At 46.2% G+C, this 72089-nt stretch overlaps 1 protein-coding gene and 1 pseudogene across 1 annotated transcript; both read left to right on the plus strand.

Moving 5' to 3' along the window:
- Window positions 1–596: 596 nt before the first annotated feature.
- LOC128115139 (glutathione S-transferase omega-1-like) lies at window positions 597–1804 on the plus strand (annotated as a pseudogene).
- Window positions 1805–31329: 29525 nt separating this feature from the next.
- Trib2 (tribbles pseudokinase 2) lies at window positions 31330–56244 on the plus strand. The gene is made up of 3 exons (XM_052745873.1): window positions 31330–32982; window positions 37998–38290; window positions 53896–56244. Exons 1-3 carry the CDS (start codon window positions 32713–32715, stop codon window positions 54362–54364), a joined length of 1032 nt encoding a protein of 343 aa, XP_052601833.1. The 5' UTR covers window positions 31330–32712; the 3' UTR covers window positions 54365–56244.
- Window positions 56245–72089: the final 15845 nt, after the last annotated feature.

Below are 72089 nucleotides of genomic sequence, written 5' to 3' on the forward strand. Positions count from 1 at the left end.
CTCAGAGATCTTCCAGAACATTTCACTCGGCAAGGCTCCCTAAATGTCACCTGTTTTTGTGTGCAGTCTCAGATTGTCAGCACCACGGGGAGATGGCACACACGTGTGTATTTAGGTGTTAATACACAGGCCCAGGAATCAGACTATGAAGATGCTGCCTTGGAAGCCTAGAAGTGGAGAGAGTGTTCACATTGCTTGTGTCGGCATCCGCAGTGAAAAGTGTGCATGTTGTGCTCACTGACGAGGCTATAGCGAAGCTGTTTTGCAAAGCACCACAGGTGAAGACTGCCTAAGCACCTAGTTTCACTATGTATTCGATTTTAAGTTGTTTTGGTTGCTGCACTTTTCAGAAACTCTTTGCTGTTATCAAACTTTCAGAAATTCATTCTCTTGACAGTTCTGTGGAAATTCATTCTCTTGACAGTTCTGTGAGCTGGAAGTTCAAAATGAAGATATGGGTATGGCTGGACTCCTCCCAGGGTCTCTCAAAGCCTGGCTTTCCTGCCTCTCCCAGCTTCTGCTGGGCCCCGGGGCCCCTGGACTTTCGGCAGCACCATTCCAATCTTTCCCCCTGTCTCTGTCTGAAGCCTCGGCAGAATCCCCCTAGCAACTGTTCTTCTCTGAACAGCCCCTTGCAGGCAATGTGGGATTTTCTACGGGGCATGTGCCTCAGGACTCTCCCACTTGCCTGCAAACGAGAGCAGGACCCTCCTGGCTCTCAGCCTACATGGCGCAATGATGTCAGGGGCATCCGCCAGGAGCTGGGGGAAAGGAAGCACCTCCATAGGTCCAGTCCCTGAGGGCTATATTCATGTCTACAGCATGAGGTTCTGCCCCTACCTCAGAGGGCGCTGATGGTCCTAAGGGGTAAGGGAATCCAGCATGAGATCATCAATACCAACGTGAAAAACAAGCCCGAGTGGTTTGCGGGAGCCCACAGAGGCTTTCTGGTGAGCTCTGAGCTTGCTTTACACAGCAGGGCTGCATTAGGGGATGGCTGGACCATGTGCATAGTCACCAGGTGCCTGGGATGGTCTACACTTGGCTGTGCTGGGGGGAGGTCTTTTGCTCCACCCCTTGGCATTTCTTTAAAAGCCCTTTATCAGAGACAGAAGGGGCTGGAGGGTTTTGACTTAGGCCCTCCTGAGGCTAACCTATGTTTCTAACTGTCTCTCCCTCTCCTCTATACTTCTATCTATATAGTCCTTATTTCTCCCTGCTCAAGAGTACCCTGGGAGGGGAAAAAGAGGGAGCTGGTCTCCCTCAGTGGTTCTTCAAGAAGAATCTGTCTGGGCTGGTGCCAGTTGTGGAGGACAGTCAGGGTCAGTTGATTTCCAAATCCCTCAGCACTTGAGTACCTGGATGAGGTATACCTGGAGAAGTCGTTTACACATGACCCTTACAAGAAAGCTTGCCAGAGGATGACCTTTGAGATATTCTCTAAGATGCCACCCTTGGTTACAAGATTTACTGGGGTGCAGAAGGGAGGAGACATTTCTGGCATGAAAGAAGAATTGGGGAAAGAATTCTGCAAGCTGGAGGAGGGTATGACTAATGAGAAGGCAGCCTTCATGATGGGGATTCTCTCTCTATGATTGATTACCTTATGTGGCCTAGGTATCAATGGCTGGCAGAATTGGAACTCAATGAGTGTATAGTCCACACTCCAAAACTTAAGCTCTGGGTGCCAGCCATGCAGGAAGACCCCATGGTATCATTCCACTTAATTGATGCCAAGACCTATCATGATTTCTTAAGTCTCTACCTACAGGACAGCCCTGACGCCTATGAGTATGAGCTCTGAAGGACAGGAGTCCTTGGTGAATGACGTTTTCCTCTATGGATATGAACAATAAGCTTTCATTCTTCCACTCTCCACCATGCCTGCTGCCCAGCTGCAAAGCTGTTTCTGCATTTGTGGCAGAGACCCCCAGTCTCAGTCTCAAGACCCATCCCAAACAGGGTTGTCCAGGGTGTTAGGTACTTTTCTGTATCCAAGATAAAATATCAGGACCAACAATAGCTTAAGAGGGAAGGTGTTGGTTTTAGCTTACAGTTCCAGAAAACCGGAGACCATCTTGGCGAGGAAGGCATGGCCGCAGCATGGCAGTTGAGACAGGAAGCTGGCTTGTCACATGTTCATTCACACACAGAAAGCAGAGAGAGAGAACAGGAAGCAGAGTGAGTCTGTGAGATGCCAGGGCCTCCTTCCAGAGACATGCTTCCTTTAGTAAGATACTACCTCCTAAAGGTTCCATAACCTCGCCAACATCATCACCAACAAGGGACCAAGTGTTCAAATGCATGAGCCTACAGGGGGACAGTTCTTTTTCAAATCCCAACACTAATGAAAGAGAACTGGTAGGATGTTTGTGTCCATGTGGAGTGGTTTGGATGTGAATGGCCCACACAGGCTCATGTATTTGAACACTGGGATCCCAGTTAGTGGCTCTGTTTTGGAAAAGTTGAGGGTCTTGATGAATGATGCATGGCACAATGGGCAGCGTTTGAGAGCTGAGGTCCTTATCCTACACCCTCTTTTTCTCTCTCTGCTTCTTGCTGTGTTCAAGCTGTGGGCACTTAACATCTTGCTCCAGCCCCCATGCCTGCTGCCTCTGTCCTTCCATCAGGGATTGTAACCCTCTGGAACCCCAAGACAAAAGAAACTGTTTCTCTTATAAGTTGCCTTGGTCCTGGTGTTCTGTTCTATCACAGCAATAGAGAGGTAATTAAGGTACCATGCAAAGTTCTCTCTCTCTCTCTCTCTCTCTCTCTCTCTCTCTCTCTCTCTCTCTCTCTCTCTCGTGTGTGTGTGTGTGTGTGTGTGTGTGTGTAAAAAGACACATAGATAAAGCAAGATGCACTTTAACACTGCATTCACAGTATTGTGAACATCGACCCATCTGAAGCCTGTAACCCAGGTGACCATGTTGTAAAGCAGGTAGGATTTCTATGCTACCGTCTTGAGGCATAGCCCCTTCTTTGGGGACCACCAGGATCTTTCTCTTCAGACCTTCTGCCTATTGGATGAGGCACCTTGTCAGGGTGACTTTTGGTCAAACAACTGCAGATGCCAATGACGCCCACAAAGTGCCTTCACAACACCTTCTAAACTAGCCACCGGTCAACCACCTGGGTCCACAGCTGCACCAATGTGACCCCCACAGCTAAGCACCACCTAGACCCAAGAGTGGCAGTGCAGGTTCCCTCAGCCCTGAACAGAAAAGCTTGGGGCAGATGACAAGACCAGTGTCTGTGTCTTGTTTGTCCTGACTTGCTTCATTTTCTCCAGCGCTCCTCCACCTCTCAGTCCAGATTCCCGTCTCTGGGCTCAGCTGATCTCTCGGAGCAATATTCTGAGCTGGCATTACTGCTCTGCACAGCTTTGCAGTGGGGAGGAGCCTTGATCAGGTTAGCATAAACAAACCACTCTGAATGGAAGAAATCTCGGGAAGATACCTATGGAGGTGACTGGGAAGAGAAATATCTGCATCTGTGATATAAGCTAAAATAGATCATGAAACGGGTCAGACCTAAGCCAGTAGCAAGCAGAAGGCCTCTGGAACACCACAGTTCCAACCCCATGAGTCAGTTGAGTTACCTGAGGAACAAATTGAACACCAGCAGGATGAGGGGCTGTAATGAGCACACACAGATGCCACTTGCATACTCTGCAGATGGCGGCTTTTCTTTTGCCTCCCAAACATTTTGTTTTCTTTAGCCCTAATGTCTTCCTGATATTTCAGATTCATGCTGGGACTTTTTAGTGAAATGAAATTACAGTGGCTTTAAAATTACATCAATAATTATACTCTGCTCAGACAAGAAGGATGGCGTGTTCCAAGATGCTGGCAGGACCTCTCTCAACAGTGGGAAAGCAATTTCTCTGTGTGGAGTAATTATATGTGGAACAGTCTCATAAGAGAGTCAGAGGAGAGATGTGTGGGAGAGGGAGGTCACTGAGACCTGGGGAATTTCATCTCTGTCATCCGTTAACTTGTGACAGAGAGTTGAAGCCTCAGTATTTTTGTAAATTAGAAATAACAACATGGCCACCTCTCAGACTTAGGGGGGTTGAATGAGAAGTGTTTCGTGCTTTGCAAAGAATATCACAAAATTCCAAGCCCCTTGCTGAGGCTCCTTAGAAGTTGCTTAGGTGACAGTTTAGTTCCATGATACTACTTTTTTCTCCTCTTTGTTCTTAGGAGGAGACTCCCTCTCTCTCCAGCCTGGAATTGGCCGTGTGCCCTGCTTGGAGTTGGTAGATAGGACAAAGGATGTGAGGAAAGCTTGAGAAGCAGTTATTTCTGTTATTACCTTGAGCAAAGGTCTGGCCAGCTTGGTCTTTGAAGAAAACAAGAGACTAAGCTGGTGTTAGACTCCAGGAAGCATGATTAAACCCCATGGCACTCATTCCTTCAGCTGAACTCTGCTACCAGGTCCTAAGAAGAAAGATTTGTTGAGTTAGACCACTGACTATACACACACACACACACACACAGACACACACACACAGACACACACACACACACACACACACACACACACACACACACACACACACACATCCTGTATCCAGGCTGGCCACAAACTTGCTGCAAAATTGAGGATGACCTTGAACATGTCATCTTCCTGCCTCTATCTCCTGCTGCCAGGATTGTAAGGATGTACCACCATGCCAAATTCATGTGGTGCTGCTCAGAATAGAAACCAGGGCCTTCTGCAGGCTAGACAAGCACTCTGTCAACTGAGCTCCATCCCCAGCCAAGCCACAGACTTTCACAGTGGTCAGTTGAGTAGTTTGTGACACCCACTAACTCGTTTACTGAGCAGGGTGACCATGGAAGCCGGCTTCCCCCGCACAGACTCACTGTGTACTTGCTGCATGGGTGTCTCCTCCTTCATTCCACATTTCTCATCCCCCTTCCTCTTATAAAAAAATATTAGAACTACACTTAATGAGCTCAGTTGAGTTGGGTGGACCTTCTTTTTCCAGTTGAAATTCCTTTCATGATCTAGATAGTGGCATTGGCCTGGATATAGTTGTGAGCAACTAACATGTTTAAACCTGAAAGATGAGCAAACCCGACACCCGTCTACATGACACAGATCTCTTTTTGTTGGTGTGTTAGTTTGTTTTTTACTCCTTCCCCATGGATTGCAGTTCACTACTCACCTTGGATGACAAGAATGTAAAAGACTGGATTGTTCTTTGACACGAAGCTATGTGGAACTTCAACTTCTCCTGTTTGTGAGTATGACCTTGAACCTGCTCCTCCCAGTCATTGGGTAGAACACACAGTGTGCTCTGGCCACAGTGAGGTTCCCAAGAGTAATAGCTAATCTCATTTATCAGCTCGATGAGATCTAGAATCACTTGGGGATGGGCCTCTGGGCACGCCTTTCGGTGGGTATCTAGATTAGGTTTACTGAGGTGGGAAGAACCAACCACTGTGGGTGGCATCATTCCCTCCGCTGAGATCCTGAACCGTGTGGAATGCAGACCACGTACTGAGAACAACCACCCACTGTTCTCTGCTTCTGAATATGAACACACTGTGACCCACTGCTTTAGGCCCTTGTTGCCTTAATTTCCCTGCGGCGATGGACTGTACCTTTGAACTGTGAGCTCAAACAATGAAATAAACTCTTCTTTCCTTAAGTTGTTTCTGTCAGGCTATTTTTCTCACAGCAACAGGAAAAGAAATTAAGAACCAAGTATGTAGGCCACCAGTCAGAGAGATGTCTTGGAAATATGGGAAATATAGGTAAGATAGTGGTAGCATAGATTTCAAAGCGTAGTCTAAGAAATCGTGCTTATACATAATAAATAAACCTTTTAAAAAAAAAAAAGTGCTGGAGAGATGGCTCAGAGGTTAAGAGCACTGGCTGTTCTTCCAGAGGTCCTGAGTTCAATTCCCAGCAACCACATGGTGGCTCTCAACCACCTATAATGAGATCTGGCGTCCTCTTCTGGAGTGCAGGCATACATGCAGACAGAACACTGTATACATAATAAATAAACCTTTTAAAAAAAAGAAATCCTGCTTAGACGGTTTTAAAGAAGATAATGCTGTGTATTATTTAAGGCAAAGCTATACTTACTTTTACTTTTTTTTATCATGTATCCCTTTGCTATTAACTATATGAACATCAAGAAAATCATATCATGCATAATTAATTACGTGCAGAATATGACTTCTGAATTTGGGTTGTTTTGGTTTTGATTTTTTTGTTTGTTTGTTTTTTTGTTTTTTCGAGACAGGGTTTCTCTGTGTAGCTTTGCGCCTTTCCTGGAACTCACTTGGTAGCCCAGGCTGGCCTCGAACTCACAGAGATCCGCCTGGCTCTGCCTCCCGAGTGCTGGGATTAAAGGCGTGCGCCACCACCGCCCGGCTGTTTTGGTTTTGAAACAGGGGCTTGCTCTGTAGCCCAGGCTGGCCTCAAACTCATGATCTTCCTACCTCAGCCTCTTGAGCACAAGAATTAGATAGACAGATGACAGACAGATAGATAGATAGATCGATAGATAGATAGATAGATAGATAGTTGATAGATAGGTAGATAGATAGCTAGATAGATGATATAGATGATAGAATATATATTCTTTAAACCTGTATACTTCTGTTTCTCAAGAAAGTTGATTATGATATGACACAAAATGTTTCTCATCAACACTTATGCTCTAGAATGGAGGCCACTGTGATGTCACTAACCACAGAAACACGAAAAGACCAGTTAGGCTGAAGAAACTTCAGCACTCACTTCCAAATTATTGTGGGAAAAGGAAAAGGCCTGACCACTCTAATTTAATTTACAAAGTAGCAGTGGGGTGACCATAGTTACAGTATAAATCATCACTTTGTACTTAAAGCAAATTGATGCTCAAATGAATAAATTCTGACTTATGCTAAAGCCTCACCCTGCAGCACAAACTAGTCTGGTATTCACTGTGTAGTACAGGCTGGCCTTGATCTCAAGACTGCCCTCCTACCTCGGCCTCCCAAAGTCTAGGTTTTGAGGTTCACTATAACACCAGCTAACCCCCTCCTTTTTATTCTCATCTCTTATGCTTATACCAGATAGGAACCTAGGATTTACTAAGAGCAACAGAGATTTGTAGAGTTAAAGAATCACAGTTTTATAAAGAAAAAAAGAAAAAAAGCTAAGGTCATTGAAATAGAAAGAGTAGTTTGGATAATGAGTTCTTTTTTCCATTTAAGTTTAAACTGAAGGCACACACACGTTAAAACGAACTAGAAATGCAATGGAGAAGTTCAACATTAAAGATCACATTATATAGGCAACGTAATATAAATACTGCATTAGTAAATCTAAGAAACAGAACTGTCCTTGGAACTGGTGGTTAGGCAAATACAATTAACAATGCCGCTAAGATTAAAGTAACCTGCCACTCAAAGCTGTTAACAAAATGTATAAATAAACACACACACACACACACACACACACACACAACCAGTGTATGAAACTCATAAACTTGGCAAAGATGATGTTATCTACTTAAGAACTAAGTTTAATATATATATATACTCAGCTCTGTTATCCAGGCTTCTTTACTCAGGACTTCAGAAATATTTCATTTATCCAAACCTCCTCTGTGAATCAGGTTAAGTGCCTCTGATGTCATTCAACACTTTGTAAACAGGCCTTTAGATTTGAGGGGTGTGTGTGTGTGTGTGTGTGTGTGTGTGTGTGTGTGTGTGCACCTGAGTGTGAAGACTGGAGGTCAACCTCAGTGTCATGCTCCAGAAGTCTTGTTTTGAGACAGGGTTGTTCACTGAACCAGACTAGACCAGGCTGCTTGGCCAGTGAACACCAGAGATCCACATGTCTTCCCCTCCCCGGCACTGGGATTACAAATTTGCACCAACACACCTGGCTTTTTATGTGAGTTCTGGGCTTGAACCCAGGTACATGTGCTTGTACTGCGAGACTTTTACCAACTGAGCCATCTCCCCATCCCTCAGATTTGGATATTTCTAATCAAACAATTAATAAATGCAATGTAACATCTCCGAGAGAATGAACAGTGGGAAAAAATTCCTGTGCCTTTTAAGTCTTCGGTTGCAATCATTCAAATGAAGGTGGAAAACAAGAAGACGTTAGTTAGACTTTGTCCCTTTGAAGGCGAGGGAGACATGAGGAGGGATGGAATGGTAAATGATGAACAAGGGCTAGTGAAGTATTACAGGGAGAGAGGATCCAACGTGTGGCGAAACCTGGGGACTGAGACAATATTCGGCCTGAAATACACTCGTACATGTAAGAAAATTATCAAAAATATCCTCCTTGTTTGCAGAATTTGTTCTGATTCTACCTCATATTTCAGACCTCCTGTATTTAGAATGTCTTTCTATTAACAAATGTTGATCTTTTACCATTTTATACACTACACTGTGGTGGTATTGTGTTCCCCAAAATATTGTGTGCCCTAATAAACTTATCTGGGATCAGAGAACAGAACAGTCACTAGATACAGAGACCAGAAAATGGTGGCACACGCGCCTTTAATCCTAGCATTCCAGAGGTAGAAATCCATCCGGATCTCCGTGAGTTCAAGGCCACACTGGAAACAGCCAGGCATGGTGACTCACACCTGTAATCCCAAGAAGTGAGCCTTTAATCCCAGGAGTGATGGCAGAAAGCAAAAAGGTATAGAAGGCGTGAGGACCAGGAACTAGGCAGGTTAAGCTTTTAGGCTTTTGAGCAGCAGTTCAGCTGAGACCCTGTCTATTAGTTTTCGTTTTATTTATTGTCCCACAGAGTGTATCAAGGGCCACCCATCAAAGCATGGTGAGCTCAGGTGAAGGTAGGGCCCTGGGAGTCTCTGACTCCCTCACAGCTGGCTGTCAGGACGGTCTGATGCCTGGGGACCCTGTGCCAGCATGCACAGCTGCTGTGAGTTTGTGGTTCCCACGTCAGTGTCCTGCTTAGAAGCCCTCCATCCATAGTCTCTCTCTCCGTCCTGGAGCTCTGACTATAATTTTGCCTCCTTTCCTCCAATGTTCCCTGAGCTTTAAGGAGCCAGGATAAGTGTTCTGTCGAGGACCGAGCCTGCAGCCATCCAACCTTCATTCTCAACATCTTGTGCAGCCATGGGGCTTGGCTTTCATCTCCATTCAATTCAGGGAGAGACGTCTCTGTTTTAGGCTATGTCTATGGACATAAACATAGATATTTGGGGGCTGGCTGAAATTATGTCAGTTCTGCTAAGCAGCCAGCTTAGGTTCCCATTCTTCCTTCCACACACACACACACACACACACACACACACACACACACACACACACACACACGCACACGCACGCACGCACGCACGCACGCACGCACGCACGCACGCGCGCACACACCCCTGTTTATATAGTAGGTTTCTAAGTCAGTCTTTTCAGACATCCTTAATGTTAATTACTTCCCTCACTAACTCTTTCTCTCCTTTCTCCTCTCCTCTCCCTCCTCACTTAACCCTCCCCATTGTTAAGCTTTCAAATTTTCTCTTCAAGCTAAGATATATTTGGGGGCTGAGAGGTTATACTAAAAAGAATTGAAACTAAATATATCTTACTGGAATTTAATTTTTATTTATTAACTAATTCTATAAGATTAATATGTAAGATAATTATATGAAAACTATTTTCAAAATTAAAGTTCTTTTCAAAACTTGAAAAACCATTAAGCAACATGTATCTAAGTATATAAAATTGAATGGAAAAAAATTTTTATATGGACTATCTGAAACATACAACATATTTAAGATTAAAAACCAATCTTGGAATATAATTATATACTTTAAACAATCCCTTAGCCATTTCTTTCTCCAGGGTCATGTCACAATATTTTTTGTCTGAAAGCATTTTCAATATAATCTTATTTCCTTTAATAAAATCCTTTCAAAGTGTTATTGTAAAATTAAGAAATTTGACATCTTACACAATTGACTTCTTTCTGAAGCTCATTTATATAAGACTTATTTTTAAGTGTGTGTATGCATGTACACACACATGAGTGTGCACATGCATTCATGTTGGTGTGTGCATATGAGTGCAGGTTTTCATAGAGACCATAGGTGTCAGGTCCTCTGGAGCTGGGATTACAGGTGGTTGTAAGCTGTCCTATATAGGTGCTGGGCACCAAACTTGGGTCCTTGATCAACCAGTACATGCTTTTAACCACTGAGCCATCTTTCCAGAAGCCAGACAATGCTTTTTAAAGATACAAAAACAGGTCTCCTTCAACAACCTACCCCAAACTTTGCTAACTATATTATGTCAATCTGCATATGTGTGTGTGTGTGTGTGTACCCATTGGTGTGATAGTGACATGCTTGTTAGGGAAGTACCCAATGGCTCCCTAATTGGATTTGGCCCTTGATCTGTAAGAGGGAACCCATGCCTAGTACTGTAAACCTGGTCCCAAACCAGTAGCAGATATTGCTTAGACCCTGGGGAGGGGTGGTGTGTGTGTGTGTGTGTGTGTGTGTGTGTGTGTGTGTGTGTGTGTACATATAAAACAGTTAAATGGTTACTCTGTGTTGGGGGTGTGATGCTTCCCTCAGAAGCCACTGAATGCTATGTTAAAAGCTCAGTGCCCGGTGTGAGCTACCTGCCCCTGAGCTGTTGGCTGGAAGGGGTCCCAGAGACCCCCACACACACACTCCAGTTCAGACTGTTGTCATTGCTCTCGGGTGCCCATTGGACCTGGATTGTCAGACTCTACTGATGAAGACGGCAGAGGTGACGTCACAATGATCCGGGGAAATACAGACATATTTGAGGGTCTATGCTACAGATCACAGCTACGGAATATAACAGTCAAACAACGGTTGTGGGTAGTTTGAAAAAATTTCATGATGAATCTCTGGCTCAGTGACTGAGAGATGTATTTCCTTGCCAGCCAGGTGAGTTTGAAAAGTCACCAGCAAATAAATGTGTCATGAAGTGGTTTCCATAAACGGTGAATCATGCATGGTTAAAAAAAAAAAAAAAAAAAGTGAGCTGCCTCCCAGATACTGCTATTAGTCATTTCTATCTTTTTTGGAGGCAACACCATCAGTGCTTCAAGGTTAATACCTCTTAAAAATAGTTCAGCTAAAGATGTCGAGGTTGATTGAGTATGGCCTACATGAGTCATGTGTGTGTTAGAGTCCCGGAATACGCGACCTAACCATAAAACACACTTGTCCCAAAGCTGTTCTGTGATTTATTTCCCAAAAGCATTGTAGCTGAAGTGAAGGCAATTGGAAAATAAGGATTCAACTTATTTACAGTCTCGGTAGGGCCTGACCTTCCAGGCCTCAGCCTGTGAGCTCTGTGACCTCAATTTCCATGTGGCTCTAATAGTCTATGTTTCACACATTTGTGTATTTATATTTTTGGGTATGTTTTGTGTGTGTGTGTGTGTGTGTGTGTGTGTGTGTGTGTGTGTGTGTACATTTGTGTTTGCAGGTGTATGTGTCCATGCAGGCATATGTTGAGGCCAAAGGCTACTATCCGATGTCCTTCACTGCTCTCTACCTTTTCAGACACCATTTCTCACAGAAGCTGGTACTTGCTTGTCTAACTAGACAGGCTAGCTGGCTAGTGAGCCTAAGGGACCCTCCTTGTCTCTGCCCACCCAAAGCCCAGTGCTGGAGTTATATGCATGTGCAACCCTGGCTTTAGAGGTGAGCACTGCATTGTATTCAAAGTCAGATCCTCAGGCCTGACCAGCAAGCACTTTCATCACGGAGTTACACACCCAGCCTCAGCCTTTGCAGTTTAGAAAGCACAGCTACACAATCATTTTATTGGAGTTGGTGGGTTTCCTTTGAGGACAGACCAATATTATAATTCTCTGTGCGTTATTTAGACAAAGAGACCAAAAAAAAAAAAAAAAAAAAAAAAAAAAAAAAAGAGCCATGCTTCCTTGTTCCAAGTTGCCTATCAGGATATCAGGTCATTAGATTCTGAAGCTAACCTATGGCAGAATCCTGTTCACAGGCTATGAAGTTCCTCTGTCCTTCACTTAGTTCTGTGACTCCAGCACAGAATAGTGCCCTTGTTCACTCTGCCCTGCTGCCTCTCAAATTATCCATGAAGATACATTCTACCTCAAATTTGAAAATAATTTTGGAATACTTATGTAGATTAACATTTGAGGTAAATACTTATCTGGATCTTTAAGACTTACCTGTGAAATTTTGGAGACTATAAAAGAAAAAAAAAAATATATATATATATTCACCAACTAAAACAATCCATCACTATTGCAGGATCCAATAAAGGAAAGATTACAGAAAATGGCCCATTTTCTATAAGATGAGTTGATATTATGTAAAGAGGAAATTGAGAGAGAGATTTCAAGTTGGTTTGGAAAAAAATAATCAGCCTAGAACTAGGCTGCACAACATACAAAACTTTAGGTTTTACATTCTGAATGCACTACCAATATGAATTATTGATCCAATGCATATTTATGAAACATCGCCATTACCTAATGTTACACAAGGTAGCACTGACTCATATTTGAAATTGTTCTTAGGCCAATTTTTTCATTTCAATAATATATAAACTCCTTAAGCAGAATTTTTTTTTCATTCAGCAAATATTTTCTAAGCACTTTCTCAGGCTCATTCACCAGGAATACACAGCGAAGGGCACATCAGCCAATGTTACCAATCCAGTGTCTCCTCTTTTTCCCTGTTATCCAGTCCAGTTCTGGCCTACAGAGAGTTAAGAATACATGGTTAGAGCCAAGAACTTTCACAGACCCTGAATGTGTGTACAAAGAAGAGGAAAAGTGGGGTGGGGGCATGGGAAGAGGACGGAGCAGAACAGGAACAGACAACAGACTTCCGTACAGTCTTTGGACTTTGAGAGACTCTACAGTCAAATCTCAGTATTCATCTCCAGGACCCCTCTGGGTACCCAAAGCACCTGTGTTCAAGTCCCTTAAATGAAATGATGTAGTATTTGCATAAACCCCCACATCCTTCCCTATTTCTAAATCTTCCGTAGATTATGTAGAATACTTAATGAAGCATAAATTCTCCCCAAAATAGTTATACTATATTCCTTAGTATATGACAGGAAGCAGTATGTTTCAACATGATTTCTGAAAACTATGTTTGATCAGTTGTTGGCTGAATCCACAGTTGTGAAATTCAACTCGAGAGTATTATTGCTGGAAGAACATACTGATAAATTACTTCAATATAACATAGTGGGTACAGGATAGGGCAGGATGACTGAGGGCCAAGGATGCACGGCACACAAAGGTGTTGAACTGAATGTGAGGCACTCCGGAAGACTCCTCCAAGGTCACGGTGTTTCAGGATTCTGAGGACCAGATGAAGACAGTGAGCAGAAGGGACAGTTCGTTCACACTGAGCCATTCATGTGAAATGGATGGGTAAATAAAGTGTGGCTTAGTGATTGGATGAATGGTGGTGAGTGGGTCCTAGGCTTTTGCTGGCTTGTTGACTAGCAGAGACAGAAATACAGGAACTCAGTCATTCTAGAGGAAATGGAAAAGACAGCTTTAGGTCAGAATGTGCTGACTACACGGAAGAGAACATGTGACGGAATGTCGTGTGCACACATACTGAACTAGGAGGTGGGTCGTTTCGTTTCAATTGTACCTGGCCACTGGGAATCGTCTTTCTGGTCTTCGTGGTCTTGTGGTCTCTATTCTCCCTGAACCATCAACATCACAACATACAGTCAAAGCAGGACTGGGATTACTTCTCCAGGTATCTTTCTTATGCTGGGGAGAGAAATCTGATTTCAAAATCCTTCAAGGATACTTTCCATCATCCAGTGATCAGGCTACTATAGCATGGCTCTGGCCATGCTTCTTTTTTTGCGTGGAAATCTGCGAAATAAATATTGGCATTTCAACCTCTTTGGAGGGAACTGCATTTGACCATCACGGAAACGTGGGAGGATGGCTCCTGGCTATGCTAACAGCAGTATCTGTCACAAAAGCTATGTGAATACTAAAATGAAGAATTGGCAGTATGTAACTATGAAATTCCTTTGCATGCTAAAATGACACATGGGAGCATCCATTTCCAAATACAAAAAAAAAGACAATTTTGATGTGTCCTACAAATACCACCATCTTTTGAGTTTTCTCTTATGTACAGAGGTCTCTCCATAGTGAAAGAATTGCCTTTAAAAACAGTATAACATGCTCAGAGAACTCAGAAGATGTCTTTTTTCATCCTTAGTCTTGCAGTTTAAATCAGTTCTGAGAAATGTATTGGCCTTTTCAGAAAGACAGAGCTGAGAGGAAGTGAACATTAGTAGGTACTAGGCTTTTCCTAGCAATCTGACATATATTACCTCATTAGGTCTTTATGCTGATCCTCTGACAGACATGAAAAGGAATCTGGGGCTGACTAGGTCAAGTACTTGTGTCAAGTAAGGGCAGAGAGTGGAACTGGGCATCCCTGGATTGTCTGTAAAGAGAATCCCTAGGCTATTCTATCTGCCTGTCAGAAGGGAATGGTTTCCTGGGCATTTGAATATGTTAAAACGTCTCAATTTCACAACCACTGCTTACAAAACTGCTGAACATCAAGAGCGGGCAGAAAATGTCACATGAAGCCCTCCTTTCTTAATTGATTGCTTCATACTATGCCTCTCATTTTCATAGTGCAAGGAAACCGGAGCACACAGTGACAGCCAGACTCAAGGTGACTCAGAGAACTTAAGTCCAAGCATTTGCCCGAGATTTACAGAGCTTTTCCCCCTGCAGGTCCTTTATCAAAGACATCACTTATCTAACATACATTTCCTGAGCATCTCCCTGCATCCCGCCCCATGTACTCCTAGGTGTTTATAAATACTGATCAGATGCCAACAAAATAAACACGTCTCTCTCTTTTTTTTTTAAAACGGGACTGAAGCCATGCACGGAAAAGCTAAACCCAAGCCACCTCTTGCCCTCAGGACCTCTGCAACCGAGAATCACTCCTCAGTTGCATCAGAATAAATCGGGGACAGTGCCCTCCCTTCCCCCCAAGCCAGGAACATGTAAGCCGCACGCCAGATCCTTTCTGTTTTGACCCTTTGCAGAGTCTTCCTCTACCTTTCTCTTTCCTTCCTGTCTCGCTGTCGTGGGACGCCAACCCCTCTGGGTGGCTGATCTGGACTCCCTCCCTCCATGGATACCTTTCTACTGCGGTCAACCAAGGAGGGGCAGACACCATGGGGTGAGATAACGCTCCGGTGGTTTGTGTGCTGTCTTCTTTTGAACTCTGCTATCTGCCGGCCTCACATTCCCACTAGTGCTGGCTACTCACAGGGGATGTCTCTCATGTTTTGGTCCTCCCTGGGCTCCAGGGACACTATTTCTCTTCTGTCATTTAGACTACGGACACGATGATGGCCTCCTGCTTTCATTAGCCTGCAGACGTCTCTGTTTGTGTGAATCTTTATTACTTCCTTTGTCTTTTGAGAAGTCTGTGTATACATATACAGATATAGTTTAAATGCAATTTTCTCATCTGGACTGATAATGCTCCCTCTGAGACCCAAAGTCCATCTAACAAAAACCCCAACTCCTGGCATGAGAACCCCTCCTTTGAGTGGTTGGCCAGGACTGTCCAAAAGACTCCTCCCCAAACCAGCCTTTTGCTATTGCCCAATGGTTACTCCCAAAGAAGGAAGGTAAGTTCCTATTGCTGAAGATATTATGAGCTTCAGATGCAGGACCCAGGAGTACCTGAGCGGGAACTGAGCTGAAGGCCTCCTCCCTAAGAACGAGCTTTCGTGTTAGCGGAAGGTACCATGCAAGCTGCCAAAGGAAGGTACACAACCAACTGTCCTACCCAGCTATGCCCAGAACCACAGCAATGATCAGCATGGCACAATAACCCTACAGGAGCTGTAGCGGCATGCATTCCTTGGTGGTGGCAACCAGCAGCTCTCTAATTGGGCTTAAGACCTATTGAACGAGAGAGAAATCAAGGCTTACAGGGATCATGATCTTTCTTTCATTTGTTCTCTGTGCCTGGGATGTAGGCTTCTTAGGCACCTCATACTTGGACTTCATCTGAAGCTGGGTAGGTTGACTAAAGTTTGAAGCCAGCCTTACCCATATAGTGAGATCCAGGCCAGCCTGGGTTACAAACAGGATCATTCTCAAAGCAAAAGGAAAGCTGCTTCTTATTAAGCCTCTGGCTAATCAGAACATGAACACTGGCAAAGCCTGGATACCCGAGGTCTCTTTCATTTTTTAAAGGTGGAAAGTCGGGATCAGAGAAGGCTCGGCCTGCCTCTCCTGAGAAGACTGGGGATCAGCTCACCTGGGTCTCCAGCCATGCAACTGGTGCATGCACCCTAGAAAGTGCCTCTTCTCCCAGTGTGGGGGCCCTCGTTCTTCCACAGAGTCTGCTCTTTTGAGCTTTGAACAACAGCCACTTCTGCAAGCATTGGAGGCTGCAAGCTGAGGACATGAATGGACTGAGTCATCCCCACAGAGCTTCATTAATTTTAAGGCAATTTAAGATTTCTGAGTCACAGGCTTCAGTCATTTAGACTTTCCCAGCTGGCAGTGTGCTTGCCCACACACATTTTTCTTCAAAGATTGCATCTGTGTCTAGATGTGTGGTTCTGCCCACTCTCCATCAGTGTCTGAGAGAAATCAACTTCAGAGATGCATGCAGGGGGACACGCGATCCACTTGCCATGTGCCTTGTGTGAGCGTCTTCGTCCGGATGAGGGTTTCGTGAAATTAGCAGTCGACTGTTTCATCCACACCCGCCGCACCACAGACATGCAGTTCTAAATTCTATATCCAACACAATATTGTACCCAGCCTCCCAAGGAAACTCAGTTACACCATATGGTGACTCCACTCACTACACAATATTTAGCAACTTGATGAACAAGGAATGAATCATATCTTAACCATCTTGGCCAAATATTGTTTTATATAGCAACAGTATTAGTAATATATATGTTTTACTTTTTTTTTTTTTAACAGTAGTACTTCCTGCTACGCCCACTGAAAATTAAGAGCTAGACCTCACTGGAAGCAGGCTGCACAACAAAAGAGTTCTTACTCATTAGCAATCTTCCATTCAACATTGCACTGTACATATGATATTCATTAGCAATCTTCAGTTCAACATTGCACTGTCCATACGATACATTCACAATGTCTGCTTTTTTTTCTTTTCCTCCAGAGCAGCTGCTGGGATTAAGCAATAGTCTCCCAGGGTAACGAAGCAAGGAATCCTGGGGCATTTCCCGGATACTGAAAACAAAGGACATGTAGCCCCATGGAGGGTAGTGCTGAAGCTCTCTCCTTTCCTCCAGAGAGAAGCCCTTATGGTCTCAGGGTGTGGAGAGGAACCTTCTCAAGGTCCTGGAAGGGGAAGGGTGTTCTGTGGGGGGCTGGGTGATCCACTTTGCTCTGGGAGCCTCAGTTCTGTCATTCAGCAAGGGTAATAATGAAACCTTTTCTAAATCATCATGTTTCAGGCAGGTGCTAAGTCCTTTGTGCAAAAGGTGTAGGCATTGTCTGGGACACACATACACACACACAAACACTCTCTCTCACACACACATACACACAAATAAAATACAATCTTCCCCTTCAGTAAGCTTACAAGGTGATAACTGGAAGATGCTGAGTGTAGCACGAATTCTAATTGATCTTGATAATAAAACCCGGAGTCAGATATCGGGGTAAATGCTGAAAGATCAGAGAAGCAGAGCAGCCAGCCACTAGAGAGACTTCTTACCTCTACCGAATCCTCAGACTGGAAAAGGCTGAGCTCCTGTCTCCTCCTGCTTTATATTCCTTTCTTATCCTAGCCATATCACTTCCTGTCTCCACCTCCCCAGGGCTGGAGTCAAAGGTGTATGCCTCCACCACTGGCTCTGTTTCTCTTTTAGACTGGATCAATCTTATGTAGCCCAGGGTGGCCTTGAACTCCTGATCTTCCTGCTTCCTCCTCCCAAGTGCTGGGATTAAAAGTGTGTGTCACCACCACCTGGCCTTTATGGTTAACTAGTGGTTTATCTTTGCACTCTGATCTCCAGGCAAGCTTTATTTGTTAGATCACAAACAAAATATCACCACAGCTGAGATCATTACGATAAAATGTGAAATGATTCTGGGAGAGCCATATGCTGTGGGATGTCGTTCGGCATGCTGTGAATATGTGTTGCTCTGATTGGTTGATAAATAAAATGCTGATTGGCCAGTACCTAGGCAGGAAGTATAGGTAGGATAAGCAGACAAGGAGAATTCTGGGAAGAGGAAGGCTGATTCAGGAGTCGCCAGCCAGACACAGAGGAAGCAAGATGTGAAGGCAGAACTGAGAAAAGGTACCAAGCCACGTGGCTAAACATAAATAAGAATTATGGGTTAATTTAAGTGTAAGAGCTAGTCAGTACAAAGCCTGAGCTAATGGCCAAGCAGTTATAATTAAATTAAGCCTCTGTTTGATTATTTTATAAAGGGCTGCAGGGCTGCAGGGCCTGGTGGGACTGGAGAAACTTCTGACCGCAGCCACATGCTGAATAGAAACTCTTAGTTCTACACAAGAGGCCCTGAAGATGCCCAAGATGAAATATGCATGATCAAAAATATTTAAGGAGGAGAAGTTTTTTATTTCAGTCAAGAACATGACTCTTACTGGAGAATATAATTCAATGACATGGAAAGGCAGGTGTTCATAGCAATCAAGGAAGATCAGTTAGCATTACTAGACTCACAATTATTTTGTGAAAATCAAGGAAGGTTTTAAGAAATTCTATTCTGTAGCAGCAGCAATTCTTCTCACCCCACTCCTTTGAAAGCTACCACGTGCATCGCTGTGGGAAAACTGTTAGCTGTGCAAAACTGAATTTATTAGAAGTGGCAGGGAAGAACTTAACCTGGATTTCTCAGCATTAGCATCTAGAGGACAGGAAGCTACTGTTTCATTCATGGAAAAACAGGGGTAGCCAGACTCCAAGGCTTGTTAAGTAATGAAATGACCAGACTCTTCCTCAGAGAACTGAGTCCCTGAGATGGAAGGGACTTGAGCATCCACGTCTGTACTTCACAGGTGATTAGGTCTAGTGAGAACAGTGAACACTGTCAGAGACACCAAGAGGAACGGACGTCAGTTAGAGGGGACTGTGACTCCGTGCTCCTGAGGATTGGGTGAACTCTAACACTTTGAGGCATTAGAGTTGGCTGTCTCTCGGCATGCACTTGGGCCAACACTGTGAGGCCACTGCCACACAGAGCAGAGAAGAGACGAAATGACCCTTGTCCATGGGGAGATCCCGATCTATGAGAAAGACAGTTTCACCCCGTACAATGAGAGAATCATCATCTGAAGATGTTGTCCAGGAAACGTTGGCCTATGTTTGACAAACACCTCCTACTACAGACTACTCTACCACTTAAAGTCTCTTCTATGTCACCCTTCTCAGAGGAACTCTGTGTAAGATGATGCGATGGCTCGTCTTTAGTGTCCACTAAAACACAAGCTGCTGGTGCTGCTGTGGGAGCTTTGCTTGATCAGGCTGTTTGAAGTGGGAAGACTCACCTTCCACATGGCAGAGCCTAGGGGTGGCAGCCCCCTAAGAGGACATGGAAACAGGAAGCTTAGCTTTTATTCTTGCTTGTGCTCACTCTCACCAGCAATGTAGTCTAGCCTACTGCCGCTGTTTCCCTTCACCAATTTTAGGTCTTAGTTTCTGGCTTTCACTGTAGACTGAAGACCAGCGGTTCTCTTGGAATCTTCTAGTCCTCCAGTGCCAGATTAGGATTGCGGAGATACTCAGCTTCGTGAACGGAACCACCACAGGATTCTCAGCCTCTCTAGCATCAGTCGGCCATTGTTTAACCACCTGGGCTGTTTCATGTAAGCCAATAACCTCATGAATCCCCCTTGAAGATTCTTGTTCATTCTATCAGTTCTGCTCTAGAGAGTCCTGGCACTATTGCCCCAGTTATCTTTGCTGAGTAAGAATCTTGTCCATTCCTTCATCTCCTGATGTCACGGGGCAGATGACATCACTAAGGTTTCTGGTGGCTTCTAGTCTCGTCTGGGAGGAGTGAAATGGCTTTATTCCCATGCCCAGAGTCTTGTCAGGGTTGGCTAGAAGGCTGGGCTGCCCTGGTCGCTCTCCCTCTCTGTACCCCCTTGCAGCGTCCCCCCTTCCATACAGTTTCTCTCTCAGGATCATTGGCTGAATGTGCAACAGCGTACTCAGCTCTCCAAGACACCAACCCTGAAACTTTCTGGATCTCTGAGGTCAAATGTAGAGCTGGTCATATATCTTTTGTACTGTTTTTCTATGGGTATAAGCAGCTTCACATTTCCCTAATTCAAGAGGAGGTCAGAGCTCCCTTTTAGGTCTTTTGGCCACAAATGTCTTCAAGGGTGTGTTCCCTCTAATTGGCAATGTTCCGTCTCTGCTTTATGTCACTTCATGCATCTATGAATTTTTTTAATTCCTTCTTTAAGAAAAAATGTAATAGGAAGAAAAAAGTGAAGCATCTCGGATGAAGACACTGTTTTGAACACACACACACACACACACACACACACACACACACACACACACACACACACACCAGCTCTGTCACATAATCTTGAGACTTTGTAGGATCCACTCTCATGTACCCCAGGTACAGTACCTGGCACGTAGAGGTGACCAACCGACAGAAGTGACTAAATGACCAGAGTTTGGTAGTATATTTGTTGTTCTAAGAATGGATTGCTCACACTGAATCTCCCAGGAAAGGTGCCAGGGGAATCTTATTGCAAAACCAGCTGTTTATTGGGTTGACAAAGAGAACATTCAATTAAAGTGAGTTTCAGAACACAATGGAATCACTTCAGTTATGAAATGCGGACTTAAAAACAGTCATCCTTTAGAAATATCCTAAAAGCATTTGATGGCTGGTTGGCAGATGCAGCCTCTTTTGGCTCCAGCACAGACTGACTGAGGCCTTCTCTGGACACAGATGGGCAGAGGCACCTGCAGAATCAGTGCCCCCAGTACTTTCTGCTCCAGGACAAAGTGCTAGATATACCTGCGCAGATCCCTGGGCTTCCAGAAGCAGGCCACACACAGACCTTCTAAAGAATAAGGATGCCGTCCACCATGTGCTCATCCTAAGCACAGAAGACATGGAGGGTAAGACAAGTCCTAGGTTCCAAGAGCCTCCTTTGGTCTAGATAAGAGCAATCTGTCTAGTCTTGGATCCCAGAGGAGTGCACAGTCAGTATTTGCAGTAGACCAAATGACAAGAGACAGACAGCCTGCACCCAGCCACGGAGCCACCATGAGAAAAAAAGAGCCCTCTGAGGAGATCATTGTTCTTGAGGTAGGCCAGTCACTTTTGGTCACTTCATCTTCCACTGACTATAATAAGCTACCATTCAGATATGTGGCCCCCTAGAGAACACCATAGTCACTGACTTCTGAATGTCAGTGATTTGATATCATAAATAATCTTTAATTCCAGCAATGATCTGATGTCAATGATCCAAGCCTGCTGGTACTCACGCTCCCGTGAATTCTGGGTGGGTTTGGGGGTAGCCCTGCCTGGTAGTTTGCCCATAGTGATTGGGAATGCCTATTCCAAGATTAGAAATTGCAGACTCTCTTCAGGTGTCTCCTCTCTGCCTCTCCTCACATACTCACTATAAAAAAGCAAGTTGTCTTTTGGGCTGTCCTATGGGGAAAACTCACGGGGCTAGGAACATAGGGTAGCCTCCAGACCACATCAGGGGGAAAAAAGAGACCCTCCATTCAACAATGCTGAAGTTACATGAGAACAGTAACCTTACACAGTTATATGAAAAAGCCTAAGATCAGATCCTCTCCATTTGAACCTTCAGATGAGACCATAGGCCCCTTTCAATTTTCATTCCTGAGAGTGGCTGGCTTTCCATTCCCACACTGGCTCCTGGTTCCCTCACTTGCCTAGAAAGACCCCTGGGCATAAATGAAAAGTAGCCAGGATGCTTTGGAATATCCCTGACTCTAAAATGCCCTTCCTCCAGGTGCTGGCAGGCTGTGGGCTGAACACTTCACACAGATGTACATTAGTTCTCTACTCACTAGGGAAATGGATCTCATACAGCCTCATGGTGACACTTTCTGTTTTCTCTGGAAACAAACAAAAACAAACAAACCAGGTCAGGGACTCTGGCTGGCAGGCAGATGATCTAAATAAAAGATTTCTGTGGTGGGATTATTTTAATTGGCCCGTTTAACCTGCGCTCTGTCTGTTTTCCCCAAGGTATTTTGAGGTACTTTGTGAAAGGGACCCCGTCAGCAGCTCCTGACCTTGACCTCAGGGAGGGAGGCATTGTGGCACAAGCCCCATGCTTTGGATGGGGACCCCAGAGGCCTCCTTTGTCTCTTCTTCCGCATGTTGAGGCTCCTGTCTCTCCACACTAGACTCCAGAGCGCGGAGAGAAAATTCAGAGCATCTCTGTGACTTTGAACTTTCTTGCCTAGCTTGAAGAAGCAGAAGCAGCAGAGAGAGCAATGGGGAGTTGGGGGAAGACCGGCCAAAGGGAAATTCATGAGTCCTGCTTGCAATGATAGTACCAGCTAATGCTCACGTCCACCAAACCAAAGGAGGGGTTTGTCTGTGTTTTCTATTGCTTACAACAATCCCACGCTCTATTATCCTGCCATGGAAAGGATTTCATTCTGGGCTTAAGATTGAGAAGTTTCTAACTTCAGTCAGCTCCGTGATGCATCTTGAATAAGGGTTGGTTGACTTTCCGAATTCAGCTTCTTACAGTGTTTTCCCCTGGTCTGTCATGGATTAAAAGCCTGAGAATCGCTGAGTGACTGTACCATTCAGAGAGCTGCTTACTTCCTGGAGTTGAACTCACTTCTAAGTCATGTTTGTTAGCAAGCTTTATTATTGAATGATCTAAAATTTCGTGCCGTCCCATGTATAACGGTTATACTTAGATATAGGTTTTAATTGCCTCACTGGAAAAAAGCCAACATTATGAAATCAGTTTTTTTTATTTACATTTTTACATTTTATTAGCCACAAAAGCATGTGCTAATATTTGCATATTCAAGTGCAAACTAGGGTCAAACGTATTAGTGATTTCTTCCATGGTGTCTTAGTCACTCTTCTATTGCTGTGAAGAGACCATGACCAAAGCAACTCTTATAAAAGAAAGCATTTAATTGGGGGCTTGTGTATAGTTTCAGAGGTCTAGTCCATTATCGTCTTGGCGGCAAGCATGGAGGCACACGTGGTACTGGAAGGGTAGCTGAGAACTATATCCAGATCCACAGGCCAAGAGAGAGAAAGAGAGAAACAGGATTTAGGAATTTTTTTTGGTTTTTTGAGACAGGGTTTTTGCACCTTTCCGGGAACTCACTTGTTGGCCCAGGCTGGCCTCGAACTCACAGAGATCCACCTGGCTCTGCCTCCCGAGTGCTGGGATTAAAGGCGTGTGCCACCACCGCCTGGCAGGATTTAGGCTTTTAAAAACCTCAAAGCCAACCCCCAGTTCTGCACCTTCTCCAACAAGGCCACACCTCCTCCAACAAGCCCACACCTCCTCCAACAAGCCCACACCTCCTCCAACAAGCCCACACCTCCTCCAACAAGCCCACACCTCCTCCAACAAGCCCACACCTCCTCCAACAAGCCCACACCTCCTCCAACAAGCCCACACCTCCTCCAACAAGCCCACACCTCCTCCAATAAGCCCACACCTCCTCCAACAAGGCCACACCTCCTCCAGCAAGGCCACACTTCCTATCAAAAACTTCCCCTCCTTGGTGATTGAACATTCAAATACATGAGCCTATGAGGGACATTCTTATTCAAACCACCACACATGGTTTCCTGACTACTTTTGCTAAACTCCTGGCCACCTGGGGACCCAGGGCTCACAAATCAAAAACTATTACAGATAGAGGTTTTTGTTCAGATGGGCCTTCTTCTTTTTTACAACCACGGAATACTATTCAGATGAAATATCATGCAGAGGGTCCAGTGCATGATGCAAAAGTTGTCATAAAGCTAGAAGTGTGTTTGGACACAGAAGGAGAGTGGGGAGAGATGCGTGGAGAAGAGAAATAGGAGGAGGGAGGGTGTAGAGGAAGGAGTGGCAGCCAGGACAGTCACATAAGGGTGTTATCACAGAATCACAGGATATGCCTGCCAATGGGTGGACTGGATCTGCCCTTCACACTCAGCGCCTAATAATGAAGCCAACAGTGAAACCTCCTTTAGGATCCTGTTGTGAGGATTAAATAAGACGAAAGATACAAGTGTCTTACGAATGGGCAAGCCTGATACACATATCAATTCCTATTCACCTCAGTCTAAGATCTTAGCCAAGGCCAAGTCCAAAGCCAACTTTCTAATTGCCTGAATTGGGGCCCGAGTTGGATGAAAACTCAATTCATCCTAATTCACCTTGGTCTGCTTGTGTTATGCCCATCTTGACCATATTGAAGACTGCATTATAACATCTGGAAGGAAGACTGCATTATAACATCTGGAAGGAATCCGTAATCACCATTGTGTTTCTCCTCCTCCCTTTGTGAATGTGGTATTATTACTCTGTTCCATCTAAGATGAAGATCAATCAGTTCCAAGTGGCTTTAGAAACATGGATGTCCTGGCCCTGGAGGTGAGGCCCCACCCAGAGAGCTCTGTTCTGGAGCCAGACATGGAGGCACATGGTAGATTGACCGGAACACCCTGCAGGTAGAATCCTTGGCCAGGGCCCTAACTCTGTGACTAGACTGTAACTTTCAGCACTTAAGTAAGTGGTCCTTTCTACCTCTTTTCACTTTCCTCTTTTGTCTGCTCCGTGATGCTCAAATGGACAGTGGTAAGTCTCAAACCCTGGGACAAGAGGCGGAGGTGCCTATCTAACATATCAAGGGGAACCTAGCTGCCAAGCTTGACCAACATCCCTCAGCCACTACCTGTGACAGGATCCTCCTGTCTGGCATACCCACCCCCTACCTTGAACTTTGCAGCCCCGGGGTGCTGGGGGGGGGGGGAGCCAGGCTGCTCTTCCCTATATAATCCGACCATCTTGGTTACCAGTCTCTTTCCTTTTGTACCTTTGCCCTCTCAGCTGCTGTGCTCGGTCACCCTCTCTCAGCTCCCCCTCCCCCTCCTCGCCTGGCCCAGCTTAGTCTGGCCATGTCCACTCTGGACTCTCCCAGAGGTCCCTGTCTCTGCCTATGCTCTCCCTTTCATCTACAATAACCTTTCTCAGGCACCATACCTAGGGACACTCAAGTTTCTTTTCTTTTTATTTACCTTTTCTTCCCCCCTTTCCGACAGCAGGCAGCTTGCAGCAGGCAGACAACTGCCACAGGTTGATTTTCCCACTCTCCCGACTGTATCTCATTTCAGTACTGGACCCACAACAACTAATATTCCCAGAAGAAGAGAGACGCTACAGAAGTAAGACCCAAAGGTGGAGAGAGAGCAGGGAAACAGCCCAGTATGTCTTTTTATTTATTTTTTTCTTTTCTTTTCTGGATTTATACATTGGACTTTCCTAGTAGATCATTTATCCAATGGGAAAAGGACCTCTCCTGCTAGACAAGGTACAACAAATATTTAATCAAAAAGTCACCTTTTAACAGTCACTACTAGGAATCACCTTGTAAATAAGAAATGACTTCCCAGAATATGAACAGTATAAAAAAAAATACAATGAGAAAGGAAACCACCATTGTAGGAGGATTTTAAGTGGCCCATTTAAAGCAAAGGCTTACTCAACTCTAGAAAATGTGATGACAGATATGATGTCGTGAAAAAAAGAAAACAGTTTCAGAATAAATTCATTTCCTTGCCTTCTTCCCTAGCACAGAATACACACACACACACACACACACACACACACACACACACACACACACACACACAGCCAAAGACCTCCAAGGTCATTGAGTAATGGAATGAATTGGTCTTGCCAGGTCTTAGTGTTTTCATCTGTAAAGTGGGGGCAATAATTCAAAGTGTTCTGTAAGAGCCCAGGAGAAAGACTGGGCTGGTTTAGAACCCTAAAGTCACAATTAAAGACCTACAAGTAGCCGGGCGGTGGTGTCGCACGCCTTTAATCCCAGCACTCGGGAGGCAGAGGCAGGTGGAGCTCTGTGAGTTCAAGGCCAGCCTGGTCTACAGAGTGAGATCCAGGACAGGCACCAAAGCTACACAGAGAAACCCTGTCTCAAAAAAAAAAAAAGACCTACAAGTACTGAAAAGAGTCACAGAGAAGATTCTCTATGTAATGGAGCAATTTATATGGAGCGAATACAACTGATAAGTGCTGGAGCCTAGAAGTGTGTCCCAGGCCTCAGCACCCTGTGTATGTAAACACAGCACCTCTGTGACCTTGTGAATGAATCTCCAGTGGCTGTAGTGACAAAGGAAGGCCCCTTCTTCCCCGGCCCCATCCTCTTAGCAGAAATGAGTGACAGCAACACTTTCCAGAACTAGCTAACGGCTTAAGGAAGGCTTGAAGGGACTACGAAGTCAAGTGAAAAGAAGGGAACTAGGAAAAAATGACCTTGAAGTGTGTAAGTACAGCGAGTTGTGTGGTGGTGGTGGGGGGAAGTCTTGAAAAAACATTCCAGAGGACAGAGGACACACTAAGTATGGAATGGGTGTGACCCAAGCCAAGCAAAGAGGGGAGACATTGGGGAGCTGAAAGCACAGTCCTGGGTGACGGAAAAGAGCATCAAGCGATCCCAGGGTTCTCCAGCTCCAGCTGGAAGGGCAGGATGCCCAAAGCACCAGGTATGTTCTAGGAGTGCCACTATGGGCTGGATGTTTACACTCCTCTGACACACACAAGAGAGAACACCAATCGATGGTGACAGTATCAGGAAGCGGGAACTTCGGCCAGTCGTGAATGGGATTAGCATCCTTACACTGGAAACTTCAGCCGCTTGCCTCTCTTTCTCCACCACACAAAGACACTATGTGAAGACAACGTATACAACCGGAATGCAGGGCCTGACAAGACGCCAAGTCTTCCAGGGCTTATGTTAGACTTCTCAATCTCTTGACTTGGGAGAAATAAATACGTGTCATTTATCAGCCACCCAGATGGCTGTTTTGTTACAGCACCCAGACTGGACGGAGACAACTAACTGCATTTTGCACAAGTGTAGAGAAGACATTAAGAGGCAGTTGAATGGGAAGGGAGTGTTCAGGTGTTGGGTAGGCTGAACGCTGCTACGCATAGCATGAACTGATGCTTCCTGCGGCTCATTCTGGAAGTTTCTTGTGAGCATTTGTGCTCAGGCACGTCTCCTAAGACCAAAGAGAGCACTGCTGTCACCGATGGTGATGGTGATGGCTATTATTCTTGGTTGTCAGCGGGACAACATCTGGAATTAACCAAAAGCAGCAGATGGGTACATGTACCTGTGAGGGATTTATTTTTCTTAAGTCATTTGAAGTGGGAAGATCAATGCTAAATCCAGATCTTTTGAGGTGGGAATAGCCACCTTAAATCTGGGTCATTTGTTCTGGTGGCAGCTTGTATGAAGGACATGGAAGAAAGAAATTCTTGCCCTTGGCATGCTTGTTCTTGCTAGATCTTGCTAGAACTCTGGCAAGATCACTCCTTCACTGGCTTTATAGCCCACTTCTTTAGGATTTTGTCAAGCTGAGACATCCACCCTTGAAGACTGAACAACTACTGTATTCTTGGAACTTTCCATTGGTAGACAGCCATTGGTAGACTAGGTGGATCACAGCCCTAATAAATCTAATAAATAAATATACTCACATATATATGGATGTATATTATATCATATATATGTGTTGTCTAGAGAAACATAATGCAGAATATATAACATATATGATATATGTTCTATTCCTCTAGAGGAGCTTAATGAGCTAGAGCATTATGTACAGTTAGCATCCAAATTTGCTGAATAAATAAACTAATGAGCTAGGGAGAAAAGGAAGGAGTAAATGGAATATTCTAGATAGCATGGCAGCCTATAACCGGAGATGGTGACAGCATTTGACTGACTTACTTCAACATGGACTGAGAAAAAGTTACACCTTTCTAAGTGTATAATCCTTGTTTTACTTCCTACACAGCATCTCACTGTGGTTATAAACCATATTTATCTATTCCTGTAATTATGTTTAATAACTCTCATGTCTTATTGATACTGGAAACATTTTACCCATTACTTACATTATTAATTATTATATGTTGAGTTGCTTTCTGTGGCTGTATTACAGTAACTAATAGCAGGAACTAGTTTATATCGTATATAGGACATTGTGTTCTTTGGTTTATATATGCATCCTTCTTAGATTTCATGTGTTGGCAAAATTCGGATTATAATCCCACGTTAGAGATTAAGATGTCTTAAAATCAACGAGGATCCTGTGGCTAAAAACTGGGTTCATGGAGATTCCCACTCATCTTCCAACTGTTTTTTTTATTGTTGTTGTTAACTTGAGTATTGAGTCAGTTAGCACATATAAGGACGTTTAAGGTCTATGGTATAAATGATCAAGTTTATGCTGTACTGTATAAGCTCATGAATTTCATCCTAAACACAGGGATTTATTTGGATTTACAAAGGGGCAGAACAGCTGCCATATCCCTTCCTAAGAAGTGATGAACTCACTGTCAGTGGCGGGGGCAGGATCCAGTAGGCATCAGTGTAGGCTTAGGGGATGCTCTCTCTCCTCTCTGATGCCCACTGGTAATAGCTCCATGATGGGCACCAGTTCGTCTTTCCCAATACCCCAATACAACCCGGCCACTTCCTGATTGAAAAGGCCAGCCTGGAGTGGAATCTATTTCTCCACCAGAAGACCACGGTCTTCAGCTACAGCATGGCCAGTCATTCCCTGTCTAATTGCAACGTGCTTTGAGGCTTACTTGGCCAGTGCAGCCCCGTTATTAGGAAGCAAGACCTTCCTACGCCATTGCTTCGCATATTTGTTTCTCTGCCTTAAAGACCAACAATAATCTCTTATGTGCATTATTTTATGACTCATTGGACTATTACAAGGTCTACGAAGAAAGAAGATCTGTATTTTATTTTTTTAAATTTTTTTTATTAATTTTTTTATAAATTTTATAATTAATTTAATTTTACATATCAGCCACGGATTTCCCTGTCCTCCCTCCTCTCACGCCCCCCCCCCCAATCCACCCCCATTCCCACCTCCTGAAGATCTGTATTTTCAATGGCCATATTTCCATAACCAGTGTCTGGCACATTGTAGGTTTCAATAAGTATCTTCTCTGGATTCTTTCAAGGTTAAGAAAAGAAGAAGGCACATGTTCGGGAAAGCTTCCTGGAGTCCTGGAAAAGCACATACTTCCTTGGGCCCTCATATTATAAGGGCCGCGTTGCTCTACAAGGGGACTGTTTGTTTCTCATTACTTCTCTGGGGCTAGACTGAGTTCTTGGGTGAAGGAGACCAAAACTTACTCATACTTGGATCTTCAGCGCACAGGCCAGCTTGTTGTAAGCCGGTGGTTCTCAACCTTCCTAATGCCGCGACTTTTCTTTTTTTTTTTTTTTTTTTTTTTTGGTTTTTCGAGACAGGGTTTCTCTGTGTAGCTTTGCGCCTTTCCTGGAACTCACTTGGTAGTCCAGGCTGGCCTCGAACTCACAGAGATCCACCTGGCTCTGCCTCCCGAGTGCTGGGATTAAAGGCGTGCGCCACCACCGCCCGGCAGCCGCGACTTTTCAATACAGTTCCTTATGCTGTGGTGACCCCCAACCTTAAAATTATTTTTGTTGCTACTTCATAATTATAATCTTACTACAGTAATGAATCATAATATAAATATCTGATATGCAGGATATCTGGTATGTGATCCCCATGGAAGGGTCGTTGGACCAATAGGTTGAGAACCAGTGTTATAAATCATCATATATTTCCCAGAACCATGGATCCTCCATAGTGATTGCCTAGGAGCTGTTCTTGAACTTGGCGGAGACTACAGGGTCCTGCACACCAGTCTGCGGTCCTGGTGACACCCTCAAGGAGTTATCCCTTTACGGGACAGATTGAGGATCGGGGGCTGAGTCCAAGGCAGATGAATTGGGAGAAGGATGTGAGAAGTGTCAAGAGACATGGGACCACTTGAGTTTCTTTCAAAATGTGTCCCCTAAGGTAGCCAGCTGGACAAGCAAGGTCCTTTCAGCATTCCCAACCAACCCCCAGGGAACTCCTGGTCTTTAGAGCGACTATTGTCCCGGTTAAATATAATTACAAACAGTTCTCTATTTTGTTCAGAAGTGTTTGTGGCCGACTGCCTTCCTTTGTATAAAGAGGTGCCTTATGCAGGTGAAAACTCAGAGGACTCCCAGCAGCCTTGCCCCAGGCCTTGGCGGCTTCTCTTTCTCCTTCTCCCTACTAGAGTGCTTCTCTTACCAGGATGCATTAGGTAAGTAAGGTTAAGAAGCCGAAGTCTGCAGCCCTGGCCTGAACTTTCCCCGGGTCTGCTCAAGCCAGTATTCCGGAACCTTCCCAGGAAGTTAAGAATAAGCCAAGAGGAGAAAGCGCAGCCTTCATTTGACCCCAGCATTGAATGTGTTCCTGAGAAGCCCAGCTCCGTGGCTGGGAGCCAACATCACTCAGTGGAGGTGTGGGTGCAAAGGTACGTCTCCCTGAGCCTGCAAACAGACCTTGCCCTGAAGTCAAAAGATGCTGAAAGCACCCCGAATCCTAGCACTGAGGAGTGGGAGAAGGGTGGAGGAGGTGGCGACACCAGCTAAAAGCCCACAATGGACTTCTGTGAAATGAGAAGCGCGGGAGGGAAAGAATGAAACTAATTCTAGAGACTGTGGGCAGCAGGGCTGCTGCAAGAATCATTCTTCAGAAACCCAGCAGCTCGGGTCAACATCACAGCTGAGGGGGCCCGATGTTCGGAGGACGCGTGGCTTTCTGCAGAAAGCCACATCGAAGAGGAGGATCTAAGTCCCAAAGTTAACCTGAGCCTGCCGTGGTTGCGTGCCGGCGGGGTGGGTAGATACACAGCCCAGCATCCCTAGCTCAGCAGCGCGCGCAGCAGGCCAGGCGTGCCCAGAGCCCTGGGACCGCGGAAGGATATAAAGCACTGTTTACCTCGAGCCTGGCCGAGCCTTCCAGGGGCGAGGCCGGCGCCCGGGGCTCGGGCGCTGCAGGGGTGAAGGCAGCTGCCCTGGCCGCCCGCGGGCGCTGGAGAGTCGAGCGCGCACTGGTAGCGGCGCCGCTGATTGATGGGCGCCCGGCTCAATGACAGAGGCCGGGGCGCGGGTGGGGCGGGGCCGGCGACGAGGGCGGGGGCTCAGAGGAAATGTGTCGGTGACATTGAATGGGGAGACCGAGCGCGAGCGAGCGAGCGAGCGAGCGAGCGGGGCGCGCGCGCACACACACGCGCACACACAGCCGGGCTCGCTCCGAGATCCCCGGCCACGTAAGTAACTATTAATACCGCCTCGCCCGGAGATGCGGGCGTGCTGAGCGCCGGGATTGGCCTAGGGCGCCGTGGCCATCCCCTTTAATTTTTAAATACACGATCCTCTCCTACTTCTGGGTGGCAAGAAAAAAATAATAATAATAAAGGAAGAAAAGCCGTCGATTTTAATTTTTTTCCTCCCGAACAAACCCCGCCGTGCAATTTGGCCGCAAGGCATCGGAAGACAAGAGTGGCTTGCAAATTCTTCCAAGGCTCAAGACCCAGTTGTGCAACGGGAAAGGAACGCCGCAGGTTGGCAGGGTCCGGGGAGCATCTGCTGCCAGCTCCTGCAGGACCCCCGGAAGCTCCTGCCGGGGACACAGAGACCGCTGGTCCGCCCAGGTCACCGCCTGCACTTCTCGCTTCATTCGGAGGAGGATCCGGGACGTGAGCGAGCCGCGACAGCGGGAGCCAGTGCTGACCGCGCGCGCGGGACTCAGCCTTGGGCTTTGTCGCCGCCGTACCTGTGCCTGCCCGACTCCCGCACTCCCTGCTCAGCTTTTGCAATCTTTTGTTGGCACCGCGGACCGCTCCAAGTTAAATGCTCCTTTGCTATTTTGCTTTTTTTCCTGTCTACTTTTTTTTTTTTTTTAGAGCTCCACGATTTTTTGGAAAAGCCTCAGACGCCATCTACAGTTAAGACTTAGGTATCTGCCCTCTCTAGCACCCCCCTTCCACGCCCCCCACCCTTTCCACCAAAAAAAAGGGGGGGTGCAGCGCGGATTCTGGCTGCCGCGCGGCGTGAGCCGGTAGACTGGTGCTTATTTCCTTTTTGTTTGGTTTCTAACGCGTGGAGGGCGAGCCGGCGCCGCGCGCTCCCTGAAGACTGCACAAACTCCACGCAGGGCTCCTCCGCCCGGTCTGCGGATCCTCCTCAGCTGGGGATCGCTCGGGATCCCAGCGCTGCAGCTCCGCACGCCAGAGGCACATTCAACTCGTCCAGATCAACGCTGTGAACGGAGACCCACGGACTCCAGAGCGCGGTTCTGCACCGCGCTGGCGGCTTCGGGGTAACAAAAGGACCCGAGTTGTCCGCACAGCGAGCACCCCCTGGGAGCGGGGCTCGCAGCCGGGGACCTGCCCTGCGGCGCCCATCCGGGGGCTAGCGCCTAACTCTTCCTCCCCTTTTGATCCTTTTAAGTCGGTGGCACCCAGGCGCCTACAGCCGCGGCTCATCCATCTCTCCAGCGGGTTTTTCGGTTTGTTTGTTTGTTTTGCCGTGTGCGATCCCCACACTCATGAACATTCACAGGTCTACCCCTATCACAATAGCGAGATATGGGAGATCGCGGAACAAAACCCAGGATTTCGAAGAGCTGTCGTCTATAAGGTCCGCTGAGCCCAGCCAGAGTTTCAGCCCGAACCTTGGCTCTCCGAGCCCGCCCGAGACTCCGAACTTGTCGCATTGCGTTTCTTGCATCGGGAAATACTTACTGTTGGAGCCTCTGGAGGGAGACCACGTTTTCCGCGCTGTGCATCTGCACAGCGGAGAGGAGCTGGTGTGCAAGGTAACCAGTCCGGCATTGCTTTTGCTTTAAAAAAAAAAAAAAAAAAAAAAAATCCCGGGTCCTTTGGCAGGGCCCGGGACCGGGAGGAAGGTCGTGGAGCCCTCGAGTCCAGGGGCGGGAGGTTCGCGGGATCATTACGCGTGGCCTTGTTAAATGGGTTTATTTGTGTGTCTGTCCACGTTCGACTAGTTGCGAAGTTTTTAGACCGTTTCAGACAATGGGGCGGGCTGCAGCGGGGGCGTTTTAGGGTGAGCCGGGGAGGGAGGGCTGCGAGTCTGAGCCGGGGCACGGACACGCGTGCCCTAGGAGGTTGGTGGAGCCCCGGTGCACCGGGTCGGGTACCTTTACCCGGGGATTTCTCTCTAGGTCGAGCCCCATCCCCTCCCTGCAAGGACTAGGGAATCCCCGGTTGGTTTTCAGACGTCGCTCACTTGGTTCCTTTTGTAGCCATTGTTCTTAGGAGCCTGCAGGTGCTAAACCTTTGTTCCAAAGGTGGCCTTTAAAAGAGACACAAAAACTGTCCCCTCTGGCTGAGCCCAAGGCTCTGAAGGGGGAAAAGGAGTTTTAAAGCCCTTTCTTCTGCCTGAACCCTGGAAAGGAAGGTTGGGATGGAAATCAACCCCTTGCGCACTTTGGAATCCTTTGGGTCTGTCTTTTTGTCTAGGTTTCTTCGCATCTCCAGATTCCCTGTGTGCACACCCCTGTTGCTGCACCCCCAAGCACCCGCAACAACACCTTTGCCTGTTTAGGGACTGCCCTTTGGAACCCCCCCTGTGCTAAGACCAAGAAGGGCACTTGAATTTCCTTTTTGTCTTTGACCCTGAACAGTGACCGTTTTGTGTCTCTGTGTGTCTGTGTGTCTTTGTGTGCGCTCACCAAGTACCAGACATGGGGCTGAGGAGGAATAGTAACAAAATATTTGACTACAGTCCGTTTCCTACTGCAGTGGAGAGCAGTACTACCTAGAATTAGATGTAGATCAGGAATACATTACCACTAAAATTTAGGGTTTTTTTTTTCCCCGTCGTTTTATTTATTTATTTATTTCTTGAGGGGGAAGTGGGGTTCCGTGCTGCCTTTGAAATGGGTACTGTGCACATCTGTGCTACAAATACTGTATTGCACTTTTCCTCATTAATCACTGGCTGCTTTGTGAAATCGCCCTACTTCGTGCTGAACTGGAGCGCTTCCTTGGGGGAAAAAAAAAACAAAACAAAAAAACCGGGTGGGTGAAGATCTCCAGGCAGTTTTGAGATTATTTCTGAACTTAGAGGAAACCAAAGACTCTTTAAATATTGCCTTTTGCATGTACTAAGCGTTGGGGGATCTTGGATCTTCTCCAGGTTACTGTGATCAAGAGCAACGATGCCCAGCTAAAGCACTGAATTCAGTAGGCAACTCAGAGCCTGAGGCAGGGAGCCCTGCAGACTGCACAATAGGGCAGTCATCCTTCGAAATGAATGAATTCCACCGAGCTGTCATTCTCCTATGAAATATGCTCCATCATGGCAGTAAGCGTTCCCCCCCCCCCCTCCTTTCGCTCAACTCCAGTACAGCATTTTACTATTTTTTTTTCCTCCCAAAGGCTAGAGAGATTTTTTTTTTTTTAAGTAAAGAGAGTCTGCTGCCAATTTCTGCAGGAGCATCTTGCTATTATTTCTTTGTTTAAAACCAGGCTCGTCTCTGGCCTCTGTTCTTTCTCATTTCAGATCCTTCAAGACATATTTCACTGTAAGCTGACCTCAGAGTGTCATTTGCAGACTCGCTCTCTGGCCCCAAACTGTACTTAATCTGCTGGTTTAGTTATTGCAGAGATTGAATCAGCCCCTCACCAATTACAGGGTGGCTGCAAGTGGATTTAAGTGCAGTATCATTGTTCTGCTTGACAGGGGTCACCCCTCTACAGCTCTGGCAGCTTCTGCTCTGTACCCGAGGTGTCGACGTGGGTGACTTCGACAAGCCTAGCTGTGGGCCAGACTCTCCAGGAGAGTTTTTTGAGGGTGATACTATTAACCGCCCCAATCGACACACTGTGGAGCTTTTTTTTTTTTTTTTTAGCATGCTACAACGTTGAAGCCACCTCCTTTTGATGTCTTAGCATGGGGTTCCTGTTCCTTAGCTAGGTGTTCTTGCAGGAAAAAGTGCCGGAGCAGAAGGCTGTGTTTACCGGGGAAGACTCTGCAGAGGGTTCTGTTGGACATTCTTTTGTGGGAGGGGGATGCAGGGGAGAGCTTCCAGGGACATAAGCAAAATTCCTCAGCCTGATTATTGTCTCCACGTGCCTACTTCAGTTAGCCAAAGGAGGGGCGGATCTTTAAGGATTGTTTAGCTGTTTTCACAAAACCCTTGTAGCTACTGTGCAGAATGACATAATTACTATCCTGGCAGAATGGGCATTTTTTTTTTCCCCCAGACATGATGAATGTGGCCTGATCCTAGGGCCTTATCTGAACTGTCACATTATATAACCAAGGCTCCCAATTAAACATTTCAAAGGACCTGGCATCCAGGCTCATGGCTTGATTTTTTTGTACTTGAGGATGATGGTTTAAATACCAGTCCAAGCCTATAAATGCCTGTTATAGCCACTAATAAAAGTTTGGCTCCTTCCCGTTTAGGAAAACGTAAGCAATTCTTTTAGTTTTTTCCTTTTCTGTCCACCATTTTGCAGCTTTTCACCTCTCCTGCCAAGGGTATGGCCACACTGGAAAGCTACCATGAATTTGTGTGGTACTTTCATTTAATTCTCTGTCCATTCAGCTTTTCAGCTGTACTGTGGGACAGCAGGCTAACCGTGCTGAGCAAAAGGTTGTTTTGTTTTATTATTGTTATTATTTTTTAAAGGCAACTGGAAACAGGAAGTGTATTATAAATAATTAGAACTGTAGGCCCTGGTGACAGAACCCGCAGCCTGGCCCTTCAGAGCAAATCGAGCTTGTTACATAATGCAGCCTGTTGACATTAGCCACTCTGTGTGTGTGTGTGTGTGTGTGTGTGTGTGTGTGTGTGTGTGTGTGTGTGTGTGTGTTCCTCGATGAAAACTGCTGAGACTTCCCCAGTTCTGTGGCCCTGCAGTCTGTGCTAAGGTTGACTCAAGCATTTCAGATTCCTAATTGAGCGGGCCTCTGAGGTCACTGCTCTGAGGTCATCCTTTGACAATATCTGGGTGTGATTTGTGGTCTCCGGGGAGGTTTGAAGCATTCATTCTTAAATTCGAGGGTGTAGTGGCAACAGCTGGGCCACTTTCCTGAGATACCTCATTATGGCTCATTCACAGCCTGACTGTTGACTTTGCTTCCTCAGCCCCGGTTAGCACCAGCCCCCTTGAGGTGCTCATCCCTGTTTGACTCACAGATTTTTTTGTGTTGTTTTGTTTTGTTTTGCTTTAATGCTCAGTTACTTAACTCCTGGATTTTTTACATGGCAGTCTGTATTTCTGCCTGGGCTTCGGAAAGCCCAGGAATCCCTCCAAGGGATTCTAAGATAGCACAGCAGCAAAGAGAAGAGAGACGGAGCTTCCTGGGTGGGATTCGGACCCACAGAAGGTTGTGGTATCTAGGTCAGGGTGTTTAGTTTACAAAGAGGGAGGTTCTTTGTGTGCCTTAGCCATCCTAGTGGTATGAATGGTGGCCCCGCCAGAGCGACCGTCTTCCCCGTGACAGCGGATTTCTCCAGCAGCTCTCCCACCGCACTCCAAATACGGATGATGGGGTCTCACCTGGGACCAAATGACAGGAGCTCGGTGCTGCCACAGAAGACAAGCTGGAGTTCCTGCTAGGCCTGCTTTTAAATGAAACACCCCCTCACCTACCTCAGACCACTTCCAAGTAGCCTCCCCTTACGCACACCCTCCCCGCCCCCAGAACAAGGGAAATCCCACTCCAATCCTCAGTGTTGGTATAGCTGAGTAAGTATAGGCTTTGAAATGAATGAAAAGCTCCCCTTCCTATCCTCAAAATTTTGTCTGCTGTGTTCATTCCTCTTAGGTCTGTTCAGAAGGTATTGATGGTGCATTTTTCTTTTTTAAGCAACAGTGAGGTGGCATTTCACAGGCTAACTCTGATTCATAGAAAATCATTGCATAATTGATTCATTGAGTTAGATATCTGTGCAGGGAAAGGGGAAGCCGGCCTGATTCCCCCACGGAGGAGGCCTCTGTGCTATTCCTAACGCTGCCACTGGGGGCAGGAGTTTAAGCTGGTTTTCTCGGCCTCAGTTTGCACGTCTGTAAAATGAATGAATTCATCACACATGGAGAACGACTGAGGACAGTCTAGATGTATAATGAAGTAGTTGTTCATTCGTGTGCATTTTTGGTGCATTTAAAAAAATTAAATAGATGTTTGTCTTTGTCCAGGGGTCACTTGATTTTTTTTTTTTCTAGAATGATTTTTCTTCTAGTCTTTTTTTTTCCATCTGTAAATATGTTATCTGTAGGGAAGAGTAATAACACTTTGGGCTTAGGAACTCGCTCAGGCAGTCATGTGCTGGCCGTACAAGCATGCGGACCTGACTTTGATCCCTGGCACTCACATGTAAGAAGCTAAGTGTGGTGTTGCATGCTCTAAGACAGGGCCAGGAATATTCCAGGGCTATCTGGGTCCAAGACCAGTGAAAGACCCTGTATGTAGTTTCCTGAGGAGTCATACCCGAGGTTGACCTCTGGCCTCCATACACAGACACACACAGACACACACACACACACACACACATGCACACAGTCTGAACAATGAAACTTAGCATTTGTTTATCTCCTTCATTTTTCCCTCGAATCCCCTCAATATTGAATCAAGTTTCATTTACCCATTTTGTGCCAAAGATTTGGAGGTTCAGAGCAGTCAAGAGATTTGTTCTGCACTCTACTGTAGCAGGCAGAACTGGTGTGCTTGAGGTCTAAGTCTCATACTCTGTAGATGCCCTGTAAAAGCACAAGCCTTGTGGGAGGCTTCAGCGTTCTGCGGTTTGGGTCATAGGAGGCACCGCTGCTGACCGGGGTCTTGTCAATTCTGTCCTAGGTGTTTGAGATCAGCTGCTACCAGGAGTCCCTGGCCCCCTGTTTCTGCCTGTCTGCCCACAGCAACATCAACCAAATCACAGAAATCCTCCTAGGGGAGACCAAAGCCTACGTGTTCTTTGAGCGGAGCTATGGAGACATGCATTCCTTTGTCCGCACTTGCAAGAAGCTGAGGGAGGAGGAGGCAGCCCGACTGTTCTACCAGATTGCCTCGGCTGTGGCCCACTGCCACGATGGAGGGCTGGTGCTGCGTGACCTCAAGCTGCGGAAATTCATCTTCAAGGATGAAGAGAGGTGAGTGTGTCTCAGCCCATCCAGATGTGCGTGCGTGCGTGCATGTGTGTTTTGTGGTTTGATAGAGTGTCTCCATCTGCATCTGCAGGGAGCTTGTTCTGCTGTCTGTTGTCCAAGTGAGGGGTTAAGGCAAGGAGAACAAAGAGAGAATATTGTGGTGTCCCAGTGCCTCTGGCAAACGAGGAGCCCTCACTCCTGTCGTGAGATGTTCAGAGGCGAGGGGATGGGGGGTAAGTCGGTGACCTGCTGAATGTGTGGGGTTGGTGTGATGAATTCTGAAGGAGGCTGCAAGCCAGTGTGGCAGTTTCAGAGTCAACAAAGACAGGTTTATGAAGGAACCATGCCATCAGAACACTCGCTACCTAGAGGATCCTGTTTATAGTCCTTTCGCTCCTTCAGTCACTGGTTCTTATGCGTGTAGTAGGTGTGACGCAGAGTCTTGGTAGTGAATGTCAGAAATAGACACCAGATCTGTAAAAAATAGCTAGAGATGAGTCCCTGCTCCTGTGTGATGTGGGGTGGAGTGGTGGGGTAGGGGGACCTGTCAGCTCTAACTAGGTCTTGAAGAACCAAGAAAGGAGTTAAGGTGAGAAAAGCCTATGCTTGGGCAGTATGGGAAGGACTGGCTTGCCGGGGGAGGAACCGATGGTGTGAGCTTGTGCACCAAGGAGGCCTGACTATCTCAACAAGCATGTACTTAAGACACAGGCGTCTGGGCTTCATGGATGTACGCAGCAACTCATCAGGTTCCATTTAAGCAGCCTGGCCAGAGCCCAGCTTTCTCTTTGCTCGTAAAACTTCCTTTTAAGAATGAACTTTCTTAGAGAGAGGCAAGCAATGCCTTTAGAGCATCATCATTCACTTGTTCTTTGTGCTTCAAGACTTGTTTAAGAGGACCCACGCACCAGAGTCCATGGAGTCCCACGTCTTGAGCTTGGTCATTCTGGACTGGAGAAGAGGGCAGGGGGAATCGCAAGGCTCTCAACTAGGCCATCTGATGGCAGTCTGGTCCCCTTCCTTCATCCCCTCACCCTGCTGACATTTCTTTGGTACCCTCTGTAGATCACACAGACCTTGGGGGCAGACCTTTTTGCTTTTTCTTTTCTTTGACATCCAGCTCAGTGCCCTGTGATATTTTCACACCATTGTTTACAGAAATCCATTGTCCTTGTCTCCATGCGCCAGATCTAGTGATTTCTATGTACTTTCTTTCTCTTTCTTTCTTTCTTTCTTTCTTTCTTTCTTTCTTTCTTTCTTTCTCTTTCTTTCTTTCTCTTTCTTTCTTTTCTCTCTCTCCTCTTTCCTTCCTTTTTTCCTTTTTTCTTTCTTTCTTTTTTTCTCTCTCTCCCTTCCCCCCTCCCCCATTTCTTCCTCCTCCTCTTCCTTCTTCTTCTTCTTCTTCTTCTTCTTCTTCTTCTTCTTCTTCTTCTTCTTCTTCTTCTTCTTCTTCTTCTCCTCTCTCTCTCTCTCTCTCTCTCTCTCTCTCTCTCTCTCTCTTCCTGTTTGTTTATTTTCTCCTTCATGGTTTGAACTAATTGGGAACTTAATGTCTGGCAAGCACTTGGGGCTTAGCAAAGGAAAAGGGCCTGTTGTTACTTAACCCAAACGGAATAATTTCATGGCTGTTTAATAATCCAGCTGTGCATACAACATGCATTAAGCTCCTGGCCTTCCTATGCCTGTAAAGGTTGCTTCTCCTTGGCATGTGTTTACACGTGGGGTGGGTGGGTCCTAGCAACTCTGGCAGCTAATGTCCTGATCTTTTATTGAAATGGCTTCATCTTTTTTTTTTTTCCTTTTTCTTTTCTCTTGTTTTTAAGGAAGTGAAGACACAGGCTCCCCTAAGATTAGAATGTGGGCACTTCTTACCTTTTCCCTTCTTTAGCTCAGATACTCCAACACAGGTGATTGGTCTTTATGCTATTGTCGTTAATAATCTTTATGACCTTGGGGTGCCCTCCCTCTACCTCATGTTCGTCCTCCTTATGTTGCCACGGCTTTTCCATGGTGGCTCTTCATTCTTCTTCAGGTTTTTTTTTTCCAAGACAGGGTTTCTCTGCGTAGTTTTGGTGCCTGCCCTGGAGCTCGCTCTGTAGACCAGGCTGGCCTCAAACTCACAGAGATCCACCTGGCTCTGCCTCCCGAGTGCTGGGATTAAAGGCATGCGTGCCACCACTGACCGGCAGCTCTTCTTCAGTTTTAACCTACATAGTTTTGCCTCTTTGGGTGTTCTCATTTGGAAGATGAATATGGATTGGCCAAAGATATTCTCTTTACTGTCCCTTAAATTATAAAAGTAAGACACAGTGTTGACTGACCTCTTGTTATACAGTTGTAGGTCAGCTTACTTAATTTTTTGTAAAGATGGAGAGGGAAGGATTAGTGTGTGTGTGTGTGTGTGTGTGTGTGTGTGTGTGTGTGTGTGTGTGTAACTTTCTTTGTACTGTATGGCAAGCAGCCCACCATTGAGCTACATCCCAGCCCATGTGCATTTCATAGCCAATGTCTATAAAAGCAGGACTGTTGAGGTCTCAGAGTTAACACCAAGGAAGAGCAGAAGGTGGATGGGAGCCTCTAGGAAGCCAACCCAGCCGTCAAGAACTCCATTCATCTGCCAGAGCACAGAGCCCTCCAATGCCCTCGCCATCTCCCATGGGCTCTGCATGATGAAGCTTTCTTTCAGAGACCTAGTCAGGCATCAGTGAGTGTCAGGGTGGCACATCCCAAGATCACACCCACAGCAAATAAAGGTTTGTGAAGTGAGTCAAAGAAGTGTAGCTATCCTCACGTTACAGAACAGTAGACCGTGACCTAGAGGCAGCCTTTGATTTCTATCCCTTTCTTCCGTGGTCCTATGGAAACAGCCCTGAAAGAACTGGGAAGGACTTCCTCATTGACATTTTCAAACATCAGTTTCTTCTCCCTCCCACCTACTCTCCCTTTGAGACAGCTTTACAATATAGCCATGCTGCTTTGGAATTCAGTATCCTTCGGGTTGAGCCACCCAAGTACGTAGGCATGGACACCACATCCGACTCAGTCTTCTCTTTTCTGATCCCAAGAATAGTAGAAGGTAAAGCATCCTGTGGCAGAATTGACTGAGACCCACTCATGTAGAACAAGAGCTGACTTCTGTGTAGGCTTTGGGCTGAAGACTACCTGTGACTGGACCCAGAGCCATCTATGAAGATTCTTTATTGGAGGTGACAGGGCTTCACAATACACAGTGTCGTTTCGCTGACAGCCAAGGTCACATGCAGACCCAAGGCCAGTGTACCTACTGCCGCTATATTGGGTCATCGACAGCTCAGCTTCATCTGGTTCCCTTTGCCTTTGGTGTAAGTTCTAGAATCAGGTCCTGGTCTTGACTGCCTCTTCATGCTTATAAGTGGCAGCCTCCTCCAGGGGACGGACCTAAGCATCGCTTCCCTGGAAGGTGGTTAACATTCAGCGGGATGATGCTGGGGTTCGAGTGCAGAGAAGACACTCGGTATGTGACAGCTGTACTTGAAATCATTGGAAAAAAAAAAAAGTGTCGTTGTGCATGAACAGTCCAGAAGACTTGGTGGGTTGGTGAACAATGAAGGATGAAGTCACTCTCCTTAGCAGCCTTGTCTGCTAAGGAGAGTAGTTCCTTCTTGTGTAAGGTTGATTTCCCCCCAGACTAGGAGAAGGGGTGTGTTTCTGCAATGCAGAGCCCCTCTTCAGTATTCACTCTGAGGACCCACCATCATGGAGCCTCGTTTTGAAGAAATGAATCCCCAGCCTTCAATGAACTTGCCTGGGGCACCCCTCAATCTTGCAGAACCCTTCCTGGCTTCCTCCAGTCTGACAGAAGGGAGAAAACTTACCCACATTGCCACAGGGGATCCCCAGTACCTCCTGGCCTTCATTTTCCTGTGTTATATTGGGTTCCTTCCTTGCTTAGCATATTGGGAGAAGTGAACCTGAATGGCTGTGTGGGTTCCAGCCCCTGCTCTTGCACTTATTAGGAAATCTAGCCTTGGCAGAACCCCGAACCTGTATGCCCAGATGGCCTTGACTATAAAATAGAACTAGGAAGACCTTCCTCATAGAAGGAAGGTGACTAACGTTGACCGTGGCTTCTTCCATGTCTGTTCTCCCCTACTCCGCTATATCTGCGCATCCTTAGGCTGCTAAGGAAAGTCGTGGGACACTGTTCCCACAGTGGCCTTTCTTCAGTTTTGTCCAGCTGGCTTCTTCTCCTGGGACAAGGCTTCTTGCCACCCCCAGACTCCACCCCTTAACCTCAGATCACTGTTTACATCTCTTAGCGCAGAAATGTCCCATGTGAACTCAGAAACTTGCCTCCTTCTTACGCGCTACTGCTCTGGTGCAGAGATCTTTATCTCTTAAGGTGGTTGCTTTCATTTCATCTGCTGTGGAAGCCTGTCCTCTGCAGAGGGCCAGCCTCTGCAGGCTGGGCGCTGAGACCCCCTGTAGGCACTCAGGGGCTGTTGGGACGGGAAGGCTGATGGGGGATGCCGGTGGGCTTCATGTGTGCGAAGTCCAGCTTGCACCTCCTTGTTGGGGAAAGCCTTCCTCCCTCCCTTTCATCAAATAGCCTTCCTCCCGCCATCTTTCAGAGGTGTTGCTGACTGTGTCGACTCTTCCTTTAGATCTTTAAGTTGCCCCCACCTCCACTGAGGTTTCTATACCTAATAAAAGATTCAGGGCATGCATCCGATCTCCAGAGGCCAGCCTCAGCTTTTCTTTCACTGATAGCTATATATAATTTTGCAAGTTGTAGGTTCTCTATTTTAGGGAACTTCTCTCTCTCCTCTCTCTCTGTCTCTGTCTCTTTCTCTCTCTCTCTCTCTCTTTCTCTCAGCTTTGATGAGATAGAACCTCCAGGAAATGTTCACATTTAGGTAGACCAATGATATGTCCTTGTGCCCATACCAACCCTTGGGCAAAGTTCTCTTTCCGTTGTACCCCTAACCAGCTCCCTAGGATGGCGAGGTGTCCTCTTTCCATACACCCCTTCGCTGATGCGGGAGCCCATCTCCTATTTTGTTCTTGTGCGTGGGAGTGAGTGTATAGGCATATATGTGCATGTGGCCTGTGGAGGCCAAAGGTCAACTTTGGATGCTGTTTTTCAGGAGCCAGAAGCCAGGAGCGATCCACCTTGTTTTTTTTTTGTTTGTTTGTTCTTTTGTTTGTTTTGTTGTTGTCTTGAGAGAAAAGGTCTCTCACTGGTACCCAAGGTTCACCAAGTAGGCCAGGCTGACTTGGCAGTTAGTCCCCGGAATCTGCCTGTCTTCACCTTCCCAGTCCTGTGATTATAAGTATACCCGGCCACCTCGGGTTTTTCCGTGGATTAGAACTCAGATTCTCAAGCTCGCTCAGCAAACACTCTACGGACTGAATGATCTCCTCGGCCCTTCCTACTCTGTTCTCATGGCCTGACCTAAATACCTCTTACTAAACTGTTCTCTGTTGTCTTGTCCTTGCTGGTGCTGGACTGGTGTGAGCTTCCTGGGGACAGAAGTGGTCTTTCATTCATGGCTCCCAGAATATGGTCGGCATGGCTATTTGGTGAATAAATGAGAATCTCCTTTTTTTTTGGAGAGGAGCAGCTCAGATTGGATTCCAGCGACAAGACAAGAGAGTCGGGGATAAACAGAAATCATCTCTGAATGTAGGTCGTTGCCTAGAAGGGGAGCCCAGAAAACTTATGGATCCCCATGGAGACACCTTTTCAAAGAAAGCTATTTTCAAAGTTGCACATTGAATGAGAAATTAACCCGTTGCTGCCTTCTTGGTTCACTGATTGATGGATGCCTCAGGAAAGCTTATTTAAGATCTTGTGGAGGGCAGACTGCAATTTCATTTAGGAAGGGCTTTGCTCATCACTGTGAGACCTGGCCATTCCGCCCAGGGCTCTTCCCCTAGAAGCAGCCTGACTCCTGGATATACGTTGGCAGGATTTGCGGCTCCTCACTGGTTAGGCTCAGTCGGTCAACTGACCGGAGAGTCTGAGGCCCTGGCAAAGTAGGAAGTTGGCACACTGGTGAGAAAGACTTGGTTCCTCCACTTAGCCTATGATCCCAGCTTTCTCTCTCATTTTTCTCAAGGTTGGTTTGTGTGTGTGTGTGTGTGTGTGTGTGTGTGTGTGTGTGTGTGTGTGTGTGTGTGTGTGTGTTTGTCCTATGTGTTTCGGTACCCACAGGTGGTTGTAAGCCACCCAAATAATGTGCTGGAAACTGAACTTGGGTTCTCTGCAAAAAAAACACTAAGTGCTCTTAACTTTTCAGTCATCTCTCCCGCACCCTGAACCCCACCTTTCCTCTTTTTTCGGCCACGATCCTTGTGCCTCTGTCTCCTTAGTGCTGGGGTTACAGGCATGCACCACCATGATGGCATAATGTCTTCTCTGTAATGCGCAGACGATGCTCTATGCAAAGCCCCCAGCATGGAGCCTGGGGCATGGCCAGATCCTGAAGACATCATTGTCACCACTACTTCCAGGCTAATGACACTGAACTTCATCACTCTAAAACTTGGAGATTCATTTAATCGTTCAAGGAATGCTTGTTAAGCACCAGTTACGTACCAGATACTTCTAGATGCTGGAGACTACCGGGCCCAGTGAGACCGGTGTCTTGTTTTTATAGGAGCTACATAGATTAGACTGACTCTATCCTAACACCTGTCCTTAAATTAACTGACTTCTAATTAGTCACCATGTTTATTTAGATTTATTGTGTGTTTGTGCAAGTGCACACGTGTGTGTGTGTGTGTGTGTGTGTGTGTGTGTGTGTGTGTGTGTGTGTGTGCATTCAGGCACATGGCTGCTGCGGAGGCACATGTATGGAAACCAGAAGGCAATGTGTAAGAGCTCGTTGTCTCCTAATACCATGTGGATTTGGGGGACTGAATTCATCAGGCGTGACAGTGAGTGCCTTTAACCACTGGGCCATCTCACACCGCTGTATTTGAACGAACACACTTAGACCCATTTAGCAGAGAGATTTTGTATGTTTCCAGATAAGGAAGCTGAAGGTTGCTGCTGCAAGGTGGTACTGACAGACAGGTCTACCCCTAGTGGACCCAGCAGCCAACATCTACCTGAAGCTCAGTTTTCTGAGGACTTCTGACATTTAGAGATGGTACTACCCATTAAGCAAAACCACAGGCGGGCCTGTTGTTCCGTGGGGTGTGGTCCCATGTCTTTCACAGCGCCGTAAGATCGGGACTTAGAATTTTAGGTGTGTGGTGAGGGACAGTTGGTGAAAAAGATGTATCCATCAATAGTCCTCACACCCAAGAAACACTGATACTGTAAGGAAGTTCCCTGTCTGTGTTGAATGGGGGTAGAAGGTGGTATGGATAGAAGCACTTTACAGATGTGCTTTTCCCAGCACTCATGGGGGCTTTTCTAGCTGATGGAATAATCCAATCCGCCTGAAGTTCCTCTGGGTTCCAAACATAACTTGTAAGTTCTTTAAGGGTCCTAGAAAAGAACGTTGGGGCTGGAGGAAGAGGGGTTTAGATTCTGAAATCACACGATCTTGCAAATATATTATTAAGTACTTTACTATGTCCGCCTGCAGTATTAGATGTTGGTGGGGCAGGCATCAGTGTAAGAACGCCCAGCTGGGCGGTGGTGGCGCATGTCTTTAATCCCCCCACTAAGGAGGCAGAGGCAGGTGGATCTCTGAGTTTAAGTCCAATTTGGTCTCCAGAGTGAGTTCCAGGACAGCCAGAGCTGCACAGAGAAACCCCGTCTGGAAAAACTCATCAAAACAAAAGCCCATAAAGGGGAAGACAGTGGGATAGGTAGTTCACTATTCCAGCAGCAGGGGTGGAGAGGAAAGAGCCGTCTATAAGAGGAAGTTGCTACTGGGGGGTCATCTGGGAAACAGTAATGAGGCTGAGACTGACAGGGGCCTAGGGCCTTGGGTATACCTCCTGATCTTACCCTGGACCTGAAGCCCAGGAAGAGCCACAGATGGGTTTTTCTAGACCACTGGAATCAGAGTAGAGGAGGACAACCAGGGGCAGTGGGGTTGCAAGCTCTATTCCCTACATCCCAAACATGTCCGCACTAAAGCCAAGAGCAGGACCAAGACTCTGCTTCCCTGGGATGGCTGAGTCTGTGCTAAGCCAACTGTAGGGATCCCTGGTTGTTGGGCTGCCTGCCAGGTGGGGCATCTTCTTCTGCCCCCCCAAGTGCATGGTCACGTGCCCCCTATGGCACTGGCCTCTCCCCAACACCAAGGCTCAGAGAGGAACTGTCTAGGTAGAAATTCAGCCTGAGCAGTGTGGGGAATCTCACAAGCACGGGTCCTGGAGATGCTTTTCTGAGACGTGAAATCCATGGATTGATCCGGGGTAGGAAAGATCCTTCCGGAGCCACTTCTAAGTGCGAGAAGCAAGCAAGCGGTGAGCAGAGCATCAGCACGCCGCGGCTTTGTGTTCTCGCTGCTCGGGTTTCCCTGTCTGTTTCCATGGTGACCAGAGTCAGGAAGCCCTGCGGGCTGCAGGCTGTGGCTTATGTGGAATCTTCCGAGGAGGAGCGGTAGAATGGCACTCCAGGTGGAACGGCTTCCCCTGTGGGTCCAGGAGCCTCGGTGAGTCAGAGGTGTGCCCACATTGCTGCAGGCTCCGTGGCAGCGGGTGTGTTCCTCAGGTGGCTTTCTCATCCCAGCTATGTCCCGACAGGTCCTCTACCTTTCTCAGCTGCCAGGGTCTCTCCAATTGTCTGGTGCATCCGATATTGGTGCAAACAGCCAATGCCCAGGTTGCGCGGCGCTGCAAGACACCGGTGGCTTAGCTTCCCTGGCACCCGCCTCCCTGAGCACGACATCTGTCATGCGCCACGGAGGGTTTTTTTCTTGACTAGGTACCGACTACTGCCCTGCTCACTTCCGAGCTACCCTGGACGGGGAGATGGACAGTGTCACTGATCCTGGCCCTGGAGCAAAACTGGCTTGCAGTTGGTTGCTGGGGAATTCTGTAGGTACATGAAACAAGATTAAGTGAAGGATTGTTTGGTGCTCTGTAGCAGCCTGCCCAGGTCTAGTGGGACTGCAGAACCCGAGCCATGCATGCTCCCTGTAGTGCTGAATGGCTCTTTCCCAGGCACCTCCTGCTGCTCTCTGTAGTGGGTGGGCCTTTTTCTTGCACAGTAGACGGGATTACGGAGGGCACACTTTGAGGAACAGAGCAAAGGCCAGCCTCGCTGCAGCTGACCTTTTCTCCTGGCCCTTAGTCTGCCTGGACCCAGGGACTGAGAACCCTCTCTGGCTTCTTCTGCAGCTAGGAATGCTCTCCTGTCCCCTGGATTTCCTGTCCCCGTCCGTCAGGCCCACTTTGCTGAACTGACTGAGCCCCACCCTGTCCCACCCTGTCCTCACTTCTTCCTGCCAGGAGCTCAGGGTGAGGCTTGAAGGTCTCAAAGCAAAGCATGGCTTGTTGGTGAGACTGTTTTTGTTATTTTGTTTTGCTTCCTGTTTTACATGGGGCACTATATTAGAGGATTGACAAAAAAAAAAAGCAAAAACAAAAAAAAACCCCAAGTTCGAATCTCAACTCTGCTCTTACTTGCCAGGGGGCCTTGGGCAAGTCTTCTTGGCCTCTGGTACCTCAGTGAGTATGTGGGTCCATCCACTTCTGTCTACATCATGAACTATATATGGCTATTAGTTACCCATGTGATGGGTTTGTATGTCAGTAAGCCTGGTACTGAATAAAGTCTCCACATACTCAAAAGGATGCCTTTGAATAGCTCTTCAACACCCTTGTTCTGTGATTGTGGTGCCAAGATGTATTTGGGGAGGACAGTGGCATTCCAAGTTTCCTGACATCCATTCAGAGTCATCTTTTTCCTGTTAGCTTGTGTGTGCCTTAGGGTATTTAATTTTCTGTACCTCAGTTTCCTTGTTTGTCAGAAAGTATGCATCGCCTAATCCTTGTCTTAGTTATGAGACATAAGAGGGCGGGCCGTACAATGGCAGCATCTGGTCATTCTAGCCTGTGGGGCGCGGTTACCGCTGCTTTTCCTATCGTCACATTTTGATTGTTAGGGTGTCCTCTAGGAAGTGTCGCAGGCTGACAGCTGCAGAGTCTTCAGGAATATTGAAGCCAGAAGAGCCCTCATTTGTAGCCTGTAGTTATGTGCTCATGTCTCCTGGGAGAGAAACAATTGAAAGAGCCCGAGGTGACATTACCAGCTGGACCTGGTAGTTGTAGGCGCTTTGGGGCCTGTGCTGGGGAGGGGTGAGGGGGACCTGGAATTTGAGGGCGACTCCTGATGCTCCACAGATGCTGGGAGAGGCATGGCACTCTGCCGGTCCTGGCGTTCTCAGCTGGCACTGGGCTATGGTGATACAGGCCTGGTACGTCATTGAGTATGCAGACTGCCCTCTTGTGATCCTTGTTCATCCATCAGGTCAGAAGCAATTGCCCTCCTATACCAGAGACAGACTAAAGGAGGCACAGGGAGATCCAGCTTCCCTGGTCCAGTGCAGTCAGTCCCCACTGTCCTTGCGTCCCTTTCAGAAATCCATCTTCTTCGTAAACCCTCTCTACCTCCTCCACCCCACAGTGCACATCCCGAGGACCTGAGGGTCAGGGCTGAACTGGGCACATGCTAGGCAAGAGCATCTCCAGCAAGGGATGCACCAGTGCAGAGGTCCCAGTGAAGTGCATGGGCACAGCATCTCCGTTAGGCCCACCCTGCCCAGGCTTGCATGTATACTTGCTCCCCTGCCTGAGACACTAGGTTCTGCCGCTGAGGATGGAAGTCTCAGGTTAACCATAGGATCCGTATGGCTGCCACCCTGTGATGGGCAGTTCTGCCATGCTGGGCTCTCTGGGGTATCCTGCCTTGCATTACTTCATTCAGTCCTCAGCAAATCAGAGCGAATGGTTGTTGCCTTCCTTGTCATGGACATATCCCCGGTGCCTAGTTTAGGAGCTCAAGCGGAGTAAATGCTCCAGAACGTCTTCCAAATGCCTGAATGATTAGTGGGCTATTGGAATCACCGGATGCTCTTGTTGGTTTTTATGGAAATCGACTGCCAGGGAAATTCATCATTCCCGACCCCCCCCCCCCCCCGACCCCCCACACTCTTGAGGACACTTCAGAAGAAGCCTGTTCATTCATGTCCGCTTCCATCTCTGCTGCAAACATGGTTTCCCCATGCACGGTCCTGGGAGAAGAAGCAGCGATAGCTCCATTTCCGAGAGGGGAGAGGGTCAGGTGTGGAGCACCTGGACCCAGGTAGCTCCTGCGGTTGCACAACAGGACCTCAGGCACTGAGGCCGAAGCCCTAACTCCTGCCTCACTTCCCTCTGCCCCACCACACGAGAACATCCTGGAAGATCAGTGTTTAAAGATAGAATCCAGACCATTTGCCTCGACCCTTGTTAGGAGTGAGATAAACAAGCCGAGGATGTTCCGGGGAGGAGCAAGGTTAGGAAGTGCCTCGGGGGACTGCATTTCTTCTCTGTCCTGTCTCCAGGCTGCTGGTCCCTCTCCCCTGTCCTGCTGTGGAGGGCTAGGGAAGGAAATAAAACCTGGCTCTGCCCACCTGGATGGAGCCTCCCTTACTCTGTGGTCCTGAGTGTCCATGGCTGAATCTGCTCTGTGGAAACAGCAACCAGCCTCCATCAGCCTAGCAGGTGTACTGGCTGTGACTTGTGCCCTGGGCCTAGGGCTCCTGATTCACAGAGAAAAGAATCGTGCATCCACATAGTAGCTTATGCCGTAATGTAAGGACACAGGTACATAAACACCTGGCTTGCATCAGGCATGCAGATGACATTTGACACTGGCACTTAGTTATTTTTAAAAAGTGAACTTGAGCTTGAAGCTGACTTCAGCTTGTGCTTGGTTATTGGGTCTGGGTTGTCCTGGTTCCTGGTACAGCTCATTGGCTTCAGCACATGGGGAACCTGGTGAGCCAAGGAAACCCAGCTGCTTCCCAGACCTTGCCTAAAGTGGCCTTAGCCCCTAAAGCAATGGTTTACAACCTTCCTAATACTGTGACCCTTTAATACAGTTCCTCATGCTGTGATGACCCCCAACCATAAAATCATTACGTTGCTACGTCATGACCGCAATTTTGCTACTGTGATGAATCGTAACGTAAATATTTTCGGAGATGGAGGTTTGCCAAAGGGGTCATGGCCCACAGGTTGAGAACCACTTTCCTAACAGGAAGGAAGGTGAAGTCTCTTGTACATTGGCCAAGAGCAGCCCAGCCTCAGCACCAGGCAAGTGGTTTTAGTAACTTTATCCTGATTCATTAAGCAAATGCATTCATTAAGCAGTCTTGAGATAGGGGAGAGAGAGGAACTCTGCTCGGGAGTGGACAAGGTGGTGGCCCTGGCCACGGTCTAAAGCTCTCATTATGGGGCCACACAGGTCTCCAGGAGGAGGAGGAGGGGTCAGGATGCTGTGACCGTGGGGACCGGAGTAAAAGAATCAGAATGTACGGTTGTGATGTGCAAGAGACAAGCAGGGACCAGACTACAGATCTGGAGATTTGACTTAGCTTAAAGTGCAGAGATGAGAGGCTGCCTCCTGACAAGGCGGAGCCAGGGGTCCATTTCCTGACTTCCTGTTCACCTCCCTTTCTCCCTGGTTTATGCGCTTGTCCTGATTTCTGCATAACTCTAGCTAGATAGGAGAATGGGGGCCACTGTTCCTTTACAACAGGGCTGAAACTTCCAGAGTTAGCACCTGCTTGTCTGAGTCATTCCTATAAGCCACTTGGCGGCAGCAGTGGACCGGGGAGTGTAAGCCACAGCAGCACACAGTAGGTCTTATTGTGTGTGTTAAAAGTGGCCCTGCTATACTTCTACAAGCTCCAGGAGGTAAGGAAGCCAGGGGTCCTCCAGGATAACCTCTGAGTGATTTACGGATTCTGAGTAGCAAACCATACAGACAGAAGTCAGCATCATCGACGAGGCTGATGGGAGACATGGGGCTGCTTTGCGCACGGTGCTTCATGTCCCTCATTTAAGCAGAGACCCACCCACAGGGGGAGAACATTCTAAGCAGGAGACATTATGGGCCGAGGTCCTCAGCGGGACTGAGCCAGACACTGCCTTTGAGGCTTGGAGGAGAGTGTGGGCCACAGACAGATTGTGCTTAAGGGATAGGTTCACAGGCATGGAATCAGCAGTCAAGACAAGGTTCCATGTGGATGACCCGAGACACTCGTTAGAGGGCTTTGTGATGACAATCCTGCCCCAGCCTGAACCCTCTGTCTCCAAGACTTAAGCACTGCCTCCTGAACTGGCAGCCATTCACACAGAGAGATTACTTCCAAAGCTACAGTTCATAGTGAAAACAGCAACTCTTCCACCCAGCCAAGGAAGCTGGGGGAAGGGGGGGGTCAGTTTGGTCCCCCACTAGGCAAGAGCTTTAAGGATGAAGTAGAGTGGAAGGGACCCTTGAGTCTCAGGCTCATGATGCTCTCTCCGCCTGGGCTCAGAGGCTCCTCTCCGGGCATCTTGGAACATCTGGTGAGGCTGGTGAGTGGGTCACCGCCACCTGCCACCTCCTATTAGGAGAAATAAGCTTGAGAAAGAACGATTGGTTTTTAATCAGTTCAATTCCAGATTAACACAGCTAGAGCCTTCTTAGTTTTGTAGGCCGTTAGTTCCAGGAGCATTCAAAAATATGCCTGTGGCCGGGTTGTTCTGGAAGACAGCTGAGCACATGGCGAAGGAGAATATGTGTTGCTGTGTATTATGGAACGTTAGACCTGGCGTGGACACTGAGGCAGCCTTGTGCAGATGGATGCATGCTGATTAGTGGACATCATGAGAGTGAACTAAATGAACACTCAAAAAACGGTTATGATTGCCAGGCAGTGGTGGCATACATCTTTAATCCCAGTACTCAGGAGGCAAAGGCAGGTGGATCTCTGTGAGTTCAAGGCCAGCCTGGTCTACAGAGTGAGTTCCAGCACAGCCAGAGCTGCTTACACAGAAAAACTTGTCTCAGAACAACAACAACAAAAAAAGGTTATGCTGAATTTTACTTAATGTAAAAGTTACTACATTAAAATTAAAAGATAAAATCAAAAACCAAACAGACAAAGACACGCACTGCCTTCTCCAAGGCTCCTCTTCAAAGCTGAGGAGGAGGAGGATTAAGTGACCCAGCTCACAGAGCTGGGGAGAGATGAAACCTGGCCTGGAATCCACACTCCTAAAGACCACACTGTCCAGGAAGGCAATCACTATTTGATTTTTGGACTTCCTGACCTGTTCACCGGAGACCCCAGAAGCAACCATCTTCCGTCACCCCCTCTACTATAGAGAGCTCCTAGCAGCTCTCCTTAAGTAGCTACTGTCAGTGGTTTTTCAGACCACCTTGAAAGCCCGAGACCTACAGACACTGGAGGAAGAAGAGGGGAAGACGGGAGGAAGATGGTCACGGGCCACAGGCTGTGACTGAGGACCAAGGTGGCCCCACTGCAGTCTGCCTGAATGCTTTTGGTTGCTCATTTGAGTTCTCTGGCTTGTCCACTCAAGCAGGGTTGAGGCCTAGGTGGGTGCACTTGGAGATGCGGGGACACACACACACACACACACACACACACACACACACACACACGATGTGAATCCCAACTCCAGCTCCAACTTTCCCAAGCCACTGTCTCAGCAGGACTCCAGGAGTGTGGTGAGTGAGAACCACCCAAAGATCAGGCTGACCTCCAACTTGCTGCGTATCTCAGGTTGACCTTGAACTCCTGATCCTCATTACCTCTACCTTCCAAGTGCTGTGATTACAGATGTGTACCGCCATGCTTGGCCGCACTGTGTTTTGCGCTCCGATCTCATTTCTTTTAACATGACTGATGGAAGACGTCATCTTATTTCCCAGTTGTTTTTTTTTTTGTTTGTTTGTTTGTCTGTGTACTGTGTATGTCTGTATTTTACACCCAATGGTGACGCCGTGGAGCCTTGTCATGCTGATGGTGCAAACTAGGCGTTAGCGCCCCACAAGTTCACCTGCCGCGCCTCTCCACCTCCTCCAGCACATCTAGGACTCACACATTCGTATGCGTAAGGTCAAGAGATCTTGAAGAGCTGGGTGGACTGGCGACCGGATGAGTAGTTTGAGAATACTCTTGGGTCGTGCTGTAGTTATCACACCCATCTTCCCAGGCACACAGTCACATGTGAGTCACACACCTCTAATTAGTGCTGGGTGCCATGTCAAGGACCCCAGGCTTTGGAAATGTGACAGGCAGGTCAGGTGAAAATCTAGAAATGAAGATGATCTTGATATTTGGATGCCAGGCTTAGAGGGAGTGAGTGGTGGAGACCGCTTATACTGAAATGGTTCCAACTTGTGCCTATGTCCTAAAGAGAAGCATTGGGTGCAACTAAAGAACAAAAAGGTAAACTGAGGCATCCTTGTCCATTTCCCAGCTCTTTTAGCTTCAAGAAGATTGCTCAAAGCTCCACCCTCAGTATCCTACCCTGTGTATCACATCTAGCTGGTTGAATGAATGAATGAATGGATGGATGAACAGTGGCAGCCCTCATATACAGATGAATAGATGTGTCTTCCCTCATCCTGAGGAGCTCCTGTCCTTCTCTCTTTCCTGCAGGACTCGGGTCAAGCTGGAGAGTTTGGAAGATGCTTACATTCTCCGGGGTGATGACGACTCCCTCTCTGACAAGCATGGCTGCCCAGCGTACGTCAGCCCCGAGATCTTGAACACCACTGGCAGTTATTCGGGCAAGGCCGCGGACGTGTGGAGCCTGGGGGTGATGCTGTACACCATGTTGGTGGGGCGTTACCCTTTTCATGACATTGAGCCCAGCTCCCTCTTCAGTAAGATCCGCAGGGGCCAGTTCAACATTCCAGAAACTCTGTCGCCCAAGGCCAAGTGCCTCATCCGAAGCATCCTGCGACGGGAGCCCTCAGAGCGGCTGACCTCGCAGGAGATTCTGGACCATCCTTGGTTTTCCACAGATTTTAGCGTCTCGAATACGGGATTTGGTGCTAAAGAGGCGTCTGACCAGCTGGTGCCAGATGTCAACATGGAGGAGAACTTGGACCCTTTCTTTAACTGAGCTTAAGGCCCACGGACACACTTAGCAGGTACCAGGAGCAAGAGAGGGCCCCAGAAAGGAGTTCTGGGACACAGGGGGCCTGGCTGGGAAGCAAGACGGACACTCGTATTTACACATTTCTGGGTTCAGAGGAGGAAGACCTTCCAGGAGCTGACCGAACACTTAGCATGGGAACAAGACGTGTGGGATGGGGGTTGGGTGTAGATGGTCGGGAGCCCCTCCCCTAAGCTTCTCTTCCCTGGGGTAGCCTGAGAGTCCCCCTTGCCAGTTGGGCTACTTCATCTACCCTACTTTTCATTTTGTTCAGAAAGAGCTGCAGATCTCGATAGAATTGAAACTCTTCTGCCTCAAACAAATACCTTGGCATTGCACTGTTAGCATTTAACTTCTTGTTATGATTCAGGGAAGGGACAACTGATCGAAGATTTCTTTCTTTTTTTTTTTTTAAAACAGGCCAACCACCTATGTATTAATTAATGGGATTCACTTAAAATAATAATAATAATAATAATTCGGTGCACACAGACTGACCTGAAACCTGGGTGCTAAACTAAAAAAAAAAAAAAAATGGAAGTTCCAGTTGTCGTCTCTCATTCACACTTCTCAACTCATTTCTTCTAAAGAAATGATTTTCCTATTCTGGCTAGGAAGTGACTTGTTAATGCTTGGCTCCCTGAAGGGGGAGGGGGAGGGCCAATCTGTGTGGCATCAGCCGGAAACTATTAGCAGTCAGACTTCCAGATGTACTATCACAATCCAGGGGAAGAAGCAAGGCCAAGAGAGAAATCCAACTCCTTTCTGGGTTTTGTTCTTTCGAAGGAAGAGGGTTCACCCTGTAGACGCGACTTTCTGCTCTGAATAGAGTGAGGGTTTCCAGAGGGCAGGGGGCGCTCCTGGAGTCAGATCTCATCGATGATGCTGAGCTCAACGTTTTGTTTGTCGCTTTATGGGAAACTAGTAAAACGAGACAGGTTGTCCCATGTGTATAAAATATAGGGCAGCTATTTCCTTTTCTCTGCTAAGAATGATCCTTTGGGCTTAGAAAAAGCCCTCTGGTTTGAACAGAAGGGATGATATAAATACAAACAGCTCTGTCCCAATACGCACCTTTGTATTTTCAAGAACTCTTGTATTTATTAAGGAAAATGTCACATTGTGATGTATTAAAGCCAGTACTTCAATTACGGGTCGACGGGATGACATGTTACATGCTGTAGTTAACATTTATAATTTCGTTCCCCTGTTTCAGTATTTCTGTCCCTGGAATAACCTTCCATTTGGCTCTTTCTAGGTAGCCTCATTTGATTTCGAGTGGCGAAATGTTTTCCTTTTGTATTCTGGCTTTTCTATTGCTGTATGATACAGAACTCTTTTGGCATAAATATTTGTGTTCCCAGTACCTCAGTTGTTTGGGTTTGACTGCCTGCATATGTTTTGTGAAATGGTCCTGTTTTCGGGTAGGGTAACACGTGGACTCTAGTGTGTAAATGTTACTTGAATCTGTGCTTCACTCTAGTATGTGGCATGTGTGTGCGGACTCTTGGATGCTTCACGCCTGCTCCACAGGAGCCCCTGTCCCCAGCAGGTTGGCTTCCCCATTCATAATCGGGAGACAAAGCTGCCATGGATCTACCCTTGATTCTATTTTGATAACGGAAGATACAGAGAGAGAGAGAGAGGGTTTTTACATGCGGAAGACGGTGCTGTGGCAAGAAGGACCTTCTATCTTCCCTCTCCCTGTTTTCCAAGCACTGGGTGGGAGGAAAGATTGGTAACATGCATGGTGGGGACCAATGGCCTCTGGTGCTTTGTCCTGTATTTGGTTTAATGTTTTTGTCCTAATCTCTTCAATCAATAAAATTGTGCGTATTTAACTAAAAGTCTGGGGTCTAGGAGATGATTTTTTTTTTTTTTCTGCCAATGTGTCTGTGGCCATCACACACCAAACAAGACATCCATTATTTTCCTACGTACACACTCTTTCCGGTCAAAACCAGGACTCCTCAGAGCTAACTATGTCATTGAATTGGGACACACGCTAGCTCATCTAGATGTAACAGCTCAGGATTACCCACCCTATCGCTCCTAGGAGGATAAATCATGCTCCATTTACAGCTGTGTGTTTCCTCAGACAGGCAAGTAAGTTCCCTTTGTCAAAACGGAAACAACTCATGGATGTCAGAGGTGACGCCTGTGCCATGCAGCTGCTTGGTCTCACGCCTTTTCACTGGCTGTGATGTCAGAGCCCAGGAGTTCTCAGGGAGTGCAACAATCACCCCAGACTTATCTGGGTTACCCTGCCGCTCAATCCCTTCTCCCATGTGGATTATCTGGGGAAAGCCACACCGAGCACAGCTCAGTTTGAAATATCCAAGAAGACCCAGTCTCCAGCAACGGATACCTCCATTACCCTTGTCTCTGAGACTCATGGATTTCCAGGGCTAGATGAGGTTTCCAGACAATCATCTACTGACTACCTTGTTCAGAACAGAAAGACAGCCGAGAGGCCTCACCCCTAACCCAGGAAACCCCACAAACACCTCTCTCTTTTCAGTGCATCACGGAGCCCATGGACCGAGTGCGTGCAAAGACGTGTGTGGTGTCACACGTGGGTTTCATGGATATCACTGTCTGTGCTGGGACCCCAACTGTTCGGGTCTTTCAGAAGGTATTCTGGGAGGAGAGGCATCTGGCAAAAAGATGTAGGTGAGACTAGAAGAGAAACCACAGCAGTAATCTGTCAGAGGAGGGGGAGGGAGGGGGGAGGCCTGTGTCAAGTATTGAAACCCTTATTTGTATTGCCACTATTAATGTCATCCTGTTGCAGAGCACCTCAATGTTGTCCCAAAGATCCATGGATGATATACGGGAGGACATGGCGGAATCCGAGACTTTCAAGCCAATGGGAGCCGTTTTTCTAACCTCAGAGTGTCTACCATTGGAAGACATCACCCCTGTGTCCTTAGCACCTGGCCAGCAGCAGCCCAGTCGGACAGCAGTGGCAGGACACAGTCACGACATAGCTGCTTGTCAATGTGTTATTGATGCCGGGTGACTGGAGCTGCTCAGTTTTCTTCCAGTCCCAAGGCTTGACGATGCACGTCGTTAGAAGACAGCCAGGAAGCACTTGCGGGGCTCCACATAGGCTGATTCAATTTTGCTGCTCTCTCCCTGCCTGTGATTAAGCAGGAATGGGCCTTTCGCCTAATGAATACCCGTTTGAATTGGGTTGTGTCAAATCTCTACCTATGTGGCTGCTGGGGATGCTGAGGTCTCTGGCACACACTCTGCCTATATGAAATGAGCGTCTACCTCTATGGAACTTAGACTCAGCACACACTCTCTCTCTCACACACACACGCATACACATACGTCTGAACTTGGCTAGTAGAAAGCTTGTATTTTAATACCTCTGGATATGTATATATGATATTAAATATATGTGTATATATGACATACACACACACACATATATATATATGATTATGATATATATATATATATATGATTATGATATATATGATTAACACCATTGGGACAGGGCAAAGAGCCTGAGACAGGGAGGACTGAGTGGAGGAATGGGTGGTGGCAGGCCCAGGCTCTGGATCCCTGTTTTCATATTAGCTGTGACTTGGCAAATCACTTTGCTTTTATAAGGACCAAAGGTATCTTGAGGGTGCCTGAGTTAAGGTGCGTCAAGGGCTTAGTCCTGGGCCAGGATGGAATGGGAACCCTTCCTGCTAACAGTAAAGGGGAACACAGAGTGGTGCTCTATGGTGATATTTTATTTGTGCTGAAATGTGATTTCGTTTGTATGTTAATAAATAAAGTTGCCTGGGGGTCAGAGCTAAAAGCAAGCCATTTAGCAGAAGTTCGGCAGTGGTAGCACACACCCTTAATCTGATCACATGGCAGGCAGAGTCTCTGTGTGTTCAAGGACACAGCCAAGCGGTGACTCGAACCTTTAATCTCTGTACGAACCATAGAGACCTGGAGGTCTATATAGACAGGCAGTGACGAGGAAGTCATGCGGTTGGGTTTAGAACCAATGAGAAGGTAGAACAGAAAGGCAATAAAAAGACGGGTCACACAGGAGAAGGTCTCTCTCAGGGGAAGGATGGCAGTAAGTGGTAAGATAAGGTGGTCTTAGTTCTTGGTTACTGCTCTGATCTCTGGGTTTTTAACTCTGCATTTGGCTCTGTGTTTCTTATTAAATAAGACCATTTAGAATTTCATCTACAGTGCTCAAATCAGGACTCTTTGAAGAGCCCTTGAGAAGGGAGAGGGTCACAATGAGAATGTCTGCCTGCTGCAACCAGAAAAGTCCTCTTGGACCAACATTTCATGTAGAGTTCTACTATAGACTCAGGTAGACGGAAACTGAAGGGTTTGTTTCTGTGAATGTCTGTGCCCTTTGGAGAGTCCTCTTGAGAGGTGGGGTCTTTAGGGAAGTGATGAAGACATGAGTTCTACCCTCTGATGAAAGAGTCTGAAGGGAGCCCCATGTAAGGATACAACAAAAAGTCTGCTCTTGATGTAGTTAGTGAGCACATTCCCCAAACAGTCAATCTATTGACCTCTTGAATTTGGCAGTCTCATGTTTGAGGACTGTTAGAAATTATTCTTATTCTTAAATTAGAGTCTAAGGTACTTTGTTATACCACGTGAACAGACTAAGACGTGTTCGAAAACCACTGATCAAGCCCAACTCTGTAACACTTTTCTTTTTTATAAAGTAGCCAAGGTTCAGAGAGGGCCGGGCCTAGGAAAGACCAGAGTCCCTCAATAAGCAGAAGATACAGGGTGAGCTGGAGGTTCAAATATGTATGTACTTGTAAGTGGATAGCCCTCTACAACACCAGCGCTTCTTGTCATCAACACAATTCTCTCCATAGTCCAAGGTCCTCTCTATCATGGGCTTCTCTTCCATCCCATCCTCCTGTGTGTCAAGCTCTGGGGCCAACTTACAGTGGTTGTCAGGTGTTCATCTGTATTAATCATGAATAGCAGTTACTCATAAATGCCTTAAGGTATTCTTATTCATCATCTGTGGCTGTCAGTTGTTTCCAAGTATGCAGGTCTGGTCACGGCTCATGTCTCAACAGACAGGAAAGGCTGGGACAGCCAGCTTCATAGGCTGAAGCCCACGGTGAGCGCATACACGGCCCTTGTCAGGTCTATTTAATTTTAGTCTGTACAAATGAATCCCCGGGTATATATAATGTCACTGTGGGGAACCACACCCTGAGCAACATCCACTAGCGATGGAGGGAAGACCAAAAGAGGAGGCAACATCTACTCCGTGAACATACAACCTTTAAAGGTAGGTAGCAAGTGGTACAAAGAAGTGTAGTGAGGCTCTAGAAATGAAATGAACGGAGGACAGCCATGTAGAAAATAAAAAGACAAAGTGTACATTTGATTCCAGGGATGCCAATTCCTAAAATGGTTCCGCATCGACCCTTTGATACAGATATAAGTACCAAGATATGGGAGTGTCACCAAGCCCCTTCTCTCTCTCTCTCTGCCACCCGTTTTGAGAATGCTTTCTGTAGCTTCTAGACTCAGGACTAGAACAGAGGGGAAATGAAGTTTCTGCCTTTTCCTGAACTTGATTGCCATCCAACCAGATTTGGGCAAGAGCCTTTGAACACATAAATACCCCCTATCCAAAGAGAAATATCTCTGCACTTAAACCGCTAATGAAGGTAAAGTCAGCATTGTACTGACCTGCTCAGGCTGTGGTAACAACCATCATACCCTGGAATCTGGGATGGCACCCTTCTCCTATTTCAAAGCCTGGGAAGTCCAGAGTCAGGGTGCAAATTTGCTGATTGATAACTACCCTAGTCTGACTTTCAGGCAATTTTCTTCTTGCTGCTTCCTCAAATGGAAAAGGCAGGAAGGACACTATCCCGACCCATGAAGGCTTCACCTTCACCTAGTTTACACCCAAGGTCACATCTGAAAATCCCATCACTGTGGGGATGAAGGTTTCAGCATACCCGGGGGCAGACACAAGCAAGTATCTGTGGAATAAAGAGTTTGCAATGTAAACACACAAAGTGTGCCCTGCAAGACACTTCACTGTTGAGTCTGTTTTCTGCCATGAAATAGGTAACCGAGACAACTTAACTCATCTGGGGTAAGTTACCCTGTAATGTGAAGTGTAACCGATGTTTCTGTATGGATGGATGCTTCAAAGGTACCACTGCTTTTAGGCACTGAAATTAACACTCTAAGATGGATTCAAAGGAGAGAGTAAAGCAGGGTTCACATGGAGGTGAACACACAACAGCACTGGAGGACTGACCTGGCTTCTCAACCCAAGGTGCAAGGCCATGCCACTAAGTGTATTACTCCAAGAGCGCCCTTGCCTCCATAGCTTCTGATCCAAGAAACTGGGCATTGAGGTAAATTTGAGAAATAGAGACTAAGTGAATGGGGTCTCTCAAAGAAAGAAACATCAGGCTAAGCCACTCAGGCTGTTCATCTCACCTTACCCCCACGGACCACTGGGCCAGGTGAGGACTGACAGAACCTTTAAGAAATCATTTTAGCCTCTCATTGTCTCTCTTGCATGTGGCATTCCTATGTGCATGCGGACAGGTCAAAAGTGAAGAACTGTAACTCTCCTTCACTGTATTAAGTCATATAGTATTTCCTAGTACTATGCTTTGAACCATGTCTACCAAATGATACCCTCAAATGTGACCTTATTGGGGAATAGGGACTCCATAGATAGAATCAAGTTAAGAAGAAGCTGTGCTTAATTATGGCTTCTCCTAATCCATGAGACTAGTACGTTAGAAGAGAAGGGGAGAATATATATATATATAATATATATATATATATATATATATATATATATATATATATAGAGAGAGAGAGAGAGAGAGAGAGAGAGAGAGAGCAAGTCATGAGGGTAGAAACAGAGGTGGAGTGGTACAGATGCAAGCCAGGAACACTCAGAGCTACAAGAAGGAAGCTAGAAGATGCCAGGAAAGATACTCCTGAGAATCAATGGGGTGAGCCTACCCTGTCAACACCTTGACTTTGAACTTTGAGTAGATACATTTCTGCTGCTTCAAGCTGTCCAATTCACGGTAGGTTAAGAACGAACACACCTTGGCATTTCCTTAAGTGGTGTTGCCAGACTTTAGTATCACAAAGAGAACTGAAGCTTAATATTTTAGAACCTTGTTTCACGCTTGCTTGGGGGTGTTCATGGTGGTTCCTGTGGGACGGGATGATGGACAACAGGAAGAGCACACGAAGTGGCAGGTTGGCTGGACATCAGCCTAGACACACAGGCCATGAAGAAAGTCACCCTCCCTCAATTTCCAACCAGGTATTATTTACAGGAAATGATGCTGAGAGGTAAAACAGAAGACATTGTCTAGACCAGAAACCATGGGTAGTGGATTAGGGCTTTCTAGGGGGAACAGAACTGATAGAATTAAGATATTAAAGGAAATTGTGTAAGCTTGTATTATATGGGCTGGGCAGTCTGACAATGGCTGTGGACACACAGGAGAGCCTGGGAACCCAGTTGCTGCTTGGTCCACTATGCTGGGTGCCTCAGGAGCCCCGGTTTGATGCCAAGGGCCTATGGAGTTCCTAGAGTCTCTCACCTCCAGTTTGGTTTGAAGGCTGAAGAAATTGGGTTGTGACTGCAACAAAAGATGCTGGCAGCAATGATAACTGGATAGATGCACTGACCAGCAAGAAACAAAGGCAGGCAGGCAGCAGACTGCTTCCCTCTGATGGTTCCCTTTATGTCTCGGCCACCCCTGGAAAGTGCATCTGCCCTGCGGGAGGGTTCTGTCCCCTTGGTTTATTCTCCTAGCAGGGCCCTCACAAATCTGCCCAGAGTCCTGTCTCAGTGGATTCCAGATCCACTTGACACTCAAGATGATCCATCACAGTTGGACAGTAAGGTCCCAGGTATGCATCCTATCCAGAAATGTGGGAAGCACCAGTTAGCCTATTTATAAGCGTGCAGGTTCTTTTCATCCTGATCTCATCCTTTCTTTCTGGAACAAAAATCTTCTTCTTATGTTCTCCCATGACCATGTGTGGTTTTACTTTTAATTACTGTGGTGGTTTGAATAAGATGGTCCCCGTAGGCTCATATATTTGAATGCTTAGTCAGGAGGGAGTGGCACTATTTGAAAGGACTAGAAGGATTAGGAGGCGTGGCCTTGTTGGAGGAACTGTCACTGGAGGGTGGGCTTTGAGGTTTCAAAAGTCCATGCCCAGCCCAGAGTCTATCTCTCTCTGCCTATGGATCAGGACGGAGCTCTCAGCTACTGCCCCAGCACCCTTCTGCATGGTGCAGAAAGTCCATGATAATGGACTAAACCTCTGAAACTGTAAGAAAGCTCCAATTAAATGCTTTCTTCCTAAGAGTTGCCTTGGTAATGGTGCAATAAACAGTGACTAAGACAATTAATATTTACTAGATATTCATAAAATTTTCTTCTTGTTATAATGTTCATTGAATAGCTGCCTAATTTTATTACTCAGGATGGCTGTATGCATACTTGAACTTCAATTATTGTGAATTTCTTTGCATTAATTTAAACTTCTATAGAGTTCTTCTCATACTTTATATTTTGTAGTTATAAAAAACTAAAACATTAGACAGTTCTACTTGCCTTCCCTTTTGGTCCTTTTGGTTTTTAGTCTGTCTTTCTCTTTAAACTTTTAAAAATTTATTTACTTATTTGTATGTGTATGGGTGCTTGGCTTGTATGTATGTGTGTGTGTGATGTATGTGTCTGGTGCCCACGAAAGCCAGAAGAGGGCATTGAATGCCCTGGTACTAGAGTTACAGATAGTTGTGAGCTTCATTGTGGGTTCTGGGAATCAAATCTGGGTAGTCTGGAGGATCAGCTAATATTCTTAATCACCACTCCATCTTTCCCATTTACTCTGTCTCATTTTTATATATTGTAAAAACAGAAGTATTGAGGTACTGTGGATATACAATAAACAGAACACACTACACACCCTTAGGATGCTCTTAAATATTGTACTTAGTTGTCTGCAGTCTTACTGCTATGTTCCTGTAGCTTTTTGAGGATCCCTTATGAGGATTTCTACATAGATCAGCAGTTCTCAACCTGTGGGTCATGACCTCTCCGGGGTTGAACAACCCTTTTACAGGAGTTGCCTAAGACCATCTGGAAACAGATATTTACACTATGATTTGTAGCTAGAGTTTTTCTGGTCCTGCCTGGGCCATAGTCAGGACAAATCTCTCTCACCCGCCAGTCCCGTAGCTGCTTAAACCCAACCAAGTAAACACATAGAGACTTATATTACTTATAAACTGTATGGCTGTGGCAGGCTTCTTGCTACCTGTTCTTATATCTTAAATTAACCCATTTCTATTGATCTATACTTTGCCACATGGCTCGTGGCTTATGGGTACCTTAACATCTTCTCATGGCAGTGGCTGGCAGTTCTCTCTCTCCCAGCCTTCCCCTTTCCCGAATCCTCCCCTCTGCTTGTCCTGCCTATACTTCCTCCTGCCTGGCTACTGGCCAATCAGTGTTTTATTTATTAACCAATCAGAGCAACACATTTAACATACAGAATACCCCACAGCAACGATTCACCACAGTAGCAAAACTACAGTTGTGATGTAGCAATGCAATAATTTTATGGATGGGGGTCACCACAGCCTGAGGAAAGGGTCACAGTGTTAGAAGGTGGAGAACCAGCAGTATAGACGATCAGGTCGTAAGTAGACAGTTCTGTTTCTTGGTGATTGGATGCCTTGACTCTCTCTTCCTCGCCTCTTGCGTTGGCTTAAAACTCTAGAGTAATCTTGAATAGACAGCTAGGAATAAAGACCATTTATGTGACCCTAAGCTTCACAATATCTGTTTTATCAGTTTGGTTACTGAGATATGAAAAAATCACATTGCTGACTAGAATCTCTGGGGTGTGTGTGTGTGTGTGTGTGTGTGTGTGTGTGTGTGTGTGTGTGTGTGTTTTCACAAGAATTGTGAATCTCGTATTTGAAATATCAGATGTTAGGTCCATAACTGTTTAGGAATTAGTTCCTTTAATGAATTGACTCCTTCATAATTATGAAATGCCCTTCCTAGCTGTTGTTAGGAATCTTTGTTCTAGAATGTACGTGATTTGATATCAGTTTAGCCACCTGCTCTTTTGGTAGTATCTTTATGATGCATCGTTTAAAAATTACTCCTCAGTTTTAATGTATTTAGTATTTATTTGTTCACATTTGTAATGGCTTTCTCACAGGAGGCTTACTCCATGCCCCTGCTTTTTAGTACACGTGACAGACTCCGGTTTTAAACAGGATTTGTTTTGAATTATGAGTTAGCATCTGTGGCAAGTGCCGATAGGAGCATCACATCTCTTGGAGCTGGAGTTTCTGGGGGTTGTGAGTGGCCTAATGTGGGCAGTAGGAACAGAACTGTGGTCCTCTGCAAGAGCCACACATAGCACTTTAGTGGGGATGCATCCGTGCAGCCCAGCATTTGCCTTTTGGTGACACATAATGTGATTATTGATGTGGCCTTTCTTGCATCATCCAGATTTCTACTGGGGTCCTTTCTATCTTATCTGTTTATTCATCCTTCATCTCTTTGACTCTATTGCTTTGGTTTAGTGGAAGGGTTTTTTGTTTTGTTTTGTTTTATTTTAAATAATTCCAATGAATCTCCTTAGGTGGCTTATAAACTATATCAGCTCGCGTTATTATTTTGGTGGTTACTTTAGGATTTCATAGCATTCATCTTAAACAAGCTTGTAACTGAAAGTTTTCCTGTGCCCACCCAGCTCCCATGTCCTTGTGGTCCCGCAGCCACTCAGACACAAATGAACACACAGAGGCTTATACTAATTACAAACTGTATGACCTATTGGCTCAGGCTTCTCACTAGCTAGATCTTACATCTTAAATTAAGCCATTTCTATAAATCTATACTTTGCCACGTGGCTTATTGGTATCTTAACATCTGGCTTCTCACGGCGGAGGCTGGCAGCATCCTCTCTGTTCTGCCTTTCTCCTTCCTCCTCTCTAGTTAGAATGTCCCGCCTAACCCTATTCTGCCTCACCATTGGCCAAACAGCTTTATTTATCAACCAATCAGAGCAACATGTTTTCACAGCATACAAAAAGACATTCCTCCATCACTTCCCCTTTTCCTTCTAAAAAAAAAGGAAGGCTTTAACTTTAACCTAGTGAAATTACATATATCAAGCAAGAATTACAGTTACACAAGCTACTTGCAGGTGATAATGTATCACTTTCTGTGTATGGACGGACCTTCCATGGTGAACTTGTCCATGTTTGCAGTCATACTTCATTTGCCACACTTTGTTTCCATGGTGGCAGAGAGAGGGGGGAGAGAAAGAGAGAGAGAGAGAGAGAGAGAGAGAGAGAGAGAGAGAGAGAGAGAGAGAGCCTGTGCAGCTCCCCTTGCCCCCATTATTCCATTCAGGCTCCCAGGCATGGTGAGAGGCCACCCACACTCAAGGTAGACCCCCTTCCTTATGTTAATACTGTCTGGAAATATCCTCAGGCTTCCCAGTCAGTGTACGCTTTATTATTTTCCTAGGCACTTGTCAGTCTTACTAAGCTGGCAAGAATAACCCTCAGGCATCTTGTATTCTTTTAGTCACACACTTTGATTTTTATGGGTTATAAAACTTACTATGCATTGTTACTGCTTTACGTCAATCCATTGAGTATTTTAATAGAATTAACATAAACAAATATCTTTATAATTACATACGCTTTCACAATCTTTTATTTCTTTTGGTGGACACATTGTGTTTCCTTATTTGAGAAAAGAGGGGAGAGATGCAGCCATTTATATTGTCCCTAACCTTTGGAAACATTGGTCAAGCATCAGCCTCCATTCCCCAATCTTTTGAATGCTTATCTCCTGGCTTTAGATTATATATATTTTAACAATGTTCTCCAGGCTCTTCTCATCCTCTTTGATTGGAATAATGTAGTCAACTTAATGGCATAATGTGGTGCTTTATGGAGAAGTTTTCACAATCTGTATCTTTTTTAGATCCATTGTGGAAGGAAGCAGTCAACACAGGTCCAAGAGAACTAGGATTATATATTGTTGTCCGTACAACATAGATACAAAGTCTTTTCCATCTTTGATGACTTCAATAGAAATACACTTTTAAAGAACACACACCACGTATCTGAGGCCGTTTTCGTCTGCACTGGTGCAATGGGACTACATCTGGAAAGTGAACTTTGATGGAAGAAAATGTTTGAGTATTTCCAGATCCCTCTGGCTTCTGCAGGAAATGTGGGAGAAATCACAAGTCCTTCATCCTCTAAGTTTTTTGGGGTGGTGCAAATGGCCACCCTCTGTCCGGGAATGCAATGTTGTTTTTTATTTACTTTCTACAAGGAAGTAGAGGGGGTGGCTAGCCAACTTCAGAGCCTTTTATTTGGTTCCCTCTTCAGCACCCACCCTGACCCAATAAATCAAGGACACAAATGAAGGTCTTGCTTCTGTAAGTATATCAGCTAAAAATTGTACATTTATAGAATAGAGAAATGGCCGTGGCATATGTTGGCAGAGTCTGTGGACCTGATTTGATCTGGATTTGGCAAGGAGTCACTATGACTATCCTCTCCCCCTAATCCCCTGTGTCTATCTAGTTAAATAGTGAGCCATGCTGAGAGTATCTGAGCATCAGGGGCAAATCTTGTTTATGCCCAGGGATTCCTGAGAATCCTAGTTAGTTCTGTGTCCCTTGGTGTTCAAATAAATGCCCAAATTTTCCACTTGTAAAATCCATACATGTTGGGGTGTTCAGGGTCTCTCTCACCGAACCTTGAGCTTTCCATTGTTTGGCTGGTGTGGCAGCCAAAAGAGCCTTAGTTATCCACCTGTCTTTACCTCCCCCAGTGCTAAGAGTTATAGGCATACAAGATATACCCAGTAGTTTTCTAAAAATAAAAAAAAATTATAGTTCAATTTTCTGGTTTTTGAGTATGAACTCTATAATAATAATGGCAGTATCATTATCCAGTATCAAAAAGTTGGACACACAGTAGGTACTCACATTTCTTTCACATACAGTTAAACAAGGCAGACAATGGTGTAGCTGGAGGCTTTTCTGTGTCCCACCTGTTCCGGCAGCCACTTATAAGTAATCACTCAGAGGCTTATATTAATTATAAATGTTTGGCCAATGGCTCAGGCTTATTACTAACTAGCTCGTACAACTTAAATTAATGCAATTCTATTGATCCATGTATTAACACTTGGCTGTGGTATTACTGGTCTGCTGGCATCTTGCTGCTTGGCAGCTGGATGGTGTCTGCTCGACTCCGCCCTTCTTTCTCCCTGTATTCAGTTTGGCTTTCCTGCCTAACTATATTCTGCCTTGCCATTCACTTTTTTTCTGTGTCCTGCAGAATGTCTGGCAGACTCTTTCACAAAGCAGGAACCCTCTGCCTACACAATGGCTACAATCTCTGTGATTGGAAGCACTTGGAATTCATTATGTCATAAAGTTATCTAGACTATGTAGCTGGGATATTGAGGAGGTCCATAACACAAACCGTTAACCTGGCATTCATAAATGGAGGCTTTGCAAGTGTCCTCCCATCAGAAGCAATGGTGGCTGTTAATGGTGGGAGAGGAAGAACACTCTTTCAGGCTGGAGGTTTGAGAACCTGGGTAGCTAGAATCCTTGGGAAAATCTACCAAGATATAACAGAGAATCTGATTCTCCCAGTTATCATCTTGCTATAATGCATCTGCCTTCGTATTTAATTTTCTTTGAGGTTCTTCACTAAATATTATACTGTGAGTCTGAAGCTCAACATTTTGTGTTGTTCAACAGTAGGCTGAGTAACTATGCACCTTCCTTAGGATTGATTCATCTGTAGACATCGTAACACCCTAGGAGATGGCATCCAGAGACTTGTGGAACCTCTGTATTATGATACAATACACTAAAAAATGGGAATAGTGCCTTTGCAAGAGGCCAACAACCTACTGTGTCCCCTGTGACAACCATATAGATGCAAGCTAAAAGAGATCCCTCCCCAGAACCTGGGCACTGGCTCTCTGATCATGAACTTCCAGCCTTCAGGAGTTTGAGAAATCAATGTCTGTTGTTTAAAAGCCATTCAGTTGAAGGTAGTTTTTTTTTTAATTTATTTATTATGTATATAGTATGCCTGCAGGACAGAAGAGGGCACCAGATCTCATTATTGATGGTTGTGAGCCACCATGTGGTTGCTGGGAATTGAACTCAGGACCTCTGGAAGAACAGCCAGTGCTCTTAACCTCTGAGCCATCTCTCCAGCCTGAAGGTAGTTTTATTAGAGCATCCTGAGTGGACTATGACTCCCATTGAGCCGGATTAAGAACTTCTAAGTTACTCGAGGTCTTCATAATATTGGTTAACTCTCTGTGAGCACCAATCTTGGTTGTCAACTTGACTACATCTGGAATCAATGAAAACTCAAACAGCTGGGCTCACTTGTGAAGAATTTTCCTTCTTTGTTTTCTTTTATTCTTCTAGCATACGTTAAATCCTGATTGCAGTTTCCCCTCCCTCTGCTCTTCCTAATCCCTCCCCTCCCCTCTTCTCTCCCCCAGATCTACTCCTCCATTTCCCTTTTAAAAAATGGCAGGGCTCCCAGAGATGTCCGCTGAACATAGCCTAACAAGATACAGTAAGACTAGACACAGACCCTCAACTCAAGGCTGGATGAGGCAATCCAGTAGGAGGAAAAGAGTCCCAAGTACAGGCAAAGGAGTCAGAGACACTCCCCACTTCCATTGTTGGGAGTTCTACAAGAACACTAAGCTACACAACCAGAAGGAATATGCAGAGGACCTAGCTCAGATATGTATATGTCTGTGTGTGTGTGTGTGTGTGTGTGTGTGTGTGTGTGTGTGAGTGTGTGTGTGTGTGTGTGTGTGTGTGTGTGTGTTTGTGTTTGTGTCGGTGTCAGTGTCTGTATATTCTTTCTATCAGCTCTATTCCTTTAGAGACTAACAAATTCTCTTTTCCTTATTCCTGGCACTGCAATGAGGTACTATTATCTTTCTACAAATTGTTCTCCCACATTTGCAAATATTTGAATCAATGTACTACCAGATCATCTCTTATATTTTTGGTTGTGAGCCTAGCCTTTAACGGCTGAGCCATCTCTCCAGCCCCAGATCATCTCTTAAAGCTGCTGCTGGTAGAGGTTTTAGCAATAAGTCAACAATCTGTTCTGGTAACTAACTGTGCTCCACTTCCTTCCTGGTACAATGTCTCCATTGCCATTTGAGTGGGTAATGGTCCAGTCCTCCAAGCCCCACCTTACTTCTTTATCTCGGATCACCCTCCTGGTCTTACTGTGTTGATAGGGTAAAGGTGGAATCACATGATGGAAGATCTGTTAGGAAGAAATATCAGTGAAAGGAAGAAGCACAGTCCTTGATTTAGAATTGACAAGTGTCTGTCAATCCAAAGTGGAGTTCAGCAACACGCACTGGCCATTAAGACATAAGCAGTGGTACTGTCATCTCAGGCACTGGATAGACCATTCTGAGAACACCATGACCTCAGATGTAATCAGAGACAGATCTGAAAGAGCTGACTGCTAAGGGCTGCCAAAGAGTCCCACCCACAGTGTTCTTTCTTGAAGGAGTCTCTGGGTCATGCTTTCTTGGGTCCAGCCTCTTGTCCCACGCCATCCGTGAGATGGGTCTAAATGGGTTCATGCTTAAGGAAATACAGATTCTACCCTGAGGGTTTGCTTTCCTTCTGTAACTACCTGATAGTTCTCTGAGGTTTGTGTGAGCATTGGCCCATGTTCTGTGCTAGTTGAGAAGACAAAGTTTAAGGCATTTTACCTTCAATGGGATTCCCAACATCTGATCATTTCCCATTTTTAAAAGTAAATAAATTAAGATTTCAAGGGGAAGTACACATCCTTCCTGGAACAACCCAGCCCACAGGAAGGAGTAACAATGGCTTCCACCCTTGAGCTCACTCTACTCCTCCTGGGAAGGAAGTGTGAGATCTGTGGGCCTGGATAGAATCTGAGCTCCCTGGTGCTCTGTCTGCTCTAGCTGCATAGGCAGAGACTTCAGGCCTCATAGGAAGGTAAGAGTGGCCTGGAAATACTAATGTTCAGTCTTTTGGTGGGATATAGGAGGAAAAGGAGGAGACCCACTCACATTATGATTATTGCTGCTCTTTATTCTCTTCTGCAGGAGTGACTCCTATTTCTATAGTGCCCGGGCCAGAAGAGACAGAGAGAGGAGATTTACCACAGGAAGTCAGCCTACCTCTGATAGTTTTTGCTGAGCATCCTGTTAGCTGGTCTTCGGTTGCTGGGACAAAATGCCTCAGGCGACTTAAGGGAGGAAGGATTTCTTCAGGCTCACACTGCCAGAGCAATCTAGTTCTGAGGATGGGTCCATGACACACTCTATCATTATTGGCCTATGTTGAGGCTGCTGGTACATCATAGCAGAAGGGTAAGTATGGCAGAAGGCATTCCATGACAGAGGGAAATGGAGAAGAGAGAAAGAGAAAGGATTTTGGTGAGATGATATACCCATCAGGGACATGCTCTCAGTGACCAACTCCCTCCAGGTAGGTCCTATCTCTGAAAGTTTCCATGACTTCTCAATAATGTCATCTGTTGCTAAATCCATCAGTGGATGAATCCATCCATGTATTAGGCCAGAGCCCTCATGAAGCCCTCACTTCTCAATGACCAGATCTACCAACCCCAAACCAAGCCCTTACCAACCCAAAACCAAGCCCTTACCACATGAGCCTTTGGGAAGGGTTGGGTGCCTTATGACAGTAGCAACTTAAAGAAGGAAGAGATTTTTTTGCCTTGTGGATCAAGAGTATATACAGTCCATCATAGTGGGAAAGTCATAGATGGCACCAGGAGTTTGAGGTAGCTGGTGAGATTGCCTCCACTGTTAGGACAGAGAGAGGGATGAATGCTGGTGCTTCAGCTTGGATTTTCCTTTTTATTCAGGTCAGGACTCCAGGCCATGGGAGGATGATCCATCCACATCTGAAGTGGGTCATCTACTTCCATTAACCCCTCACAAAATATGCCAAGATGTTTGTTTCCATGGTGATTTCTGAATCCCAGTGAGCTGAGAATCAAGACTAACCATCACACATAACAATCATCCTTTCTCTGTAAAATACTGTAGAGCCAGGGTTAGCTGCCTGGTCTTCAGATTGTTAACATACTGCTAACTCTATAGAACCAGAGTTAGGACAAGAGAAGTAATCTAGAATATATAGTACAAAAAGGTCCATTTAGCTTAAGAATTATGTGCTTGTCTTTCAATATTTTTCACCTGGCAAACAAACTTTAGAATTACCTAGTTGGTGTCCCTACTTGTGTGAATGGGGACATTGACGATCAAGGGTGTCAAGATGCATAGTAATAGTTCTCGAATCATGAACCTTCAGTATAGCTCTGGGGCCACTTATTCCAGAAAGGCATGCTTGAATTCCTTTCTTTTCCCAGTGATCCACATGGGTACCAGCACAGTCATGGACTGTCAAATGCATATTGAGTAAATACAAGAGGAACCAGAGATACCCTAAGGGGCACAGCAGAGAAGCATGTGGCACATGGTTCCTCAAAGCATGGGGATCTGATAAGAATTCCAAGGGAGAAGATGAACGGAAGAAGCACAAAGCATAAGGA

This window comes from Peromyscus californicus, unplaced genomic scaffold (genome assembly GCF_007827085.1).
Source record: "Peromyscus californicus insignis strain IS unplaced genomic scaffold, ASM782708v3 Scaffold_1__1_contigs__length_55948999, whole genome shotgun sequence".
Lineage (NCBI taxonomy): Eukaryota > Metazoa > Chordata > Mammalia > Rodentia > Cricetidae > Peromyscus > Peromyscus californicus.

What these genes read in the sequence shown, in the direction of transcription:
- Trib2 (XM_052745873.1), top strand. Translation starts at nt 32,713, where the DNA reads ATGAACATTCACAGGTCTACCCCTATCACAATAGCGAGATATGGGAGA. An exon ending in GAGAGGAGCTGGTGTGCAAG is followed by an intron (nt 32,983 to 37,997) that starts GTAACCAGTCCG and finishes ATTCTGTCCTAG; the next exon opens with GTGTTTGAGATCAGCTGCTA. An exon ending in ATCTTCAAGGATGAAGAGAG is followed by an intron (nt 38,291 to 53,895) that starts GTGAGTGTGTCT and finishes TCTTTCCTGCAG; the next exon opens with GACTCGGGTCAAGCTGGAGA.